The sequence below is a fragment of the Nelumbo lutea genome, chromosome 7 (assembly GCF_056320005.1).
Source record: "Nelumbo lutea isolate HS-2025 chromosome 7, American lotus-T2T, whole genome shotgun sequence".
NCBI classification, from domain to species: Eukaryota; Viridiplantae; Streptophyta; class Magnoliopsida; order Proteales; family Nelumbonaceae; genus Nelumbo; species Nelumbo lutea.
The window spans coordinates 43,884,929-43,957,017 of NC_142690.1; the positions used below are offsets into that span (position 1 = coordinate 43,884,929).

At 40.5% G+C, this 72,089-nt stretch overlaps 1 protein-coding gene and 1 pseudogene across 1 annotated transcript; both read left to right on the plus strand.

Moving 5' to 3' along the window:
• Nucleotides 1–9,788: 9,788 nt before the first annotated feature.
• On the plus strand, nt 9,789–17,141 carry LOC148846213 (pectinesterase-like). The gene is made up of 3 exons (XM_088955197.1): nt 9,789–10,293; nt 15,211–15,543; nt 16,303–17,141. The coding sequence occupies exons 1-3, from the start codon at nt 9,822–9,824 to the stop codon at nt 16,992–16,994; spliced, it is 1,497 nt and encodes a 498-aa protein (XP_088811323.1). The 5' UTR covers nt 9,789–9,821; the 3' UTR covers nt 16,995–17,141.
• A 4,464-nt stretch (nt 17,142–21,605) lies between these two features.
• On the plus strand, nt 21,606–32,290 carry LOC148846214 (putative pectinesterase/pectinesterase inhibitor 36 pseudogene; annotated as a pseudogene).
• Nucleotides 32,291–72,089: the final 39,799 nt, after the last annotated feature.

A 72,089-nucleotide genomic window follows, 5' to 3' on the forward strand; every position in this document is an offset into this window, starting at 1 on the left:
TGCCTTCATATGCTACTCCAAGAACTAGGTATCTCCCTCTATGCAACTCCATTGATTTGGTGCAACAACATGGGGACTAAGTTTCTTTCTAATAATCCTACCCTTCATTCTCGCTCTAAACACATTGAGTTGGATATTCACTTCATCCGAGAAAAAGTTACAGCTAAGCTTCTTGATGTACGGTACATACCCTTGGCTAATCAAATAACAGATGTTCTCACCAAGCCCCTCGGTCTTCCCCAATTCAAGGTTCTTCATCACAAGCTCACCGTGTCTTCCATTTCTGTGCTTGAGGGGGGGGTGTAAGCGATAACATTCATGGCACATGCATGTATACCGGTGCATGCAGCCAAGACTCCTACTTCATCTTGTACTGTACATATTTCTCCTACTGTACCTCTCCTACTTGTAAATAACCCTTATCCTTGTAGATTATCTTTATAAAGTATAAATTTATCCTAATAAGATAAGTTTTATCCTAATTAGGATTATATCTAATCTATCCTAAATCAGATAGAACTCACTATTCTTGTACTCTGTATAAATCAGCAAGGAGAGTTGAATAGAATTCATTCGACCATTATTCATATCTCTCTCTTATTATTCTCATACCTTCAATAGATAAAAAAAGAGATACAACAAAATTTCTATAAACAAAATATTGAAATTCAACACCTCATGAAGCCAAAAACAATTCCCAGCATGCAGCGCGTACGTTGTAATTAGAAAGGAGAAAAAGAGAAAAGAAGAACATGTCATACTAAAGGAGTTGAGAACAAATAGCAATAAGTCATTCATTTCAGCTGTAAAGACATTTTGATATGGTCCCTTCAAATAGATAGCATTCCAACAGATTTCAAACCATAATAGAACCATTCATTTCTTCGAAAGGAATTTGTAATGGTAAGACTCTGAGTCTATCATGGAAAAAAAAAATAGAAACTACCTAACATTTTGTATAACTTCATGGTATAGAAGTTGCCATGATCTTTTCTATTTTTTGTTAGTTTTTTGATTCGTATTTGTTTGTATTCTTCTCTGGTTGTGTTTATTGAAATCCTTTTGTTAAGAAACAAAAAGTGCAACTGAGAAATAGACTCGAACAATCGAAGTAGTTAAATCCTTCAATGTCAAAACTGGAGTTTTACTCCATTAAATACCAATGCCTGGCTAGCGGCCTAGTGGAATTCCGAGGGCAGCCAAGTAGCCAATAAAAGGAGCCAAGCATTCAGCTAATCAGAATTCCAAAAGAGGTTGTGATTCCAAAAAAAAATTAAAAGAAATTCTGAGCTATTATTCAAATAATGTGGCAACTACCGGGGGGGGGGCTGCTTGATAGGTCCCAGTCAGAAGCGCAAGAAGTTAGGGTGAGAACAGACCTCAAGGTTTTGGGATAAATTTTCTCTGCCTTCATTCATCAAAGGGAAATATATACAAGGAATAACTGACAACTTCTTCCTAAAAATCAGACCACTACTATGAGTATTTACCTCCTAGAATACCACTAAGTACATAACCAAAATAACTTGCTAGAAAATAGGAATCCATAAATCTAGTGGAAGCAGAGATAACTGACAACTAAGGATTGGTTGTTGCTGAAAGAATGGTAGGATCCATCTAATGGACGCCAAGAAGGGTGCAGAATGGGGGGCGAATTTCAAAAAAAAATTTCCTACCTTCTTCCAACTGGGAATCATATTCCCTAAATTTAGAATACATTATTCAAGGACCCTACTTGAACCATAAACAAATCAAATCTGAACCAAAAATAAACAGGAAGGATTATACCTGATCCGGAGAAATAATATTTCCCAAAGTTGGTGTTCATGCCCAAAGATAACCAAGATCCGCTCGTACTGAAGATGACACAGCTGTAGATGGAACGAAACCAGTAGGGTGCGTCCTACACACTGGATTCTTCACAAGAACCCTCTGGAAACCTTGAACACCGAATCCTTTTGTCTTTCTTGCAAAACTATTGTCAAGAACTGCTTTCTTGATTTCCTGTTGCTGCAAAAATCCAATCTTCCAACAGGTAGTGGCGGCGGCTGAAGGAGGAGAAGTCCAGGGATGAAGAGGGCAGAACTGTCTCTTCTCTCTAGAGTCTGTGAGAGATCAAATCTCAGATTGCAGGATGTGTTTCTTGCTTGCTCAAACCCCCTAGTTCGAAATCTGATATTTCTGCTAGGGTTTTCTCTTCTTTCTTCTTGATTAAAAAACCTCCCAATATTTTGGGAGTTATCCCAATCCAAATCAGTATTTGGATAGAGGTTAATCTTAATCCTATCTGTAGATTAAGTTAGTTAACTCCTGATCTTATCAGGAGGTTACCAGATTCAAATCTAATTTGAATTTGGTCTCTTAGAGTGGATAAGGTCAAAGACCCAATCCTTTTGCTAACACTAATCTCAGATTCGCCCCATGAACTAGTGATCATATCAGCCCAGTTCGAAATGGGCTTTTGGCCCATTAAGTGTTCAGTGTTTAACTAGTTTCCAACCTGCTGCCCAATTGGGCTTCTTTGTATGGCATGGGACCCAAGCATTGATCTACACACCAGCCACATGTGTTCGGCCTAGCCTTTATTACAAGGCCTAGCCGAATTCACTAAAAGACTCAGTGACCCCCTTGAGCCCATCACATGGACCCTATGGGCCCAACACTTACATTAAGTGGTCCCTGGGCCAAGCCATCTTATAAAAAGCTAGGAACTATGGGCAGGTGCAAGATTAGCCCATCAGGTATTATCTTAAATGGTCTTACACATAACCTCTCAGCCCTTAATGATCAAGCACTGTCCGACAAGAGAAGACCTCTCCCTCGGCTGCAAGGAACAGTGCCGCACTCTCTACTCACATGGATCCCGGGAATTAAAACCTTTTGAAAAATCTTTTGAAACTGTACATTTACATATACATATTAATTTTGAAAAACAAAATTCCAACGATTGAAATCAACTACCGGTAGTTTGGTTTCCATCAGAGAGAGTGCATTCCCGATCATTACCATTGTCTGACAAAGGGGCTGATCCTGTCACTATCACCATTCACTCAGATGAATTCTCAGACTGCCCCAACATTTCTAGGCTTTGACTAAAAGAATGGTAGGATCCATCTAATGGACGCCAAGAAAGGTGCGGAATGGGGCGAATTTCAAAAAAATTTTCTACTTTCTTCCAACTGGGAATCATATTCCCTAAATTTAGAATACATTATTCAAGGATCCTACTTGAACCATAAACAAACCAGATCTGAACCAGAAGGAAACAGAAAGGATTATACCTGATCCGGAGGAATAATATCTCCCAAAGTTGGTGTTCACACCCAAAGAAGTGACCAAGATCCGCTCCTGCTGAAGATGACACGGCTGTGGATGGAACGGAACCAACAGGGTGCGTCCTACACACTGGATTCTTCACAAGAACCCTCTGGAAACCTTGAACACCGAATCCTAGTGTCTTTCTTGCAAGACTATTGTCAAGAACTGCTTTCTTGACTTCCTGTTGCTGCAAAGATCCAATCTTCCAACAGGTAGTGGCGGCGGCTGAAGGAGGAGAAGTCCAGGGACAAAGAGGGCAGAATTGTCTCTTCTCTTTGGAGTCTGTGAGAGATCAAATCTCAGATTGCAGGATGTGTTTCTTGCTTACTCAAAACCCCTAGTTCGAAATCTGATATTTCTGCTAGGGTTTTCTCCTCTTTCTTCTTGATTAAGAAACCTCCTAATATTTTGGGAGTTATCCCAATCCAAATCAGTATTTGGATAGAGGTTAATCTTAATCCTATCTACAGATTAAGTTAGTTAACTCCAGATCTTATCAGGAGGTTACCATATTCAAATCTAATTTGAATTTGGTCTCTTAGAGTGGATAAGGTCAAAGACCCAATCCTTTTGCTAACACTAATCTCAGATTCGCCCTATGAACTGGTGATCATATCAACCTAGTTCGAAATGGGCTTTTGGCCCATTAAGTGTTCAATGTTTAACTAGTTTCCAACCTGCTGCCTAGTTGGGCTTCTTTGTATGGCGTGGGACCCAAGCATTGATCTACACACCAGCCACATGGGTTCGGCCTAGCCTATATTACAAGGCCCAGCCGAATTCACTGAAAGACTCAGTGACCCCCTTGAGCCCATCACATGGACCCTATGGGCCCCAACACTTACATTAAGTGGTCCCTGGGCCAAGCCATCTTATAAAAAGCCAGGGACTGTGGGCAGGTGCAAGATTAGCCCATCAGGTATTATCCTAAATGGTCTTACACTTTACCTCTCAGCCCTTAATGATCAAGCACTGCCCGACAAGAGAAGACCTCTCCCTCGGCTGCAAGGAATAGTGCCGCACTCTCTACTCACATGGATCCCGGGAATTAAAACCTTTTGCAAATCTTTTGAAACCGTACATATACATATATGTATATCTTATTTTGCAAAACAAAATTCCAACGATTGAAATCAATTGCCGGTAGTTTGGTTTCCATCAGAGAGAGTGCATTCCCGATCATTACCATTGTCTGACAAAGGGGCTGATCCTGTCACTATGACCACTCATTCAGATGAATTCTCAGAATGCCCCAACATGTCCAGGTTTTGATCCCCACTAAGGATCTCACTGATTGACACATCAAAGACAGCCCGATCCGACACCTAGTGATGTGTTATAATCGAGTATAGGGGTCAGGTGTAACTTTCCAGTTTTGCCCATCTGTCTCCAAGGTCTACGGCAACACTGGAAATCTGGTCCGGTTCAAGGGTTCAAGCAATCCCATACTGCATGTGCCTTGGGTCTTACCCTGATGGCCGAAACAAGCCATCCCAACACTTGGTGGCACATCAGTATCAGCCTTGGCAGGATAAATCTCCCCAGACCTATCCAATGGCTGTGAACATTTATAACTAACACAAGTTTCTATAAGTGTCTAGTTTTAGGGTCTTACACAGAATTATACCAAACAACATGAATCAAACATGCACTTTAATTTATTTCCACTAAATAACAAAAGTACATCAAATCCGATTGAAGCTAAGGGCATACAAGACTGTCTAACATTGACCCCCACTAATGATCTCACTGATTGACACATCAAAAACAGCCCGATCTGACACCGAGTGATGTGTCACAATCGAGTCTAGGGGTCAGGTGTAACTTTCCAGTTTTTCCCATCTATCTCCAAGGTCTAGGGCAATACTAGAAATCTGGTCCAGTTCAAGGGTTCAAACAATCCCATACTGCATGTGCCTTGGGTCTTACCCTGATGGCCGAAACAAGCCATCCCAACACTTGGTGGCACATCAGTATCAGCCTTGGTAGGATAAATCTCCCCAGACTTATCCAATGGCTGTGAACATTTAAAACTAACACAAGTTTCTATAAGTGTCCAGTTTTAGGGTCTTACACAGAATTATACCAAACAATATGAATCAAACATGCACTTTAATTTATTTCCACTAAATAACAAAAGTACATCAAATCCGATTGAAGCTAAGGGCATACAAGACTGTCTAACAGTTGCTGCTATGACATAGTCCATGAACCTTGGATTTGGCCGAGGAATACGCTGGCTTCTTCGTGGCTTATCACTACTTCGTAGGGGCTGGAATGGAACCGTCGACTTGTCGATTCGTTGACTTGGTCTTTGGTAAAAAATTGTTGAATTGGTCAATGACCCTTTGATCTAAGCAGTCAAATTATTGACCCGTTGACCTGTTCAATGGTTTTTGGCTATTTTTTTATTTTTTTAATCGGCCATCTAGGCAACCAGTTCTGTTTTATCCTAATCTTGGTCCGTAGCCAAAAATTGCTGAATTGGTCAATGATCCATTGACCCAGGTGGTTGAACAGTTGACCCGTTCAATGGTTTTTGGCCATTTTTTTATTTTTTAATTTTTATTATCAGAACGGGCCATCCGTTCGAACTGAATAATCAAACTGTTGACCCAAAAGCCGGTGGCTAGAACAATTCCATTTGCAGGTTGTATAAGTTACATGTTCGAATGACATAACAAGTATGGCAATGCTTAATGGACCTCACACACTCAATTTTTTACATGTAATTTTTGTTGTCAAAATGGGTCGTCCGTTTTTTTTTTTTAATTGGAAACTGTCTAGGCAACCAATTCCATTTTACCCCAATCTTGGTTCCTAGCCAAAAACAATTGAATCACCCAACGACCCATTGACCTGAGTGGTCGAATCATCAACCCATTGACCGGTTCAATGGTTTTTGACTATTTTTTAATTTTTGTTGTCAGAACAGGTCACCTGTTCGAACCAAACGGTCGAAACGTCGACTCGAAAACCGATGGTTAGAACGGTTCCATTTTTGGGTTGTATGAGTCACATGCTCGAATGACATAACATGTATGGTACCGCTCAATGGACCTCATACACTCAAATTTTTGCCTATAATTTTTGTTGTCAGAACAGACTGTCCGTTCGAACCAGACAATCGAACCGCTGACCTAGAATCGGTGGCCAAAACGGTTCTGTAAATTTTTGCTTATAATTTTTTGTTGTCAGAACAAGCCGTCTGTTGGAACTGAACGGTTGAACTACCAATCCAAAAATCGGTGGCCATAACGGTTCTGTTTTCGGGTTGTATGAGTCACACATTCAAATGACATAACACATATGATACCACTTAATGAACCTCACAAACTCAATTTTTTGCCCATAATTTTTTTTTTGTTAGAACGGACTGTCTGTTCGAATCGGATGATTGAATCGTCAACTCAAAAACCGGTGGCCAGAATGGTTCCATAATTATTTGCTTGCAATTTTTGTTGTCAGAACGGGCCATTCGTTCGAACTAAATGGTCGAAGAGTCAGTTGTCAAAACGTTATTAACAACATTTATCAATAATAGTAAGTAGTTATACTATTTAATTAAATAATCACTATGGATAGTTTTAATAATAGTATTTAGTTATTTTTAATATAATAGTAATTATTAAATTTATGAATAGGATTTATTAATAATATTTATTAAATTAATAATTACCAAAATTAAATTAAATTAATAGTATTTATTCATAATAGTCAGTAATTATAATATTTTATTAAATAATCAATAACAATACTTTTAATAAAATTTTTAATCATTTAGAATATAACAATAATTACTATATTTGTTAACAATATTTATAATAATAATAATTATTAATTATAATCACTGATTATATATTTATTAAATTACTGTAATAATCAGTAATTATTAAAATTGGGTTACTAAATTTATTAACAGTATTTTTTAATAACAATATTTATAATTTTAATTTAAAGTAAAATTAAAGTAAATATCTAGTTATTAACAATATTTATAATAACAATAATTATTAATTATAATCACTAATTATATATTTATTAAATTGCTACGGTAATCAATAATTATTATTATAGTAATCTTATAATTACACTATTAATTACTGTAATTAATTAGTAATTATTGTTATTAATTAATAATTAATTAATAACTAATTGCTAGAAATGGGTGCATGTTATTACACTATTAATTACTGTAATTAATTAATAATTATTGTTTTTAGTTAGTAATTATTTATTAATTATTGTTATTAATTAATAATTAATTACTGTAATTAATTATTAGAAATGGGTGCTCACACGTGGGATCTACTCATGAAGATTACATTTCTTGAGTGTAGAAGGCACCCATAGCGTTGCAAGGGCTTGTGAAAGATAAAATATTTTCTTGCTAAGTTTTCAGGTAATTTGACATACAACTTAGGTGTAGTTTTCCTTTTTTTTTTATATTTTCTTTGATTTTTGTAAAACGGAAAATTTGGTTTTCACTTATCAATAAATTGAAGTTACTGGGCGCTAACTCTTCTATAATCGTAGACTCTAATTTTCAAGTTATTTTGTCAAATTTTGTGAAATAAAATAACACAAAATCTCATTATTATTTGATATAAGATAAAATTCTTGATATTAAACCTTTGAATTGAACCCATAATCCCATAAATACACAAGGAATTTTGTGGTTTCTTTCTTCATTAATATCCTAAATTTGTTCATCGATGTGAAAATCTTGGATTTTTCTTTTTCTCTTGTGAAAATTAGTGAGGTAACTTAAGGGCTTTTATAGCTTGATTTCTCAAATGTCTATGTGAGATTTTAGTGGCGAAGTCCAGTGTTTCAAGGAAGTAGTTGTGTGGAGAACAACCCTCTGTTTTGCTTTTCTTCACTTATCGAACAAGTTATAAAAGAAATAGGGTTATGTGCTATTAGATTTCTTTCTCGTGCTTCCCCAATCTATAGAAAAAAGGTTTTTCTAGGTTTTCTTATATAAATGGCTTCGGATGGATCTTCGTAGTGGTGCCACAAATGCAATCAATTTGTTAGGGTTTCAACTCGAGAAACTTTTGTTTGCCATGATTGCGATGAGGGATTTATTGGGGAAATTGTTGAGCCCCCTTGATCTACGCATGCAACCGGTAGATGCTGGCATTCAGAGTACGAATCTAGGGTTCCACCGCAACTAAAGGAACACTGGTGGATTGTTTACCTTTTAACCCCTTTATTGTCCACCGAGGCCTGCATGGCGGCACTGAAGGCGGTGGTGGAAAGAGGAGAAACTTTGAGCTTTACTACGATGACGACCCTAGTTCAGGACTCCATCTATTGACCATAAGCATGTCGGATTTCTTGATGGGTTCAGGCTTTGACCGTTTTCTCGAATAGCTGGTTCAGATTGAGATCAACAGGGTGGGGCACTGTGAACATCCCTTGCCATCAAAGGCTATCGTCGAGTCCATGCCGACCATTGAGATTGTCAACAACCATGCTGTCATTGAGTTTCACTGTGTTGTCTGCAAGTAGCCCTTTGAACTTGCACAAATGATGGCAAGAACCACCCGCCATTAGTGCAAGTGAACAAAACTGAAGAGAAACCCATGGCAAGAGGACCGAATACCGAAGAATAAGCCCCTAAAGCTCTACTAAACCGAACACAAACTACAAATAGAATAGAACAAATAGAAACCCTAACCCTCTACAAGACCAAGAAACAAAGAGAATGAAAGGGGGAGGAGAGAGAGGGAGAGCGGGGGAGACAGAGAATAGATAGAGAGAGAGGGTGCAAAAAAATTTTCTGCATCCTAAATTCCTAATGTGAAAGATACGAAAGAAACTGAATCTCCTCACACGTTGAAAAGGGAGTCATGCACAAAATAACAGATTATCCTCACACGCTCACTTTATAATCTTCACGTGAAGATACCATCCTCTCATCGTTGAATGCATCCACGTATCCCTATAAGATAAGATATATAAGATATATAAGATGTGTTGAACTATTACTAAAAACACAAATAGAGAGCATTAGCATGCAAAAGGACAGAACACACACAGGACATTCATTACGACACATCATCCCTCTGAATTTGAGCAATTTTCGTTGGAATGATATAAACTAGACACGATGGGCCTGAGTTGTGCAACATTGGCTACTGCGTCACCACACCTGTTTGCTTCACAGAAGCAACATTTGTTCATTTATTTATTATTCCTTGGACTCTTGTTCGGGTCCGTTACGAAGAAAGCTAACACGCACTAAAGATTAAAGACACATGAAGTACGTCTGCAGTTCTTCTTCGTGTCTCTTCTTCTTCTTCTTCTTCGTCTACTTCGTGTCTCTTCTTTTCCTTGTAACGTCTAACGTCACCGAGTCGAACTCGGCTACACTTGGCTGCAGCCATCGCCCAAGTGGCTTGCCATTCCCACTTCCTCTTACTTGCTTTTAAAGGACGAACTCGATGCAGCTAGCTGCTGAGCACTTCTGTGTTCACAACAGAAATAGAGAGAAAATGCTTACTTGGATCATTACCTTGTTTCTCTTAATAGCAACTGTTTCATGCAGTCAAGAAGAAGATGGTATGGCTATATGGGCTCGAGCAGGCATCCTTGGCAACAGCACCAGTCATGTCATGGTACGACAACGGGCAGTTCGCATGGCTAGCAGTAAGCTCATGCAAGCTAGAGACTGGGCTTTGGGATCATCAAGATTACAGAGTCTTGACCATCAAATGGCTTGCAGTGAAATTGCTTTGAGTGACTGTGTTAATCTTTACGAAGATACTAATTACAGGCTTCAGCGCTTATTTTTACGCCATAGACATGATGATGCACGTACGTGGCTCAGCGGGGCTCTCACCAGCCACAGGACTTGCTTGGAGGGGCTTCGTGAGAAGAGTTGTTCTGTTCCTCAAGCTTTGCAAAATCTTACTACCATACTCAGTAAAACTTTGGCTCTTTATGCACAGCCGTCCAGTGAGAACGGTAAGCTTCTTTCATGAATTTGGGTTTATTAAACTATTAATTTGTCAAAAAATAAAGTTATGTGACTTTTGCACGTTTCTTCCATTTTAGATAAGAAATTCGGTCTTACCACCTTGGGTCTAGTTAATTAGTTGGATTCATGCTTAGCGATTAGCGGATATGTCAAGTTGTCAACAAAACAAATACAGTACGAGAAAAGATCACATATGAATACCAAGGAAACTTCTGGGGTTGCCTAATCAGGGCTATTTCGTCAGTACATGTGGCAAAGAAAAGTAGAACAGGGGTAAGTTGATTAGTTTTTTTTTGGTAGTAGGGTAATTTGATTAGTTTGAGTTCTTAACAAGTTCACTTAATTGATATGTAGATCATGAATTGCAAACCGGGTCAAAGAGGTAAAAAAGTCCAGGTTCCAACCCGTAAATTAACTCGAAAATGTAAATGATCCGGATATGGATACACATCCATGAGATCAAACTATGAAAAAAAAAATGGGTTTAATTGAGTTAGATTAAAGGTCGGATTAAGGCATGTTTGGTTTTTTCTTTTTTTGTTTTTTCGTTTGATATTTTAACAAAATTTTTCTCAACTGCTTGTCATACCAAACACAAACACAAGCACAGCCTCAAGGTCAGGTTCGGCTAATCCAACCCGCTGGATTCAAGTTGGGTTCGAATTGATTATTTTATTTTGTTTCACTAAAATATTTTTTTTTTTGTACTTGATCGATGTATAATTGCATGCATATATATAATGCTTTTTTTTTCATTTATAGATCATAAATGATATTCTTGAAAACAAAAATATTCTATGTTAATTTATATCCTGTGTTTCTGTAACTATATACCCCGTGGAGCTGAATGAACTTTTGCATATAGTAGGAACACTGGTGGTCAAACTGACATGTAAACTCTTAAAATGTTGCCTTTTTGAAGGTCAGTGGTTGTTTGGCATTATTGTATTAACATTTTAAAAGATTTCCATAAAGTGAAAAAGCATTTGAAAACGCTTTTGAATTTAAAAAATTCTGCTTAAATTTTCAGAGGTGGTCTCTACTTTAATAGCATTCAATACTAAATTAGGAAACACCATATGTTAGATTAGACATACCAGATTAAAAGGTTATGTAATATGGCTTTGCAAAAATTTTGATTATAGAAGCTTTTATGTTAGACAAATACTTTCCATATATACTATATAGTATAATATAAATGTATGGTAAAATATGTTTATAATTTTATAAAAAATATAATTATAATATATTCTATTTTATATATTTAATGAAAAAATATAAAGTAGACACTTTCTAGAGGTTCCATTATTTAAAGCTATAAATTAGTTCACTACATCTAGAACTCAAAAAGGAAATAACAAATTGTTAGTTCTTACCTTTTTTAATTTAGTTTTACCAAATACTTAATAGTGGAGCTTAACTCTAAGCTCAGCTCTAATTAAACATCTAAAAACACATCTCATGAATTTTAAAAGTGTTTCCTTAAACAATTTTATCATTGATCATATAAGTCTCAAATAATCTTTTCATTTTAACATAATATGCTATAGTCTCAAATAATCTTTTCATATTAACATAATATGCTATAGTGTATTATATTACGGATATATATTTATAATTTTATGAAAGTACATTTAATATTGTGAAATATAATATGTTTTTCTTGGATAATATGCTATAGTGTATTATATTACGGATATATATTTATAATTTTATGAAAGTACATTTAATATTGTGAAATATAATATATTTTTCTTGGAAGGATTAGAATTTATCATATAAAAACCATATTATATGGATAGGCGAAATTTCAAAATTTTTTTAATCCTTGTAGGAATTTAATTCTTTATTTATTTTTTGAAAAACTGCATTTTTCAGGATTGGACTTGCATTAATTAGATCAAATTTGAAATCAATAAAAGAGAGTCATTTATATCTAATATGGATATCACAAGCGCAGATCCTAAGGTGAAAATACATACCCAAACCAGTCTCAAAATCAGTCTCCACTAAAAATGGCGTAGTGTATAGTGAAACTGATTCAGCAATATAGTTTTCAATAAAACTGTAACCCAATTGCTTGGATCAAACCAGAGGAGTTGTTTTTTATATCCCCTGAATTTTTCTTGAAAAAACCCGAGGAAAAACTAATCTATATCAGTCCCAAATAGCTGAGGTCAAATTCAAAAAAACTGAGAGACAAAAGGGTGTAGAGAGAATCGAAAATTGCAAAAATATGAAGTTGTCTTGGATTGGTCCACCCCCTTCTCTTTTATAATCTCTTACGGAGCTATCTCTTAATTTAATTAGGAGATAATCCTTATCTAAATCAGATTTGGATTCTAATTAAAGATATACCTTATTTTTTTATAAGATTAGGTCCTCCATACCTAGATTCAAACCTAGATTTGCCCTATGTTAAGCTGTTATGTGACAACTAAATTAATCATATTAATTATGGGCTTTAGGCCCATCAACTATAAGACTCACGAACCAAGGGTGTTGTATGGCCAACTTAGGCCTGATTTGTATGGCATGGGGCTTTACAATGACCTCACATAAGTCTACATGGGTTTGACCCAGCTTTTATGAAAAGGCTTAACTGAATTCACTACTAAATGCTCTTAGTAAATCACTGTGGGCTCAATATGGGCCCAACATTTATACTTAAATGATTTTTGAATTCAACCATCCTATGAAAATCTAAGAATAATGGACTTAAGTAAGATAAATTCAATCAGGTAATCAACTCTTAATGGTCTTTTACACTTAACCTCTCGACCCATAATGATCAAACACTATCCGATAGGGAAGGATTTTTCCCATGGTTGCAAGGTGTAGTGATGGGAATTAAAATATTTTGCAAACATTTTTTTTATAAAATATTAATATATATATCATATAAATATATTTTGCAAAATCAAATCTCAAACATAGTTGAAATCCATTGCCAGCAGTTTAGGTTTTTATTAAAGAGAGTGTAAACCCTATCATTCACTTTGTTTAACAAAAGTGTCGATCCTATCACTATGATCACCAACTCAGATGAATTCTTAGACTATCCCAACATACCTAAATTTTGACCCTCAATGGATTTCATTGATTGGCATATGAAAGACAACCCAATCCAACACTTAGTGTAGTACCATAATCAAGTTTAGGGGTTATGTGTAACTTTTTAGTTTTGCCCATCAATCTCTAAAGTCTAGGACATAATTGAAAAATAATCCGAATTCAGTGTTTTAATCAAACACACAATACATGTACTTTGGGTCTGACCCTAGTAGTTAAGATAAACTGTCCCAACTTCTTTGGCAATACATCAGTATCAGCCTTGGTAGGATAAACTCCTTATATCTATTCAATAGCTAAGAACATTCTAAACTAACACATCTCATAAGTGTCTAGTTTAAGGGGTAATTTCACAGAAACATACCAATATTAACATGAAACAATAATGTATTTTTATTCGTTTATATCTATATATCAATCTAATTGGAGCTAAAGGCATACACTGTCTAACAATTATATCAAAGTAAACTTTTTAAATATACATTTTAAGAGTTTTAAGAGGTTTTATCATGGAAAATTCAAAGCGGCTTCACTATATCCATAACTCCAAAAGAATTCAAAAAAGTAGAAAATGTTTATAGAGAATTGTTTCTAACAATTCAAAATTTTGGAACTACTTTTAGATTTAATTTTAGATTTACTCAACAACTCAGACTTACCAATACCTAGATTTGCTTTTTCTTTCTTTGATTTTTTGGAAATCATATAGTAGCTAGAGTAATACCATTTAAGTGTTTATTCCAGGTGGAGGGGCGGTGCCCAAACCTAAGAATTTCTTCCTGAAACACTACCCAATTCAAACAAAAAAAAAAAAAAAAATTAGAACATACAATACCAAATTCTTAAAAAACCAATTAGAACATATAGTACTAGATTCTTAAAAAACCACCAATAACATCTTCAAAAACTAGATTTTTGAGTTGATGAGGAAGGTGAAAGTACCCAATTCACTTTCAATTAGAACATATAGTACTAGATTCTTAAAAAACCACCAATAACATCTTCAAAAACTAGATTTTTGAGTTGATGAGGAAGGTGAAAGTACCCAATTCACTTTCCTTTGGCAAGAAATTCTTTTAAAAATATTGTATTTTGTATTATTTTTTATGTATTTGCACTGGACATATTTTGCATTTCTAAAGCTTCAATTATATCTTAGAATAAGGTGGTATTCAATAGTTTTAACAGAATTTATTCTATAACACCAAGTTTTTTTCCTCATTTTCAGATGTTTGCGATAATTTGATTTGGATATCAGAACCTGAAAATACCTTAATTGGACAATATTATCATTTGTGTAGTTTTGTTACTGACCAATTAACCCACTCCTACATTATCTCTTTAAAATAATATAATCTTTACCGAAAAATATTAAATCATAAAATACAATATTCTTATTTTGTGTGTATATATATTATAATCTAATAATAGTTAATATTTGTTGAAAATACTATATTTAATAATCCATATCATTATAACTAGCGAAACCCCTGCATCTTTGTTAAGTAAAAGTTACAAACATGGGTAGATATTTTTTTATACTTTATTTTTTTTTTAAATAATTAATAATTATTTATATTTTATATAATAATTTTAATAACTTATTTGTAATATAAGTATGCTGATGTTGTTTTGTTATGCCACGTTAACTTTTGATTATGATGGCTGTATTTACTATTTAGTTGGGCCAAGTAGAACTATTTAGGCTGATATAAATATGTCCAATTTTGGTCGGCTTATTTTATCCAGCCCAACCCAACTAAAACAAGTTTATTTTCATGTGATTTATTTCTTTTTTTGTTGTAATATAATAATCCTTATGGTTGGCTTAGATCGAGAACCATCAAGTTTGCAATTAGAAGTAAATCAGCCACTTCTAGTGTCATGGGATGCATCTATTTCAAGGGCTGATTTCGTAGTGTCAAAGGATGGATCCAGCAGTTATAGAACCATCAATTCAGTAGTTGCTGTACTTGAGAAAAGAGGTGGTAATCGAGGAAAGAGAGTGGTGATCTATGTCAAAGCAGGAGTTTACAATGAGAACGTGGAAATCAAAAGGAATATGGAGAATGTGATGTTCATTGGTGATGGAATTGACAAAACAATCATCACTGGTAATCGGAATGTGCATGATGGTTCCTCAACAATTAGTTCTGCCACCTTCGGTAAGTACATAGTTGGATTGAAACATCAATATTGGTACAAACATTAAGACCCTGTTTGATTGAGCTTTTGCTTTAGATGTTAAAAACAAAATTGAGTCATGTTTGGTAAGAGTTGCTTTATAATCTATAAAGCTAACTGCTTGTTTGGAAGGGCTTTTTTAGTAGTGGTTTTAGCATTTTGAGCTGGGTCTCTCCTGGATTGGATATAACTATAATGCTTTGCTTGGGAGCGGTGCAAATAAAGTTTGAATGCAAAATTGCAGAGTGTAAAATGGTTCATATAAATGCAAAGTTGGGTTGGTTTTGTATTAATAAATTTACTTTCTTACCACAAAGACTTTTAGCTGTAATGGATGTAAACATGAATGCGAATAAAATGTCTTTTTTAACAAAAGCCCACATGGAATGCAAATTTACTTCCTTTTTATCGATGTACATTTATATCTCATTTTGGATGTAAACTTGCATTGGAAAATGTATTTTCTCTCATTTGTGAATGCATAATTGCATTCTTGCCAAACACGGGCAAAACTGAACCAGAGTACACATTTACCCTGAACCCGGGATTTACAATCCATTTGCATCTTTCCTAAACGGAGCCTAAAGTAATGTTTGGTGAAAATTCGAGGAAGTTCAATTTGTTGTCCTTTTGTCCAAAAACAGGACTTTCCCTTGAAGCTTCTAAATTGGCACATTGGGGCCTGAATCACTAAGTTGATTCATTTGAGTTAAACAACACCAAATGTTTGCATTGTACAGGTGTGTCCGGGGACGGTTTCTGGGCAAGGGACATGACATTTGAGAACATAGCTGGGCCTGAAAAGCATCAAGCAGTTGCCGCAAGGGTTGGCTCGGATCATGCTATCTTCTATAGATGTAGTTTCAGAGGTTATCAGGACACCCTCTTCGTTCACTCTCAGAGACAGTTTTACCGTGAATGCCATATTTATGGAACACAAGACTTCATTTTTGGCAATGCTGCTGTAGTGTTGCAGAATTGTGACATATTTGTCAGGAGGCCCATGGCACACCAATCCAATGTCATTACTGCCCAAGGAAGGGAAGACCCAAATGAAAACACTGGAATCTCAATTCATAGTTCGCGTGTGGTACCTGCCACAGATTTAATTGCAGTGAAGGGATCATTCAGGAGCTACTTAGGGAGACCATGGAAGAAATACTCCAGGACTGTGTTTTTGAAAACGGACCTTGATGGACTCATTAATCCAAAGGGTTGGACTGAGTGGAGTGGAAATTTCGCTTTATCCACTCTTTATTATGGAGAATACATGAACTATGGAAGTGGAGCTTCAATTGGTGGTAGGGTGAAGTGGCCTGGGTTTCATGTGCTGAATAATCCTCGTGATGCAAGTCCTTTCACAGTTGGGAGTTTCATACAGGGAAACTCATGGATACCAATGGCCGGCGTGCCGTTCTCTGCTGGGCTTTAAGATAACTTTAGTGTTAGAAGAGCTACTATTAAGTATATGTATGAATGTGTACTGTAGTTGAACATATTAGCTATCAGTAGGCAGACAATCCAAGTACCTTTCTTAATTTTGAGTTAAATCTTGAAATGATCTACTTCTTTTGAAGCCCTATATTTAATTAATTTTTCTAGAATAGATCAACTCGTGATAAAGACGGATATAGGCTTTAGCTCTAAGCATGTATATCCAAACTATCAACTTTTTATTTCTCCATGGAGGTGTTCACGCCCAAGGTAGGATCTAAAATCTGCTCCCACTGAAAATGGCGCAGTGCAGGGTAGAGCAGAATCAGCAGTGTTCTTCCTAAGAACATGATTCTTCCCAAGAATCACCTGGGCAGCTAGTGAATACAACCCCTACCAATCTTTTCTCCAAAAGATTGGAATCAAGATCTGATCTTGATTTCTCTCAAGCAATGGAGATCGAACTGCTATAGGTGGGTGGCGGCTGCAGGAAGGAGGCGGTTAGAGAGTATTTGTAGGGTGCAGAATTCTCTCTTCTGTGATCTCAGCTTTGAAGACAAGATTGTTGCCAGTGATTGTTGGATGTCTAAAGGCTGCCGCCCCCTCTTCCTTTTATAGACTTAAAGAGATCAACTTCTAACCCCATTAGGAGTTGCTAACCCAAATCGTATCTGGATTAGAAGTCCCTTTAAGATAAGGGCTAATCCTTATCTTATCTGCAGATTAGATCAGCCAGCTCCTAATCTAATTAGAAAGTTTCCAAATCTAAATCTCATTTAGATCTTGGACTCTCTGATTGGATAGGTGTGGGCCCAATCCTATCAGCTAATCTTATCTCATAATTCGCCCCTTAAAGACTAATCAAATTAGCCCAGTTCGAAATGGGCTTAAGGCCCATTTAGGGTTATGTATTCATTAAGCCTTCCGAACTGCTGCCCAATTGGGCTTCCTTGTATGGCATGGGACCCAAACATTGATCTACACATCAGCCACATGGGTTCAGCCCAGCTTTTGTTACAAGGCCTGGCCGAATACACTATTATGGACAGTGCACCCCCTAAAACCCATCAGATGGGATCTATGGGCCCAACATTTACTCTAAGTGGTCCCTGGGCCAAGCCACCTTGTAACACCCAGGGACTGTGGGCAGATGCAAAATTAGCCCATCAGGTATTATCCTCAATGGCATTACACTTAACCTCTCAGCCCATAATGATCATACACTGCCCGACAAGAGAGGACCTCTCCCTCGGCTGCAAGGAACAGTGTTGCACTCTCTCATATATGGATCCCGGGAATTAAAACCTTTTGCAAATCATTTTGAAACCATAATGTATATACTTTTTTATCTCATATAAAATATATTTTGCAAAACAAATCTCAATGATTGAAATCGGCTACCGGCAGTCTTGGTTTCCATTAGTGAGAGTGCATCCCCGATCATTACCTTTGTTCGACAAAGGGGTTGATTCTGTCACTATGATCACCCACTTAGATGAATTCTCAGACTGTCCCAACATACCCAGGTTTTGACCCCCGCTAAGGATCTCACTGATTGGTACATCAAAGACAGTCCAATCCGACACTTAGTGCAGTATCATAATCGAGTCTAGGGGTGGGGTGTAACTTTCCTGTTTTGCCCATCAATCTCTATGGTCTAGGGCAATACTGAAAATCTAGTCCAGTGCAAAGATTCAATGAATCCCACACTGTGTGTGCCTAGGGTCTCACCCGGGTAGCTTAGACAAGCCACCCCAACTGACTTGGTGGCACCACAGTGTCAGGCTTGTCAGGATAGGTCTCCCCAGACCGACCCACTGGCTGTGAACATTCTAAACTAACACGAGTCTCATTAAGTGTTCAATTTAAGGGTATTACACAGAAACATAACAAGGGAACATGAATCAAATATGAACTTTTATTCATTTACAATAAACTCATAAAGTACATCATTTTGATTAAAGCTAAGGGCATACAAAAAACTGTCTAACAAGGAGCACTAGACTGCTGTGAAAAACATACTTAAGTACCTTCGAAGGACAAAAGTGTTGCCTAGTATTCGATGGTAGCTCACTACAGATCCAAGGGTATACAGATGCCGATTTCCAGTCGGATCCAGATGATAGAAAGACTACATCTAGATATGTTTTCACGATAGGATCGTGTGTTGTTTCCTGAATGTCAGGAAACAGGGGTCCTATGTAGCAAATTAATAGTCCACAACCCAAGCTGAACGCATTGCCGTAAGTGAGGCTGTCTTATGAGTGAAGGTGTTCATTCCTGAATTTGGAATTCAGCACGTCACCCATTCCACTGTTGTATGACAACACTAGACCTACGGGACGATGATATTAAGAGGTAGCATCAGCGGACAATGTGGTAGACCCATTGACTAAGCCACATTCACAGAAAGTGTTTGAGAAACACGTGGAAAGCATGGGACTCCGGCTAGTACCTGATTGGACCTAAGTGCAAGTGGGAGCTGTTAGACAGTTTTGTATGCCCTTAGCTTCAATCAAGATGATGTACTTTATGAGTTTATTGTAAATGAATAAAAGTGCAAGTTTTATTCATGTTCCCTTGGTATGTTTCTATGTAATACCCTTAAACTGGACACTTAATGTGACTCATGTTAGTTTAGAATGTTCACAGCCAGTGAGTCGGTCTGGGGAGACCTATCCAAACAAGTCTGACACTGTGGTGCCACCAAGTCGATTGGGGTGGCTTGTCTTAGCTAATAGGGTGAGACCTTAGGCACATACAGTGTAGGATTATTTGAATCTTTGAACTGGACCAGATTCCCAATATTGCCCTGCACCTTGGAGATTGATGGGCAAAACTGGAAAGTTACACCCAACCCCTAGACTCAATTATGATACTGCACTAGGTGTCGGATTGGGCTGTCTTTGATGTACCAATCAGTGAGATCCTTAGCGGGGGTCAAAACCTGGGTATGTTGGGATAGTCTGAGAATTCATCTGAGTGGGTGATCATAGTGACAGGATCAGCCCCTTTGTCGGACAAAGGTAATGATCGGGGATGCACTCTCATTGATGGAAACCAAGACTGCCGGCAGCCGATTTCAATCGTTGAGATTTGTTTTGCAAAATAAATTTTATATGAGATATAAAAGTATAAATATTATGGTTTCGAAATGTTTGCAAATAGGTTTTAATTCCCGGGATCCATACTTGAGAGAGCGCAACACTGTTCCTTGCAGCCGAGGGAGAGGTCCTCTCTTGTCGGGCAGTGTATGATCATTATGGGCTGAGAGGTTAAGTGTAAGACCATTCAGGATAATACCTGATGGGCTAATCTTGCATTTGCCCACAGTCCCTGTGTGTCACAAGGTGGCTTGGCCCAGTGACCACTTAGGGTAAGTGTTGGGCCCATAGAGACCATGAGATGGTTTTCAGGGGGTGCACTATCCATAACAGTGTATTCATTCAGGCCATGTAACAAAGGCTGGTCTGAACCCATGTGGCTGATGTGTAGATCAATGTTTGGGTCACACTCCATACAAAGAAGCCCAACTGGGTAGCAGTTTGGAAGGCTAAATGAATACATAACCTTAAATGGGCCTTAATCCCATTTCGAACTGGGCTAATTTGATTAGTCACTTAAGGGGCGAATTCTGAGATAGATCAGCTAATTGGATTGGGCCCACACCCTATCCACTTAGAGAGTCCAAGATCTAAATAAGATTTAGATCTGGAAACTTTCTAACTAGATTAGGAGATGGCTGATCTAATCTGCAGATAAGATAAGGGTTATCCCTTATTTTAATGGGACTTCTAATCCAGATATGATTTGGGTTAGCAACTCCTAATGGGATTAGGAGCTAATCCCTTTAAGTCTATAAAAGGAAGAGGGGGCGGCAGCCTTTAGACACATCAACACAAGCAAGCAACATATAGTCTTGTCTTCAGAGCTAAAAGATAGAATTTGCATTCTGCAAATATTCTCTTGTCGCCTCCTTCCTGCATTCGCCGCCTATAGCAGTTCGATCTCCAGTTCTTGGGAGAAATCAAGATTGGATATTGATTCCATTCTTTTGGAGAAAAGATTGGTGGGAGTTATATTCACCAGCCATTCAGGTGATTCTTGAGAAGGATCAAGTTCTTTTTGAAGAACACTGCGGATTCTGCTCCACCCTGCACTACGCCATCTTCAGTGGGAGTAGATTTTGGATCCTACCTTGGGCGTGAACACCTCCATTGAGAGATATTATTTCTTTGTATCAGGTATTATCTCTCCCTACTCCTTTTGGTTTAGATCTGGTTCTGTTTATGGTTCAAGAATGATCCTTGAAAATATGATTTTCTAAATAGGGAATTCGATTCCCAGTTGACGGGAGAGAAAAATTTTTGAAATTCGCCCCTCTTATTCCGCAATCTTTGGGCGTCCATATGATGGATTTCCTATCCCTTTAATGGGAGCATTACAAGGAATTACTGAGGAATGTCACTCATCATGGACTTTCCGTTTGGCTCCAAGTTCAGACATTTTACAATGGTTTGACTGAAGAAAACAAGACTATTATGGCGCTGCAACTAGAGGATCCATTAACAACAAGACCCCTGAAGTTACCCATGCACTCATTGAGGAAATGGCTGCAAATAATTACCAGTGGCATTCCGAGAGAGCCCAAGTTAGGAGACAACCTGACCTTCTCAATGTAGACACCTATACAACACTATCTGCACAAATCGACACCCTCAGCAAGAAGATAGATGAAATGCAATTGGCTACCATGCATGTTCAAACTGTAGCCTGTGAATGGTGTGGGGGAGTCATATCAGCACCGAATGTCAAGTTGGAAATCAGTTCATGCAGTCCCCCGAGCAAGTAGATTTTGTAGGGAGTCTTCAAAGGCAGCAAGGTAATCATTATCCTCGTGCATTTACCCTCGGATGGAGGAACCACCCCAATTTGTCATGGTCAAATCAAAATGCGGTGAAGCCCCTCCCTCAAAATTTCACTCAGCTAGAAAAGAAATTTAATCTAGAGACCAAGTTCAAATCAAGTGTGAAAACAAGATTTCAGAACCAATAGGCATCGATCATGAACTTGGAGACTCAAGTGGGGAAAATTTGATTAGTCACTTAAAGGGGCAAATTCTAAGATGGATCAGTTGATAGGATTGGGCCTGACCCTATCCACTTAGAGAGTCCAAGATCTAAATGAGATTTAGATCTAGAAACCTCCTAATTAGATTAGGAGATGACTGATTTAATCTGCAGATAAGATAGGGGTCATCCCTTATCACTTTAAAGGGACTTCTAATCCAAATTTGTTTTGGATCAGCAATTCCTAATGGGATTAGGAGCTGATCCCTTTAAGTCTATAAAAGGAGGAAAGGGTGGCAACCTTTAGACATGCAAGCAATACACATTCTTGTCTTTAGAGTTGAAATCACAAGAAGAGAGAATCTACACCCTACAAATACTCTCTTGCCGCCTCCTTCCTGCAACCGCCACCTCCAGCAGTTCGATCTCTAGTTCTTGGTTGGAGTTGCATTCACAAGCAATCCAGTTGATTCTTGCGAAGGGTCAAGTTCTTTTGGAAGAACACTGCTGATTCTGCTCCACCCTACACTACGCCATCTTCAGTGGGAGTAGATTTTGGATCCTTCCTTGGGTGTGAACACCTCCATTGGGAGATACTACTTCTCCGTATCAGGTATAATCCCTCCCTAGTCCTTTTGGTTCAGATCTAGTTCAGTTTAGGGTTCAAGAATGATCCTTATAAATATGATTTTCTAAATAGGGAATTTGATTCCTAGTTGAAGGGAGAGAAAAATTTTTGAAATTCGCCCCCTTATTCCGTAATCTTTGGGCCTCCATGTGATGGATACCCTATCCCTTCAATGACTTTGGTACCCAATGCGAAGAATGAACTCATACCAACTAGGACGGTTACCAGGTGGCGAGTGTGCATTGATTACAGAAGATTAAACGAAGTCACGCACAAAGATCACTTCCCTCTACCCTTCATCGATCAAAGGCTAGAGAGGCTAGCTGGACATGAGTGACAGGATAGGATATCCATCACATGGACGCCCAAAGATTGCGGAGTAAAGGAGCGAATTTCAAAAAATTTTTTCTCCCTTCAACTTGGAATCACATTCCCTATTTAGAAAATCATATTTTCAAAGATCATTCTTGAACCATGAATTGAACCAGATCTGAACAAAAAGGAGTAGGAAGGGATTATACCTAATACAGAGAAACAGTATCTCCCAATGAAGGTGTTCACGCAAAAGGAAGGATCCAAAATCTGCTCCCACTGAAAATGGCACAGTGCAGGATGGAGCAGAATCAGTAGTGTTCTTCCAAAAGTGCTTGACCATTCGCAAGAATCAACAGGATGGCTTGTGAATACAGCTCCTATCAATCTTTCCTCCAAAAGATTGATATCAAGATCAAGTCTTGATTACTCCTGTAAAGAGTAGGAGGTTGAACTGCTTGAAGCGGCGGCTGGAGGAAGGAGGCGGCAAGAGAGTATTCGCAGGGTGCAGAATTCTCTCTTCTTGTGATTTCATCTCTAAAGACAGAAAGTGTGTTGCCTGTCTAAAGGCTGCCGCCCCCTCCTCCTTTTATAATCTTAAAGGAATCAACTCCTAATCTAATTAGGAGTTGCTAATCCAAATCATATCTAGATTAGAAGTCCCTTTAAGTGATAAGGGATAACCCTTATCTTATCTGCAGATCAGATCAGCCATCTCCTAATCTAATTAGGAGTCTTCCAGATCAAAATCTCATTTAGATCTTGGACTCTCTAAGTGGATAGGGTCTGGGCCCAATCCTATCAGCTGATCCAACTCAGAATTCGCCCCTTTAAGTGACTAATCAAATTAGCCCAGTTCGAAATGGGCTTAAGGCCCATTTAAGGTTATGTATTCACCTAGCCTTCCAAACTACTGCCCAATTGGACTTTCTTGTATGGCGTGGGACCAAAACATTGATCTACACATCAGCCACATGGGTTTGGCCTAACCTTTGTTACAAGGCCTGGCCGAATACACTGTTATGGACAGTACACCCCCTGAAAACCATCTCATGGTCTCTATGGGCCCAACATTTACCCTAAGTGGTCCTTGGGCCAAGCCACCTTGTAACACCCAGGGAGTGTGGGCAGATGCAAGATTAGCCCATCAGGTATAATCCTCAATGGTCTTACACTTAACCTCTCGGCCAATAATGATCATACACTACCAGATAAAAGAGGACCTTTCCATCGGCTGCAAGGAACAGTGTTGCACTCTCTGCTTATATGGATCCCGGGAATTAAAACCTTTTGCAAATCATTTCGAAACTATAATGTATATACTTTTGTATCTCATATAAAATATATTTTGCAAAATAAATCTCAACGATTGAAATCGGCTACCGACAGTCCAGGTTTCCATCAGTGAGAGTTCATCCGCGATCATTACCTTTGTCCGACAAAGGGGCTGATCCTGTCACTGTGATGTACTTTATGAGTTTATTGTAAATGATGTTACACTCTCTATTAGACAGTTTTGTATGCCCTTAGCTTCAATCAAATTGATGTACTTTATGAGTTTATTGTAAATGAATAAAAGTGCATATTTGATTCATGTTCCCTTGGTATTTTAAGTGTAATACCCTTAAACTGGACACTTAATGAGACTCGTGTTAGTTTAGAATGTTCACAGCCAGTGGGTCAATCTGGGGAGACCTATCCTGACAAGGCTAACACTGTGGTGCCACCAAATCGGTTGGGGTGGCTTGTCTCAGCTATCGGGGTGAGACCCTAGGCACATACAGTGTGGGATTAATTGAATACTTGAACTGGACCAGATTTCCAGTATTGCCCTGGACCTTGGAGATTGATGGGCAAAACTGGAAAGTTACACCCGACCCCTAGACTCGATTATGATACTGCACTAGGTGTCGGATTGGGCTGTCTTTGATATACCAATTAGTGAGATCCTTAGCGGGGGTCAAAACATGGGTATGTTGGGACAGTCTGAGAATTCATCTGAGTGGGTGATCATAGTGACAGGTTCAGCCCCTTTGTCGGACAAAGGTAATGATTGGGGATGCACTCTCACTGATGGAAACCAAGACTACCGGTAGCCGATTTCAATCATTGAGATTTATTTTGCAAAATATATTTTATATGAGATATAAAAGTATATATATTATGGTTTCTAAAATGTTTGCAAAAGGTTTTAATTCTCATGATCCATATAAGCAGAGAGTGCAACACTGTTCCTTGCAATCGAGGGAGAGGTCCTCTCTTGTCGGGCAGTGTATGATCATTATGGGCTGAGAGGTTAAGTGTAAGGCCATTGAGGATAATACCTGATGGGCTAATCTTGCATCTGCCCACAGTCCCTGGGTGTTACAAGGTGGCTTGGCCCAGGGACCACTTAGGGTAAGTGTTGGGCCCATAGAGCCCATTTGATGGGTTTCATGGGGTGCACTATCCATAACAGTGTATTCGGCCAGGCCTTGTAACAAAAGCTGGGCTGAACCCATGTGGCTGATGTGTAGATCAATGTTTGGGTCCCACGCCATACAAGGAAGCCCAACTGGGCAGTAGTTTGGAAGGCTTAATGAATACATAACCCTAAATGGGCCTTAAGCCCATTTCCAACTTGGCTAATTTGATTAGTCTTTAAGGGGAAAATTCTGAGATAAGATCAGCTGATTGGATTGGGCCCACACCTATCCACTCAGAGAGTCCAAGATCTAAATGAGATTTAGATTTGGAAACTTCCTAATTAGATTAGGAACTGGCTGATCTAATCTGCAGATAAGATAAGGATTATCCCTTATTTTAAAGGGACTTCTAATCCAGATATGATTTCGGTTAGCAACTCCTAATGGGATTAGGAGCTGATCCCTTTAAGTCTATAAACGGAAGAGGGGGCGGCAGCCTTTAGATCCAAGAGACTCACCAGCAACAGTCTTGTCTTTAGAGCTGAGATCACAGAAGAGAGAATTCTGCACCCTGCAAATACACTCTAGCCGCTTCCTTCCTGCAGCCACCACCTATAGCAGTTCGATCTCCATTGCTTGGGAGAAATCAAGATCAGATCTTGATTCCAATCTTTTGGAGAAAAGATTGGTAGGAGTTGTATTCACTAGCTGCCCAGGTGATTCTTGGGAAGAATCATGTTCTTAGGAAGGACACTGCTGATTCTGCTCCACCCTGCACTGCGCCATCTTTAGTGGGAGCAGATTTTGGTTTCTACCTTGGGCGTGAACACCTCCATTGGGAGACATTATTTCTCTGTATCAGGTATTATCTCTCTCCCCTCTATCTGTATCCGGGGTAAAAGCAATTGGTTGCAAATGGATTTACAAGAGGAAGAAGGGCCCCGATGGTAGGGTTGAGACCTTCAAAGATTGTCTGGTGGCGAAGGGGTACACTCAGAAAGAGGGCATCGATTATGAGGAAACCTTTTCGCCGGTGGCCATGCTTAAATCCATTAGGATCCTGTTAGCTGTAGCAGCATACCATGATTATGAGATTTGGCAAATGGATGTCAAAACTGCATTCCTTAATGGAGATCTTACTGAAGATATCTATATGCAGCAGCCGCAAGGCTTCATAGCTGCGGGTCAGGAAAACATGGTATGTAAACTTAATAGATCCATTTATGGACTTAAGCAAGCTTCTAGAAGTTGGAACATCCATTTTGACTCAGCCATCAAATCGTTTGACTTCGAGCAGAATCCGGATGAACCCTGTGTCTACAGGAAGTACAGTGGAGATAAGGTTACCTTCTTGGTTCTGTATGTAGATGACATTCTACTCATTGGGAATGATGTAGGTATGTTAACTACGGCGAAAGTATGGTTATCACAGCAATTCTCCATGAAAGATCTTGGAGAAGCCTCCTATATACTTGGTCTTCGACTCAATAGAGATAGATCGAAATGGATAATAGGATTATCCCAATCTGCCTACATTGACAAAATAGTCAAAAGATGCAGCATGGAAAACTCCAAGAAAGGAAATGTTCCTTTCAGGCACGGAGTCACTATCTCCAAGAAGATATCTCCCAAGATTCTGAGGAGATTGATGGCATGAAAGACGTTCCCTATGCCTCTGCCATAGGGAGCATCATGTATGCCATGTTGTGCACTCGCCCTGACATTGCTCAGGTAGTGAGTGTACTAAGCAGATTTCAAGCCAACCCAGGGCAGGAGCATTGGACTGCTGTGAAAAACATACTTAAGTACCTTCGAAGGACAAAAGAGTTTTGTCTAGTATTCGATGGTAGCTCACTACAGATCCAAGGGTATACAGATGCCAATTTCCAGTCGGATCCAAATGATAGAAAGTCTATATCTGGGTATGTTTTCACGATAGGATCGTGTGCTGTTTGCTGGAAAAGCAGCAAACAGGGGTCCACTGCAGACTCCACGACCGAGACTGAGTACATTGCCGCAAGTGAGGCTGCCAAGGAAGCCGTGTGGATGAAGAAGTTCATTCACGAGTTGGGAGTAGTTCCATCTAGCACATCACCCATCCCATTATAGTGTGACAACAATGGAGCTTGTGCCCAGGCTAAGGAGCCAAGAGCCCACTCGAAGTCGAAGCACATCGAGAGGAAGTACCATGTACTGAGGGAGATTGTTGGTAGAGGGGACATCCTGATTCAGAAGGTAGCGTCAGCGGAAAATGTAGCAGACTCATTGACAAAACCACTATCACAAAAAGTGTTTGAGAAACACGTGGAAAGCATGGGACTCCGGCTAGTACCTGATTGGACCTAAGTGCAAGTGGGAGCTGTTAGATATGTTTGTATGCCCTTAGCATCAATCAAATTGATGTACTTTATGAGTTTAATGTATATGAATAAAAGTGCATATTTGATTCATGTTCCCTTGGTATGTTTCTGTGTAATACCCTTAAACTCGACACTTAATGAGACTCGTGTTAGTTTAGAATGTTCACAGCCAGTGGGTCGGTCTGGGGAGACCTATCCTGACAAGCCTGACACTGTGGTGCCACCAAGTCGGTTGGGGTGGCTTGTCTCAGCTACCTGGGTGAGACCCTAGGCACATATAGTGTGAGATTAATTGAATCTTTGAACTGGACCAGATTTCCAGTATTGCCCTAGACCTTGGAGATTAAGGGGCAAAACTAGAAAGTTACACCCGACCCCTAGACTCAATTATAATATTGCACTAGGTGTCAGATTGGGTAGTTTTTGATGTACCAATCAGTGAGATCCTTAGCGGGGGTCAAAACCTGGGTATGTTGGGACAGTCTGAGAATTCATTTGAGTGGGTGATCATAGTGACAGGTTCAGCCCCTTTGTCGGACAAAGGTAATGATCGGGGATGCACTCTCTCTGATGGAAACCAAGACTGCCGACAACCGATTTCAATCGTTGAGATTTGTTTTGCAAAATATATTTTATAAGAGATATAAGAGTATATATATTATGCTTTTGAAATGTTTGCAAAAGGTTTTAATTCCCAGGATCCATACTTGAGAGAGTGCAACACTGTTCCTTGCAGTCGAGGGAGAGGTCCTCTCTTGTCAGGTAGTGTATGATCATTATGGGCTGAGAGGTTAAGTGTATGGCCATTGAGGAAAATAACTGATGGGCTAATCTTGCATCTGCCCGCAGTCCCTGGGTGTTACAAGGTGGCTTGGCCCAGGGACCACTTAGGGTAAGTGTTGGGCCCATAGAGCCCATCTGATGGGTTTCAGGGGGTGCACTGTCCATAACAGTGTATTCGGCCAGGCCTTGTAACAAAGGCTGGGCTGAACCCATGTGGCTTATGTGTAGATCAATGTTTGGGTCCCACATCACACAAGGAAGCCCAACTGGGCAACAATTTGGAAGGCTTAATGAATACATAACCCTAAATGGGCCTTAAGCCCATTTTGAACTGGGCTAATTTTATTAGTCTTTAAGGGGCAAATTCTGAGATAAGATCAGCTGATAGGATTGGGCCCACACCCTATCCACTCAGAGAGTCCAAGATCTAAATGAGATTTAGATTTGGAAACTTGCTAATTAGATTAGGAACTGGCTGATCTAATCTGCAGATAAGATAAGGATTATCCCTTATCTTAAAGGGACTTCTAATCCATATATGATTTGGTTTAGCAACTCTTAGTGGGATTAGAAACTAATCCCTTTAAGTCTATAAACGGAAGAGGGGGCGGCAGCCTTTAGATATCCAAGAGACTCACCAGCAACAGTCTTGTCTTTAGAGCTGAGATCACATAAGAGAGAATTCTGCACCCTACAAATACTCTCTACCCGCCTCCTTCCTGCATCCGCCGCTATAGCAGTTCAATCTCCATTGCTTGGGAGAAATCAAGATCAGATCTTGATTCCAATCTTTTGGAGAAAAGATTGGTAGGAGTTTGATTCACTAGCCGCCCAGGTGATTCTTGCGAAGAATCAAGTTCTTAGGAAGGACACTACTGATTCTGCTCCACCCTGCACTGCGCCATCTTTAGTGGGAGCAAATTTTGGTTTCTACCTTGGGCGTGAACCCCTCCGTTGAGAGACATTTTGTCTCTGTATCAGGTATTATCTCTCTCCCCTCCTTTTGGTTCAGATCTGGTTCAGTTTATGGTTTAAGAATGATCTTTGAAAATATGATTTTCTAAATAGGGAATTCGATTCCCAGTTGAAGGGAAAGAAAAATTTTTGAAATTTGCCCCCCCTTTATTCCGCAATCTTGGGCGTCCATATGATGGATTTCCTATCCCTTCAAGAGGACCTCTCCCTCGGCTACAAGGAACAGTGTTGCACTCTTTGCTTATATGGATCCCGGGAATTAAAACCTTTTGCAAATCATTTCGAAACTATAATGTATATACTTTTATATCTCATATAAAATATATTTTGCATAATAAATCTCAACGATTAAAATCGGCTACCGGCAGTCTAGGTTTCCATCAGTGAGAGTTCATCCGCGATCATTAACTTTGTCCGACAAAGGGGCTGATCCTGTCACTGTGATCACCCACTCAGATGAATTCTCAGACTGTCCCAACAGACCCAGGTTTTGACCCCCGCTAAGGATCTCACTGAATGGTATATCAAAGATAGCCCAATTTGGCACCTAGTGCAGTATCATAATCGAGTATAGGGGTCAGGTGTAACTTTCCAGTTTTGCCCATCAATCTCTAAGGTCCAGGGCAATACTAAAAATCTGGTCCAGTTCATAGATTCAATTAATCCTACACTGTATGTGCCTAGGGTCTCACCCTAGTAGTTGGGGCAGGCCACCCCAACCGACTTGGTGGCACCACAGTGTCTGCCTTGTCAGGATAGGTCTCCCTAGACCGACCCACTGGCTGTGAACATTCTAAACTAACACGAGTCTCATTAAGTGTCCAGTTCAAGGGTATTACATAGAAACATACCAAGGGAACATGAATCAAATATGCACTTTTATTCATTTACAATAAACTCATAAAGTACATCATTCTGATTGAAGCTAAGGGCATACAAAACTATCTAACATTCAGGGGGTGCACTATCCATAACAGTGTATTTGGCCAGGCCTTGTAACAAAGGCTGGGCCGAACCCATGTGGCTGACGTGTAGATCAATGCTTGGGTCCCATGCCATACATGGAAGCCCAACTGGGCAGCAGTTAGGAATGTTAAGTGAGCACATAAGCTTAATAGGCCTAAAGCCCATTTCGAACTGGGCTATTTAATTAGTTAATTATGGGGCAAATTCTAAGATGGATTAGCAGATAGGATAGGGTCTTGACCCTATCCACTCAGAGAGTCCAGATCTGAATGTCATTCAGATCTAGAAACCTTCTAATGAGATTAGGAGAAAGCTAATCTAATCTGTAGATAAGATAATGGTTTATCCTTATCTCCTAAAGAGAGGGCTGATCCAAATATGATTTGGATAAGCAGCTCCTAATTGGATTAGGAGCTGATCTTTAAGGTTAACAAAAGAAGGAGGGGGCGGCAGCCTTTATAGACAGAGATATTGAGATCCTCTTTAGTGCTGAAATCACAAAAGGAAGAATTAAGCATCCTTGCAGAATTCTTTCTTTCCGCTTCCCTATTCTTGCCGCCCCTGTTTACCAGTTCGATCTCCAGCTGTGGGAGAAGTCAAGATTCGATCTTGAAATCAGTTCTTTCAGAAAGAATTGATAGGAAACTGTGCTCACGTGCTATTCTACTGATTCTTGCGAAGGACAGAGTTCTTGGAGAAGAACACTACTGATTCTGCTCCATCGTACACTGCACCATCTTCAGTGGGAGCAGTCCTTGGATCCTTCCTTGGGCGTGAACACCTTCATTGGGGGATATTATTTCTCCGTATCAGGTATAATCCTCTCCTACTCCTTTTGGTTCAGATTTGGTTCAGTTTATGGTTCAAGAATGACCATTGAAAATATGGTTTTCTAAATAGGGAATGCGATTCCCAGTTGAAGGGAGAGAATTTTTTTTTGAAATTCGCCCCCTTATTCCGCAATTTTTGGGTGTCCATACGATGGATATCTCATCCCTTCAATTGATTCATTTGAGTTAAACAAAACCAAATGTTTGCATTGTACAGGTGTGTCTGGGGACAGCTTCTGGGCAAGGGACATGACATTTGAGAACACAGCCGGGCCTGAAAAGCATCAAGCAGTTGCCGCAAGGGTTGGCTCAGATCATGCTATCTTCTATAGATGTAGTTTCAGAGGTTATCAGGATACCCTCTTGGTTCACTCTCAGAGACAGTTTTACCGTGAATGCCATATTTATGGAACACAAGACTTCATTTTTGGCAATGCTGTTGTAGTGTTACAAAATTGTGACATATTTGTTAGGAGGCCCATGGCACACCAATCCAATGTCATTACGGCCCAAGGAAGGGAAAACCCGAATGAAAACACTGGAATCTCAATTCATAGTTCGCGTGTGGTACCTGCCACAGATTTAATTGCAGTGAAGGGATCATTCAGGAGCTACTTAGGGAGACCATGGAAGAAATACTCCAGGACTGTGTTTTTGAAAACGGACCTTGATGGACTCATTGATCCCTTGGGTTGGACTGAGTGGAGTGGAAATTTTGCTTTATCCACTCTTTATTATGGAGAATACATGAACTATGGAAGTGGAGCTTCAATTGGTGGTAGGGTGAAGTGGCCTGAGTTTCATGTGCTGAATAATCCTCGTGATGCAAGTCCTTTCACAGTTGGGAGTTTCAAACGGGGAAACTCATGGATACCAATGGCCGGCTTGCCGTTCTCAGCTGGGCTTGAAGATAACTTTAGTGTTAGAAGAGCTACTATTAAGTATATGTATGAATGTGTACTGTAGTTGAACATATTAGCTATCAGTAGGCAGACAATCCAAGTACCTTTCTTACTTTTTTCTTCTAGCTTAATTTTGAGTTAAACCTTGAAATGATCTACTTCTTTTGAAGCCCTATATTTAATTAATTTTTCTAGAATAGATTAACTCGTGGTAAAGACAGATATAGGTTTTAGCTCTAAGCATGTAAATCCAAACCATCAACTTTTTATTTCTCTTTGAAGCTCTGATTGCTTCATAAATAGAATTCATGCATGATATGGTTATTGTGTTAGGACAATAGTGGTTTATTTTTAATTTCGTTAATTCATTAGGCCTAGTTTGGAAGGAGTACAAATACAAATATGGAGAGCACAAACAAATATAAAATAATACAAAATACAGGGTTTTATATTGTACATATTTTTGTACTCTTTCCAAATTGAGCCTTAGTAAATAATGTGCTAAGCGATTTAATTTTGTGTATTAGGTAGTGTCAAACAAGATCTCCTTCGGTTGCATTTGTTTGGGGTAAAAAATCAAACCGGGGTAAATTTTACACCCTAGTTCGATTTTACACACATTTGGTAAGCACATAATTTTACACCAAAAATCAGTGTAAAATTCCACTTCTATTTCTCTTTACACAGATAACCGATGTAAATTATGCATCGGAATTATCAATGTAAAACCCATCGGTTCTATAATCGAGGTAAACTCTTCTCACTCTACCCTGACTATCTTGCATGTCTCACCCCTCCGTTAATTCTTCATCTACTCCATTAGCTCTCTCGCCGGTACTGTTGCTTCTCTTCCGAACATCCGGTAATCTCACTCTCTCTCTTTCTCTCTCACTTTTACCTCCTCTCAGTTCTCCCTCTCACTCACACTCTCTCGCTCTCTCACCCCCTCTCGGATCTCCCTCATTGATATGCTCTCTTTATTGCAAATCCCAGCCTATATTCAAGGGAAATTGTTGCATGCGCATGTTACACATTATTTCTATTGCTCTCTACATGGTTTTGATGGTTATTCTTAATGGTTTTTACCCTAATTCAGCATGATTTCAGGAAACTAAGAGTTTGGGACAGTCTAGGGTGAAGAGAACGTGAAGACATGTTGATATGGAGAAAAGGGAAGCACTTGGGCCCGTCAAGAAGAAAGGCCCAGCCGAAACCCTATGGGAGAACACTTCAACCCACAAAGAAAGGAAATTAGGGTTCGACCCTTTGAGACAAAATCAAAGAGGAGAAGTGCTAGGAGAAAAATGACAAGGCTATTGAATGCGAATTAAAGAGGAGATAGAAAATTGATGCAGAAATCCTAAGTTGTCTTCTTCTTTGATTTTGCGAATTCGGTAACCTAGATTCAATTAGGGTTTAATGGTTTTTCTTTGTTGAATCTTTCTTTCTTTCTATTATGCAAACCATGATGGATGTTAATTCAGATATGTAACTAATCTTTTAAGCTGTTCGATCGATTGTGATTTATTCTTGGGATTTCTTAATTAGGATTTTCGATTATAAGAGTAATCTTGGCCGAATTATTCCTGATTCTTGGATTACTTGAATTGCTTGAGAAAAGGGTTTAGGTAATCAGATCAATTGATCAAGAAAACAAATTGAATGCATCTTAGAGATAATATGCATGATTCGTTTGGCATTCATTCAACAAAAATTGATTTCTATTGAATTCTTTGTTCTTAATGCACCTATGGCGATTAAATTCTTGATAGAAATATAGGAGTTGTTGCTCATAGGTAGAGTAGGCTGTGCTCGAAAGAGGCTACTCATACTAGTAGGAATTCACCAACCCATGACAATTCAACTTTGGTTGGATAGCTTAATGGTTTAATTGCTAAACTGGTTCTGCTAGTGTTTGCATGCAGTATTTCTTCTCATTGCTTTAGGCGGTTTGATCCGAGAATACTTAGGATACTTTGCTAATTAGGAGTTAAGTTTGTTTCTGTTTAACCTTTCAAATTGTCAGAAAATAAAAGACTGATTCAGTACAAGTAGTTGTTGGATTAATCCCTGTGGGAACGATACTCTACTCATCATTATATTATTTGATCGGCTAGTGCATTTGCTAGTGTTTTCTAAATGCATCAAGTTTTTGGTGCCGTTGCCATGGATTATTGATGAGACTGAAAATTGTCCTATTTTTATCCCCTAATTTTCATCTTTTTACATTAATTTAACACTTAAATGAACTCATTACTCTTGTATTTCGATTCAGAGCAATAAAAAAGGCAATTGGAAGAAAACAAGACAAATCGGGTGATTTTGCACAGTTTCGGCGATAGTCAGTAATCTGGGCCTAACTCTCAATTCAGGACTCCGATTTGGACAATTTAAGAAGAATTAGAAAGATAAAAGGAAGGCCCACAACTTTTATATTTTGGATTTTGACAGATTCGGTCCGAATCGAGTACGAAAATGAGCCCGAATTTGGAGCAAGTTCGCAGTTAGGCCCATTTCACAACTTAAGCCCAACTCGCAGAAGTACCTTGAAGCAGCCCAAGTTTTAAAGCAGCCCAACTGGAATTCAAGAGTCAAGAGTCCAAATTTCGAATGTAATCTCCAAGGAGAGAGTCTTATCAGATCTAAATTCTTGAATGTAATCCTAGAGAGATAAGAAGATTGAGATTAGATCATTAGATAAGAGATATGATAGGATTAGTTCAAAGAAGATCAAGACTCCCTAAAGATAAGATGATCTCCTAGAAGGAGTTGGAAAACAGCCATCTCCTTTGGCTATATAAAGAGGGGACAAACCAACTCTAGCATCACTCACTCCCAGATCCAAGAGATTGTCAAGAAGACCAAGAAGCTCAAGAAAGCAATTCGGCTATGGAGAAGCAAAGCATGGATATTGCACAGATCATGAGCAGCTAAGTTTTCTTTTTTCTGGTTCAAAGGGGGGAGGTTCGATTGTGTCATTGTGAGGTTCTGTAGTTAATTTATTTTCTTACTTTTTAATTCAAGTATTCATTGATTCTTGTGCATATTTTTATTGGATATTGATGTTAATTAGTTTGACAAACTGAATTAGTATTGATTTTTCTATTGTATCCATGATTTCGGTGATCCGTAATTGTCACAATAATGATACAAGTAGCAATTAGGTTGATATATTTTTGGGTCAATTGTTCCTGATAGCCTTTGATCATTGTTTTAACATGGTTCAACCTAAGGAATCGATGGAACATGATTTAGTAATTGCAGCTATCTCAATTATTGACATTTTGGTTTAACTATTTTCACAAATCTTAATGCTATCACTGTTTAACATGGAACGCTATCGTACCCAGTTGAGTGGTGATAAGTGTTGATCGAATGCTGGGTTTGGTCAACCGAATTAGGAAAACACAAGGTTTATTATGGCTATCCTAATAAATCTAAGGTTAAATGCTTGAATGGCAAAAATACTGAAATTTACCTAGGATCGATGGCCAATCGATTAAACCCGAACCCTTGAACCAGAAATCGGTAAGACTGATTTCCTCATGTTCATTTAGTTTGTTATTGCTTTCTTATTCTTTTAATTTTAATTATTAAATTTTCCCACTTAATTACTTTATCCATTCGGCTAAGAGATTACTGATTTGCTCCCTGTGGGATTCGACCTAGTACCACTTTTTAATGCAATTATTTGATTGTGAGGATAGTACTAATTTTGAGGGCTTCGATAACCCATCAAAATTTTGGCATCATTGCCGGGGAGAAACTTTAATTTCTTAGCTATTACCTTCTTTTTGTTAATCTTCTTGTTTTATGACTCGTGCTTCTCAACGAGGTGAACTCGAGTACAACCCCGAAATTGAGAGGACCACCCGTTGTTTAAAGAATGAGGCAAAACAAAGCAAGGATCATTCACCTAAAAGGGTGAACTCAGATTGCAATTTATCTGCTTGTGATCTACCCATCTTCGAAAAAGAAGAAAGAATGGCTGACAGAGAGAGGACATTAAGGGAGTTGGCTGCACCGATTATGAGCCAACAAATCTTATGCATAACGTATCCCACTCTTGAGGTAACCTTTGAACTAAAATCTGGTTTGATTCAACTATTGCATATATTTGATGGTTTTCCAGGTGAGGACCCTCCTAAGCATCTAAAGGAATTCCATGTCCTCTGTTCAAGCATGAAGCCCCAAGGTATGACTGAGAACCAAGTAAAACTCATAGCCTTTCCATTTACTTTAAGAGATAAAGCAAAGGATTGGTTGTATATTCTTCCTCCCGGTTCAATACGCACATGGGATGAGATGAATAGGATACTTTTAGATAAATATTTTCCTACATCTTGGGCTGCAAATATAAGAAAAGAAATATATGGAGTTCGGCAGTTTGGTGGTGAGACACTATATGAATATTGGGAAAGGTTTAAACAACTTGTTGCTAGCTATCCACACCACCAAATACCCGAACAATTGTTAATCCAGTACTTCTATGAAGGGCTACAGCCCACGGATAGAAGTATGGTCGATGCAGCCAGTGGAGGAGCCTTGGTGAGCAAGACACCCAAAGCGGCCAGGGAATTAATTTCCAACATGGCTGAAAATTCACAGCAGTTCGGTGCAAGGATAGACGGTACCATAAGACGGGTTAATGAGGTAAGCCATGTAAATTTAGAAAATCAGATTTCTGACTTAACTTCCTTGGTTAGGCAACTCGCTGCAGGACAATTACTAACTGCCAAGGTGTGTGGTATCTGTTCGATCCCTGGTCATCCTACGGACATTTGTCCATCATTACAGGATGGATCGATATAGCAAGTAAGTGTCATAGGAGGATTCCCGTGGCAACCCCAACAAAATTATGACCCCTACTCCAATTACTACAATCCAGGGTGGAGGGATCATCCAAATCTAAGCTACGGGAACCAAGGAGGACAACAGAGATATCAGCCCCAATATTTCAATCGACAGTTCCAATATTCAGCACCTATCACAGCGCAAAGTCAACCCTCAAGTTTAGGTATGTCATTAGAGGAAATCGTTAAGGCTTATGCTACTAACATTCAACAATTTTAGTAGGAAACAAGAGCCAGCATTCAGAATTTGGGGAACCAAATCAGCCAACTTGCCACTTCCATTAGCAAGTTGGAAGCGCAGAACTCCGGGAAACTACCATCCCAAATGGTAGTCAACCCAAAAGAGAATGCAAGTGTGGTGGTGTTGAGAAGTGGAAGAGAGTTTCAGCCCCAACCAAGTTCACCATCGAAGGCAGCCAAGGAAGAAGAAGGACAAGGATCAAACGACAATCCCATTGAGGTAAAATCCGACCCCCCACTTCCTAAAGTTACTAATGTTGTACCACCTTTTTTCTAGCAGGTTGGCCAAGTCAAAGAAGGAGGAATATGAGCAATAAGTGTTGGAAACCTTCAGGAAGGTGGAGATCAACATCCCCTTGTTAGATGCAATAAAACAAATCCCAAAATATTCCAAATTTTTAAAAGAATTATGCACTAACAAGAGGAGGCTGCAAATTGATGAAAATGTAAGAGTTGAGGAGAACATTTCAGCCATGATAAAGAGGACCCTACCAGAAAAACGGGCAGATCCAGGTTTGTTTACCCTACCTTGTGTGATTGGCAACAAACGAATCGAGCGTGCCATTCTGGACTTAGGTGCATCTATCAATGTCATGCCAAACTCGATTTACGGTGCATTAGGACTGGGTTCATTTTAAGAGGCTAGAGTTGTTATCCAATTAGTTGATCGTTCTAATGCCTACCCTGAGGGGATTGTTGAGGATGTATTGGTGCAGGTTAACGATTTGATCTTTCTAGCTGATTTTTACATCATAAAGATGGAAGAGAACACAACCACGAGTTCAGCCCCACTTCTATTAGGCCGGCCATACATGACAATGGCCAAAACCAAAATAGATGTGGACGAGGGTACCCTCTCCGTCGAGTTTGACGGAGAGATTGTAAAATTTAATATTTTTGAAACAATGAAATATCCTAGTGAATGTCATTCGATCTGCTCTATTGACACCATTGATTCGATTGTGTAGAAGTCTTTGGTGAAGGGTTGAGAGATCCATCAGATGGACGCCCAAAGATTGCGGAATAAGGGGCGAATTTCAAAAATTTTTCTCTCCCTTCAACTGGGAGTCACATTCCCTATTTAGAAAATCATATTTTCAAGGATAAATCTTGAACCTTAAACTGAACTAGATCTGAACCAAAAGAAATGGGAGAGAATGATACCTGATATGGAGAAGCAATATCTCCCAACGAAGGTGTTCACGCCCAAGGAAGGATCCAAAGACTGCTCCCACTGAAGATGGCGCAGTGTATGATGGAGCAGAATCAGTAGTGTTCTTCCCCAAGAACTCTGTCCTTTGCAAGAAACAGTAGGATGGAACGTGAGCATAGCTCCCTTTTCAATCATTTCTCAATGAATTGATGTCAAGATCCAATCTTGACTTCTCCCATAGCTGGAGATCGAACAGGCAAACAGGGCGGCAAGTGCAGAGAGGCGGCAAAAGAGTATTCGCAGGGTGCAGAATTCTCTCTTCTTGATTTCAGCACTAAAGAGGATCTGATGTGTTTCTTCGTCTCTCTCAAGGCTGCCGCCCCCTTCCTTCTTTTGTTAACTTGAAAAGATCAGCTCCTAATCCCATTAGGAAGAGCTTATCCAAATCATATTTGGATCAGCCTTCTCTTCTAATGATAAGGATAAACCCTTATCTTATCTGCAGATTAGATTAGCTTTATCCTAATCTTATTAGGAGGTTTCTAGATCAGAATCACATTCAGATCTGGACCCTCTGAGTGGATAGGATTGAGACCCTATCCTAACTACTAATCCATCTCAGAATTCGCCCCTTTAATTAACTAAATTAATAGCCTAGTTCGAAATGGGCTTTAGGCCCATTAAGCTTATGTGCTCACTTAACCTTCCTAACTGCTGCCCAGTTGGGCTTCCTTGTATGGCGTGGGACCCAAGCATTGATCAACACATCAGCCACTTGGGTTCGGCCCAGTCATTGTTACAAGGCCTGGTCAAATACACTGTTAAAGACAGTGCACCCCCTGAAACCCATCAAATGGGCTCTATGGGCCCAACACTTACCCTAAGTGGTCCCTGGGCCAAGCCACCTTGTAACACCCAAGGACTGTGGGCAGATGCAAGATTAGCCCATCAGGTATTATCCTCAATGGTCTTACACTTAACCTCTCAGCCCATAATGATCATACACTGCCCGACAAGAGAGGACCTCTCCCTCGGCTACAAGGAACAGTGCTGCACTCTCCACTTATATGGATCCTGGGAATTAAAACCCTTTTGCAAACATTTTAGAAACCATAATATATATACTTTTATATCTCATATAAAATATATTTTGCAAAACAAATTTCAACGGTTGAAATCGGCTGCCGGCAGTCTTGGTTTCCAACAGCGAGAGTGCATCCCCGATCATTACCTTTGTCCAACAAAGGTGCTGATCCTATCACTATGATCACCCACTCAGATGAATTCTCGGATTGTCCCAACATACCTAGGTTTTGACCCCCGCAAAGGATCTCAATGAATGGTACATCAAAGACAGCCTGATCCGACACCTAGTGCAGTATCATAATCGAGTCTAGGGGTCGGGTGTAACTTTCCAGTTTTGCCCATCAATCTCCAAGGTCCAGGGCAATACTGAAATCTGGTCCAATTCAAAGATTCAATTAATTCCACACTGTATGTGCCTAGGGTCTCACCCCGGTAGCTGAGACAAGCCACCCCAGCCGACTTGGTGGCACCACAGTGTCAGCCTTGTCAGGATAGGTCTCCCTAGACCGACCCACTGGCTGTGAACATTCAAAACTAACACGAGTCTCAATAAGTGTCCAGTTTAAGGGTAATACACTGAAACATACCAGGGGAACATGAATCAAATATGTACTTTTATTCATTTACAATAAACTCATAAAGTACATCAATTTTGATTGAAGCTAAGGGCATACAAAACTGTCTAACATTTGGAGAGGAAGACTGTTCATTTCTTGTCGGGCAGTGTATGATCATTATGGGCTGAGAGGTTAAGTGTAAGACCATTGAGGATAATACTAGATGGGCTAATCTTGCATCTGCCCATAGTCCCTGGGTGTCACAAGATGGCTTGGCCCAGGGACCACTTAGGGTAAGTGCTGGGCCCATAGAGACCATGAGATGGTTTTCACGGGGTGCATTGTCCATAACAGTGTATTCAGCCAGGCCTTGTAACAAAGGCTGGGCTGAACCCATGTGGCTGATGTGTAGATCAATGTTTGGGTCCCACGCCATACAAGGAAGCCCAACTAGGTAGCAGTTTGGAAGGCTAAGTGAATACATGACCTTATATGGGCCTTAAGCCTATTTCGAACTGGGCTAATTTGATTAGTCACTTAAAGGGGCAAATTTTGAGATGCATCAGCTGATAGAATTGGGCCTGACCCTATCCACTTAGAGAGTCCAAGATCTAAATGAGATTTAGATATGGAAACCTCCTAATTAGATTAGAAGATGGCTGATTTAATCTGCAGATAAGATAGGGGTCATCCCTTATCACTTTAAAGGGACTTCTAATCCAAATTTGATTTGGATCAGCAACTCCTAATGGGATTAGGAGCTGATCCCTTTAAGTCTATAAAAGGAGGAAGGGGCGGAAACCTTTAGACATGCAAGCAATATTCATTCTTGTCTTCAAAGCTGAAATCACAAGAAGAGGGAATCTACACCCTACAAATACTCTCTTGCCGCCTCCAGCAGTTTGATCTCTAGTTCTTGGGAGAAATCAAGATTTGATCTTGATACCAATCTTTTGGAGAAAAGATTGGTTGGAGTTGTATTCACAAGCCATCTAGTTGATTCTTGCGAAGGGTCAAGTTCTTTTGGAAGAAAACTACTAATTCTACTCCACCCTGCACTACGCCATCTTTAGTGGGAGCAGATTTTGGATCCTTCTATTAGACAGTTTTTGTATGCCCTTAGCTTCAATCAAAATGATATACTTTATGAGTTTATTGTAAATGAATAAAAGTGCATATTTGATTCATGTTCCCATGGTATGTTTCTATGTAATACCCTTAAACTCGACACTTAATGAGACTCGTGTTAGTTTAGAATGTTCACAGCCAGTGGGTCGGTCTTGGGAGACCTATCTTGACAAGGCTGACACTGTGGTACCACCAAGTCGGTTGGGGTGGCTTGTCTTAGCTACCAGGGTGAGACCCTAGGCACATACAGTGTGGGATTAATTGAATCTTTGAACTAGACCAGATTTTTAGTATTGCCCTGGACCTTGGAGATTGATGGGCAAAATTGGAAAGTTACACCCGACCCCTAGACTCAATTATGATACTACACTAGGTGTCGGATTGGGCTGTCTTTGATCTATCAATCAGTGAGATCCTTGGCGGGGGTCAAAACCTGGGTATGTTGGGACAGTCTGAGAATTCATCTGAGTGGGTGATCATAGTGACAGGATCAGCCCCTTAGTCGGACAAAGGTAATGATCGGGGATGCACTCTTACTAATGGAAACCAAGACTGCCGGTAGCCGATTTCAATCGTTGAAATTTGTTTTGCAAAATATATTTTATATGAAATACAAATGTATATATATATATTATGGTTTCTAAAATGTTTGCAAAAGGTTTTAATTCCTAGGATCCATATAAGTGGAGAGTGCAACACTGTTCCTTGCAGCCGAGGGAGAGGTCCTCTCTTGTCGGGCAGTGTATGATCATTATGGGCTGAGAGGTTAAGTGTAAGACCATTGAGGATAATATCTGATGGGCTAATCTTGCATCTGCCCACAGTCCTTGGGTGTTATAAGGTGGCTTGGCCCAGGGACCACTTAGGGTAAGTGTTGGGCCCATAGAGACCATGAGATGGTTTTCAGGGGGTGCACTGTCCATAACAGTGTATTCGGCTAGACCTTGTAACAAAGGCTGGGCTGAACCCATGTGGCTGATGTGTAGATTAATGTTTGGGTTCCACACCATACAAGGAAGTCCAACTGGGCAGCAGTTTGGAAGGCTAAGTGAATACAAGACTTAAATGAGCCTTAAGCCTATTTCGAACTGGGCTAATTTGATTAGTCACTTAAATGGGTGAATTCTGAGATGGATCAGCTAATAGAATTGGGCCCACACCCTATCCACTCAGAGAGTCCAAGATCTAAATGAGATTTAGATTTGGCAACTTCCTAATTAGATTAGGAGCTGGCTGATCTAATCCACAGATAAGATAAGGATTATCCCTTATCTTAAAGGGACTTCTAATCCATATATGATTTGGGTTAGCAACTCTTAATGGGATTAGGAGATGATCCCTTTAAGTCTATAAAAGGAAGAGGGGGCGACAACCTTTAGACATCCAACACTACAGACAACCAGCAGTCTTGCCTTCAGAGCTGAGATCACAGAAGAGAGAATTCTGCACCCTGCAAATTCTCTTTAGCCACCTCCTTCCTATAGCCGCCGCCTATAGCAGTTTGATCTCCATTCCTTGGGAGAAATCAAGATTGGATCTTGATTCTAATCTTTTGGAGAAAAGATTGGTAGGAGTTGTATTTACAAGCTGTCCAGGTGATTCTTGGGAAGAATCAGTTTCTTAGGAAGAGCACTGTTGATTCTGCTCCACCTTGCACTGCAGCATTTTCAGTGGGAGCAGATTTTGGTTTCTACCTTGGGCGTGAACTCCTTCATTGAGAGATATTGTTTCTCTGTATCAGGTATTATCTCTCTCCTCCTTTTGCTTCAGATCTGGTTCAGTTTATGGTTCAAAAATGATCCTTGAAAATATGATTTTCTAAACAGGGAATTTGATTCCCAGTTGAAGGGAAAGAAAAAATTTTTGAAATTCGCCCCCTTTTTTTTCCGCAATCTTGGGCGACCATGTGATGGATTTCCTATCCCTTCAGTGGTATCAGAGCCATGGTTCAAATCTTGAACCATTCTGTTTCAAATCTGGACCTGCGCAAATAGGGAGAAGGCATTCTACCCAATTTGCATAGATATGGGTTTTGGGAAATTTGTTCCTAAAACAAATGGGCAAATAATCTGAAATTAATTTTAAATAAATCTGATTATTATTTAGAATAGTTCTTTATAATTTTCTTGATTTATGGGTTGTTCGTACAAGAGGAGATCGAAATCTTGGTTTGCACAAGGAGAACTGCAAGATTTGCAGTTTATTGAATTTATTTATTACATTTGGTCTGTAAATAATTTTTTTTTTAATTTTTAGACTCAATGTATAGGCATTCGATCTGTTGTAATAATTAATAGAAATAGGATTTCTATTTATTTTTAATTTTGAATTGAAGATGGTGGCGCAGAGAAGGAGATTTCGCAGATGAGAGATTTCTATTTTTCTTTTATCAGTTATTTAATTTCAGATTATTTTCTTGAATTAAAGATTTAATTAAAAATCAAACCCTAGACCCATTCAAACCAAGATTCGTTCAAACTGTTTGGACCAATTCGAGGGTTTAATCAAGGCTGAAAGTCAGCCCTAATTTTTCCCACAAATGGACCTGAGGATAGATATTTAATTAAATGGTTAATTCGGCCCAACCTGTAAAGGCCCAATTTTAAATAGTTAAAATTGCAAAAGCCCACTTCAAAGGATAAAGCTATATGGGCCGAACTGGGTAACCCTAATTCAGCCCATATACCTAGATAATATTAATGGTTAATATTATAGAATTTTAACGGGCTTCCAACAGGCCTTACAGATAATTAATTGGTTGGATCAATTTATCCCTGCATGAGATGTATGGATGTGTGGTGTGCTGCATACATGAGCCATAAGTGCTTGGCCCATGCTCATTCGACAGTGGCTCTTGCGCACACCATGGATGAATGCACATCATTGCCGTTGTGTCCCTTTTGGTCATTGGATGACCTCCCTCAGTGGTGGGCCCCACACCTCATCGAGAGGTTACGCGCAGAACCCTAGCCAATTTAAGGCCCACCGGAATCTGGCTTTACGAAAGTTAGTGGGTGCCACTTTGGTTTGACTTAAATCAAATAGGGCATAATTATTTGTTCCCTCCAACTAATATGAGTGCAAGTGATAGGGAGATTCATATGATGAACTCTCTAAAGGCCTTCCATCATTAGCATGAGGATGGGTCCTTCAGTAATGAGGAGACGCACTAAAAAATGGGCTATCCATTTGCTGTTGGGCTCGTCTGAGTATTTCATAAGATGATAGGGGCATCATAGACCGATGTGGGAGGGGCTTCACCAGAAAATGGAAACTCTCTCACGGTACCTTGGCATTCACGAATATGATGGGTAAGCACTCACTGGACAGAAAGGTTTACTTGAAAATGGCTCTGAACCTTGTTTGACAGAGGCCAAAGGGAAAACTCATATGATGAGTGGATATGATCCTTCACAGAAAGGTGGTGGGGTTATGCAGCTGAAATAGTTGGCTCCATGCACCCTATGTGATTTCCCACATTTCCAGAGACAACCCGTAGTCTCTGTCACTGAGAAAGGAGGGAAATCTCAGAGATGAATAAATGGAAATGGATCGTAGATTAAAATCCATATCTATGAAATGAACATGAATCAAATTAGGTTGTGGACTAATGTTTGCTCTTTTATCAGAAAATGACAAATGGATCTTTTGCAAAGCTTCTTTATGACAACAAGCTTAAGGGCCCAAACTACGCCGACTGGTACAGGAACCTTATGCTGGTCCTAGCTTTAGAAAAGCTGGACAAAGTGGCAAAGAATCCTGCCCCGGAGCGTCCAAGTGACAGGGCTTCTGAGGTCTGAAGGAGAGACTATCAGGAATGGGAGGAGAAAAACTCCCTAGCCCGGTGTTACATCATCGCCTCTTTGGACAACCCAATACAGAGGCAGTTCGATCAGATTGAACTTTCCAAGGACATATTGGACAGCCTGAGGACGATGTATGAAGAGCAGAATCGTTCTACTCGGCAAAAGATCTTGAAGTAGTTCATGACCACTCAAATGTCCAAGGGCCAACAAGTTCACGACCATTGTCTTCAGATGACGGGTTTCACCAATGAACTGGAGGCTCTTGGATGCGGACTGGACCTCGCAACCCAGATAGATGCTATCCTTAATTCTTTGCCTCCTTCCTTTAATCCGTTCATCGTGAACTATAACATGAACAAGCTGAATGTCAACTTGCAAGAGCTCATCAATATGTTGCAAAGAGCTGAAGAACTGATTAAAAAGGATGAGCCTGTAGCTATTCTTGTTGAAGCTAGCAAAACGGGCAAGAGAAAGAGGAAGGAAAAGAAGCCTCAGAAGAAAGCCACTAAGAGTCAAAGGCAGAAGAAAGACAAAGCATCGGATGCCAGTCACTTCTGCAAAAAGACCAGCCACTGGAAGAGGAATTGTCCTGCCTACCTGGAATCCAAGAAAGGTAATTTCGAAACTTGTGTTATAGAAACCAATTTATTGGTAGCTTCTGCGTCCTGGTGTATTGACTCCGGGGCTTCAACTCATGCGTGTAACTCATTGCAGGGGTTCAAGGTAAGCAGAAGGCTGAGTGAAGGAGAAGTCACTCTCTACTTGGGGACTACTGGAACTGTTGCAGCCGAGGCAATAGGAACCATGGAGTTAATTTTTAGAGAAGGAAAAATTGTACTCAAAGAGTGTCTTTATATACAAAATTTAAGAAGAAATTTGATTTCTGTTTCAAAACTATTTGCAGTTGGTTATTCTGTATTTTTTAGTAATACGATTACTATTAAAAGAAATAATAGATTCATCGCATATGGGGAACTGGAGAATGGTCTCTATGTTCTACATCCTTCTCTGGAAACTAACATAACCGAAACTACGTCAGTTGAAAACCCCAAGAAGAGAGCCCGTGATACAGTTAATCCCACGTGTCTGTGGCACTACCGAATTGGCCACATCGGTGTTGACCGAATCACAAGGTTGGTAAAGGATGGTCCTTTGGATTTTCCAACTATAGAAGATCTTCCCACCTGTGAGCCTTGCCTATAAGGCAAGATGACGAAACAACCATTTGATGGTAAGCCTGGAAGATGTACAGACACACTTGACCTAATACATACTAATGTATGTGGTCCCCTGAGTGTTAGGACACGGAATCAACATGTGTATTTCATCACCTTCACAGATGATTTCTCACGATATGGTAACGTGTACCTAATGAGACACAGGTATGAATCCTTTGAAAAGTTCAAAGAGTTTAGACAAGAGGTCAAGAAATAGTTGGGGAGAGAAATTAAAGCCCTTCGATCTGATCAAGGTGGCAAGTATCTCTCTGACGAGTCCAGGGACTACTTAAAGGACAATGGGATAGTATCACAATTAGCTCCTCCTGCTACACCACAACTTAACGGTGTTTCAGAGAGGAGGAATAGGACCTTATTGGATATGGTCCAGTCACTTCTCATACATCAGAATTACCCATATCCTTTTGGGGATATGCATTAGAGACTGTGATTTACGTGCTGAATTGGGTTCCAACCAAATTTTTTCCGAACACTCCATATGAACTTTGGACCGAAAAGAAACCAAGTGTCAGACACTTGAAGATTTGGGGTTGTCCGATACACGTTAAAAGAATGAATGCAGACAAGTTGGAATCCAAGACCAGCCGTTGCCTATTTGTAGGCTACCCAAAAGGCTCTGTAGGTTGCCTTTTCTATGACCCAAGTGAGCAGAAAGTGTTTTGCAGTCGAAATGCCTAGTTCTTGGAGACTGATTTTATCTTGGACGCCCATCATCAGGAAATTGTTCTTGATGAGGAGAGCTCAGGAGCAGTGGGAGATGTCCCACAAGTTCCAGGTAGTGACCAACCTAAAAGATCCACTTGGGTATCCAGGCCACCAGTCCGTTATGGTTATGACCAGGATAGTTACCTGGTGGAAACCTTGACTAATGTGGAGGATCCCGTGACTTACGCGGAAGCTATGTTGGACATAGATTCCTAGAAGTGGGTGGAGGCCATGAGAGCAGAGATGGACTCAATGGAGACCAATGGAGTCTGGACTCTAGTAGATCCACCCTCCGGGGTAAAAACAATCGGTTGCAAATGGATTTACAATCGGAAGAAGGGCCCCGATGGTTGAGTTGAAACCTTCAGAGCTCATCTGGTGGCGAAAGGGTACACTCAGAAAGAGGTCATCGATTATGAGGAAACCTTTTCGCCTGTAGCCATGCTTAAATCCATTAGGATCCTGCTAGCTATAGCAGCATACCATGATTATGAGATTTGGCAAATGGATGTCAGAACTGCATTCCTGAATGGAGATCTTACTGAAGATATTTATATGTAGCAGCCGCAAGGCTTCATAGCTGGGGGTCAGGAAAACATGGTATGTAAACTTAATAGATCCATTTATGGACTTAAGCAAGCTTCTAGAAGTTGGAACATCCATTTTGACTCTGCCATCAAATCATTTGACTTCGAGCAGAATTCGGATGAACCCTGTGTTTACAGGAAGTACAGTGTAATGTTGACTACGGTGAAATTATGGTTTTCACAGCAATTCTTCATGAAAGATCTTGGAGAAGCCTCCTATATACTGGGTCTTCGACTCTAAAGAGATAGATCGAAGCGGATAATAGGATTATCTCAATCTGCCTACATTGACAAAATAGTCAAAAGATACAGCATGGAAAACTCCAAGAAAGGAAGTGTTCCTTTCAGGTACGGAGTCACTCTCTCTAAGAAGATGTCTGCCAAGACTTTTGAGGAGATTGATGGCATGAAAGACGTTCCCTATGCCTCTACCGTAGGGAGCATCATGTATGCCATGCTGTGCACTCGTCCTGACATTGCTCAGGCAATGAGTGTAGCAAGCAGATTTCAAGCCAACCAAGGGCAGGAGCACTTGTCTAGTATTCGATGGTAATTCACTACAGATCCAAGGGTATACAGATGCCGATTTCCAATCGGATCCAGATGATAGAAAGTCTACATCTGGATATATTTTCACGATAGGATCATGTGTTGTTTCCTGAGTGTCAGCAAATAGGGGTCCTAAGTTACAAATTAGTAGTCCACAACCCAAGCCGAGCGCATTGTCGTAAGTAAGGCTGCCTTATGAATGAAGGTGTTCATTCCTGAATTTGGAATTCAACACATCACCCATTCCATTGTTGTATGACAACACTAGACCTACGGGAGGATGATAGTAAGAGGTGGCATTAGTGGAGAATGTGGTAGAGCCATTGACAAAGCCACTATCACAGAAAGTGTTTGAGAAACACGTGGAAACCATGAGACTCTGGCTAGCACCTGATTGGACCTAAGTGCAAATGGGAGCTGTTAGACAGTTTTTGTATGCCCTTAGCTTCAATCAAAATGATGTACTTTATGAGTTTATTGTAAATGAATAAAAGTGCATATTTGATTCAAGTTCCCTTGGTATGTTTCTGTGTAATACCTTTAAACTGGACACTTAATGAGACTCGTGTTAGTTTAGAATGTTCACAGCCAGTGGGTTGGTCTGGGGAGACCTATCTTGACAAGGCTGACACTATGGTGCCACCAAGTCGGTTGGGGTGGCTTGTCTCAGCTACCTGGGTGAGACCCTAGGCACATACAGTGTGGGATTAATTGAATCTTTGAGCTGGACCAGATTTCCAGTATTGCCCTGGACCTTGGATATTGATGGGCAAAACTGGAAAGTTTCACCCGACCCCTAGACTCAATTATGATACTGCACTAGGTGTCAGATTGGGCTGTCTTTGATGTACCAATCAGTGATCCTTAGCGGGGGGTCAAAACCTGGGTATGTTGGGACAGTCTGAGAATTCATCTGAGTGGGTGATCATAGTGACAGGATCAGCCCCTTTGTCGGACAAAGGTAATGATCGGGGATGCACTCTCACTGATGGAAACCAAGACTGCCGGCAGCCGATTTCAATCGTTGAGATCTGTTTTGCAAAATATATTTTATATGAGATATAAAAGTATATTTATTATGGTTTCAAAATGATTTGCAAAAGGTTTTAATTCCCAGGATCCATATAAGAGAGAGTGCAACACTGTTCCTTGCAGCCGAGGGAGAGGTCCTCTCTTGTCAGGCAGTGTATGATCATTATGGACTGAGAGGTTAAGTGTAAGGCCATTGAGGATAATACCTGATGGGCTAATCTTGCATCTGCCCACAGTCCTTGGGTGTTACAAGGTGGCTTGGCCCAGGGACCATTTAGAGTAAGTGTTGGGCCCATAGAGCCCATCTGATGGGTTTCAGGGGGTGCACTGTCCATAACAGTGTATTCGGCCAGGCCTTGTAACAAAGGCTGGGCTAAACGCATGTGGCTGATGTGTAGATCAATGTTTGGGTCCCACACCATACAAGGAAGCCCAACTAGGCAGCAGTTTGGAAGGCTTAATAAATACATAACCCTAAATGGGCCTTAAGCCCATTTCGAATTGGGCTAATTTGATTAGTCTTTAAGGGGCGAATTCTGAGATAAGATCAGCTAATAGGATTGGGCTCACACCCTATCCACTCAGAGAGTCCAAGATCTAATTGAGATTTAGATTTGGAAATTTCTTAATTAGATTAGGAGCTGGCTGAGCTAATCCACAGATAAGATAAGGATTATCCCTTATCTTAAAGGGACTTTTAACCCAGATATGATTTGGGTTAGCAACTCTTAATGGGATTAGGAGCTGATCCCTTTATGTCTATAAAAGGAAGAGGGGGTGGCAGCCTTTAGACATCCAGCACAACAGACAACCAGCAGTCTTGTCTTTAGAGCTGAGATCACAGAAGAGAGAATTTTGCACCCTGCAAATTCTCTTTAGCCGCCTCCTTCGTGCAGCCGCCGCCTATAGTAGTTCGATCTCAATTCCTTGGGAGAAATCAAGATTGGATCTTGATTCCAATCTTTTGGAGAAAAGATTGGTAGGAGTTGTATTCACAAGCCATCCAGGTTATTTTTGGCAAGAATCAGGTTCTTAGGAAGAACATTGCTGATTCTACTCCACCTTGCACTGCGCCATCTTCAGTGGGATCAGATTTTGGTTTCTACCTTGGGCATGAACACCTCCATTGAGAGATATTGTTTCTCTGTATCAGGTATTATCTCTCTCCTCCTTTTGGTTCAGATCCGGTTCTGTTTACGGTTCAAGAATGATCCTTGAAAATATGATTTTCTAAACAGGGAATTCGATTCCCAGTTGATGGAAAAGAAAAAATTTTTGAAATTCGCCCCCTTTTTTTTCCGCAATCTTGGGCGACCATGTGATGGATTTCCTATCCCTTCACCTTCCTTGGGCGTGAACACCTCCAATGGGAGATACTACATCTCCGTATTAGGTATAATCCCTCCCTACTCCTTTTGGTTCAGATCTGGTCAGTTTATGGTTCAAGAATGATAATTGAAAATATGATTTTCTAAATAGGGAATTTGATTGCCAGTTGAAGGGAGAGAAAAATTGTTGAAATTTGCCCCCTTATTCCACAATCTTTGAGCGTCCATGTGATGGATATCCTATCCCTTCATGTAGTTCTGATATTCAATTGAAGATTTCTCACACAAAATTGTTGCCTTCTGTTTCGTAGGCTCTGGAGCTGGAACTAAAGACCCTGCCTGATCATTTGAAATATGCATACTTGGGCGAAAAGGAGGCACTGCCCGTAATCATTGCAAAAGGGTTGACTGAGGAGCAAGAGGAGAGGCTCATCAGAGTCCTAAAGGACCATAAGGCTGCAATCGGCTGGACCCTAGCTGACATAAAGGGGGTCAGCCCCTTGATTTGCATGCATAGGCATCTTTTGGAAGATGGTGCCAAAATGGTTAGGGAACCACAAAGAAAACTCAACCCGGTAATGAAAGAGGTAGCACTGAAAGAAGTGCTTAAACTATTAGATGAAGGGATAATTTATCCAATATTAGGCAGTAAATGGGTAAGTCCTATTCATGTTGTACCTAAGAAAACTGAGATTACTGTAGTAAAAAATCAAAATAATGAACTAATTCCCATGAGGGTACAAAGTGGCTGGCGAATGGTAATAGATTTTCAAAAACTTAACTTGGGCACTCGGAAGGACCATTACCCCTTACCCTTCATCGATCAGATGCTAGAGCGATTAGCAGGTAAGTCTTTCTTTTGTTTTCTTGACGGTTTCTCAGGTTATTACCAGATTGTTACGACATAAGAGGACCAAGAGAAAACAACATTTACTTGCCCATTCGGCACCTTTGCCTGCAGACAAATGCCTTTCGGTTTGTGTAACACTCCAGGCACTTTTCAAAGATGCATGATGAGTATATTTTTTGGATTTTATTGAAAAATGCATTGAAGTGTTTATGGATGATTTTACTATTTATGGTAATTCATTTGATGACTGCCTAAACAGTTTAAGCAAAATTCTGAATCGATGTGTTGAAACAAATCTTGTCTTAAACTATGAAAAATGCCACTTCATGGTGAAGGAAGGCTTTGTGTTGGGATAGGTAATTTCAGCAAGAGGAATAGAGGTCGATAAGGCTAAAATAGATTTAACTATGAGCTTACCCTACCCTACAAATGTTAGGGAGGTTCGTTCATTCCTTGGACATGTAGGTTTTTATAACAGGTTCATCAAAGATTTTTCAAGGATTGCCCTGCCATTGTCCAAGTTGCTGCAAAAAGATATGCCTTTCGATTTTGCTGATGAGTGCAAGGAAGCATTTGATAAGCTAAAAAATTTATTAACAATTTCACCCATCATTCAACCACCCGATTGGAACTTGCCCTTTGAGATCATGACAGATGCGAGCAACTATGCGGTAGGGGTGGTTCTAGGTCAACGAATTGATGGGAAAAGCCATGTCATCTACTATGCTTCCAAAACACTGAATGCTGCACAGAGCAATTACACAACCACTAAAAAAGAGCTATTAGCTATTGTGTTTTCTTTAGACAAATTTAGATCATATTTGCTTGGCTCTAAAGTGATTGTATTTTCTGATCATGCAGCTTTGAAATACCTACTGGCGAAGAAGGAATTGAAACCGAGGCTGATAAGGTGAATACTTTTGCTCCAAGAGTTCAATTTAGAGATCAAGGATCGAAAGGGAGCTGAAAATTCAATGGCGGATCACCTAAGTAGGTTGGTGAAAGATGAGGACTCCTCACCCATCGATGAGATGCTTCCTGATGAGCAGTTGTTTCACATGAGAGGTATGGTTCCATGGTATGCTGACATTGTGAACTACTTGGTTACCGGATTTTTGCCTAATGACCTTAGCAAATTCATGAAGAACAAAATTAGGTATGAGGCAAAATATTATGTTTGGGATGAACCTTATCTATGTAAATTCTGTTTTGATCAAATGATTAGGAGATGTGTCCCTGAGGATGAGCAGATGTCGATTCTAATTTTTTGCCATAATTATGCTTGTGGTGGCCATTTTGGGCCAAAGAGGACTGCTCAAAAGGTTTTAGATAGTGGGTTGTATTGGGAAACCCTATTTAGAGATGCATACTTGTTTTGTAAAAATTGTGAAAGATGTCAGCAAACAGGTACACTGTTTTGCATGAATGAGATGCCCCAAACACCCATTCTTATATGTGAAATATTTGATGTTTGGGGCATCGATTTCATGGGGCCCTTTCCTCCCTCTTGTGGTTTTTCATATATACTTTTGACAATCGATTATGTCTCAAAATGGGTGGAAGCCAAGGCCACCAAGACTGATGATTCTAAATGTGTTAGACAGTTTTGTATGCCCTTAGCTTCAATCAAAATTGATGTACTTTATGAGTTTATTGTAAATGAATAAAAGTACATATTTGATTCATGTTCCCTTGGTATGTTTCTATGTATTACCCTTAAACTGGACACTTATTGAGACTCGTGTTAGTTTTGAATGTTCACAGCCAATGGGTCGGTCTTGGGAGACCTATCCTGACAAGGCTGACACTGTGGTGCCACCAAGTCGGTTGGAGTGGCTTGTCTCAGCTACCGGGGTGAGACCCTAGGCACATATAGTGTGGGATTAATTGAATCTTTGAACTGGACCAGATTTCTAGTGTTGCCCTGGACCTTGGAGATTGATGGGCAAAACTGGAAAGTTACACCCGACCCCTAGACTCGATTATGATACTACACTAGGTGTCGGATCGGGCTGTCTTTGATGTACCAATCAGTGAGATCCTTAGTGGGGGTCAAAACCTGGGTATGTTGGGACAATCCGAGAATTCATCTGAGTGGGTGATCATAGTGACAGGATCAGCCCCTTTGTCGGACAAAGGTAATGATCGGGGATGCACTCTCACTATTGGAAACCAAGACTGCCGGCAGCCGATTTCAACCGTTGAAATTTGTTTTGCGAAGTATATTTTATATGAGATATAAAAGTATATACATTATGGTTTCTAAAATGTTTGCAAAAGGTTTTAATTCCTAGGATCCATATAAGTGGAGAGTGCAACACTGTTCCTTGCAGCCGAGGGAGAGGTCCTCTCTTGTCGGGCAGTGTAGGATCATTATGGGTTGAGAGGTTAAGTGTAAGACCATTGAGGATAATACCTGATGGGCTAATCTTGCATCTGCCCACAGTCCTTGGGTGTTACAAGGTGGCTTGGCCCAGGGACCACTTAGGGTAAGTGTTGGGCCCATAGAGCCCATTTGATGGGTTTCAGGGCGTGCACTGTCTTTAACAGTGTATTCGACCAGGCCTTGTAACAAAGGCTGGGCTAAACCCATGTGGCTGATGTGTAGATCAATGCTTGGGTCCCACGCCATACAAGGAAGCCCAACTGAGCAGTAGTTAGGAAGGTTAAGTGAGCACATAAGCTTAATGGGCCTAAAGCCCATTTCGAACTGGGCTATTAACTTAGTTAATTAAAGGGGCAAATTCTGAGATGGATTAGCAGTTAGGATAGGGTCTTAATCCTATCCACTCAAAGAGTCTAGATTTGAATGTGATTCAGATCTAGAAACCTCCTAATAAGATTAGGATAAAGCTAATCTAATCTGCAGATAAGATAAGGGTTTATCCTTATCATTAGAAGAGAAAGCTGATCCAAATATGATTTGGATAAGCACCTCCTAATGGGATTAGGAGCTGATCTTTTCAATTTAACAAAAGGAAGGAGGGGGCGGCAGCCTTGAGAGAGACGAAGAAACACATCAGATCCTCTTTAGTGCTGAAATCAAGAAGAGAGAATTCTGCACCCTGCGAATACTCTCTTGCCGCCTCCCTGCTCTTGCTGCCCTATTTGCTAGTTCGATCTCCAGCTGTGGGAGAAGTCAAGATTGGATCTTGACATCAATTCTTTGAGAAAGGGTTGAAAAGGGAGCTGTGCTCACGTTCCATCCTGCTGTTTCTTGCGAAGGACAGAGTTCTTGGGGAAGAACACTACTGATTCTACTCCATCCTACACTGCGCCATCTTCAGAGGGAGCAGTCTTTGGATCCTTCCTTGGGTGTGAACACCTTCATTGGGAGATATTGCTTCTCTGTATCAGGTATCATTCTCTCCCATTCCTTTTGGTTCAGATCTGGTTCAGTTTAAGGTTCAAGATTTATCCTTGAAAATATGATTTTCTGAATAGGGAATGTGATTCCTAGTTGAAGGGAGAGAAAAATTTTTTAAATTCGCCCCTTATTCCGCAATCTTTGGGAGTCCATGTGATGGATCTCTCAACCCTTCAGTGGTATCAGAGCCACAGGTTCAAATCTTGAACCATTCGTTTTAGATCTAAACCTACACAATTAGGGAGAAGGCATTCTACCCAATTTGCATAGATTTGGTTTTGGGAAATTTGTTCCCAAAACAGTTGGGAAAATAATCTAAAATTAATTTTAAATAAATCTATTTATTATTTAGAATTACTCTTTATAATTTTCTTGATTTATGGGCTGTTCGTACAAGAGGAGATCGAATTCTTGGTTTGTGCAGGGAATCGGAGATTTTGTAGTTCTTGACTTATTTTGGGTCTGTAAATAATTTTTTTTTTTTTATTTTCTAGACTCAATGTATAGGTATTCGATCTGATGTAATTATTAATAGAAATAGTATTTCTATTTATTTTATTTTGGATCGAAGATGGCGGCGCAGAGAAGGAGATTTCGTAGATAAGAGAAATGCTATCTGCGATTTGCAGTTTGTGAAACTGCATTCTGTGATCTAACCTCTGTTTTGCAGGAAGGATTGTGCGAACAGCCCTGTTTGACTGATTCTTGTTTTTCCTTTTATCAGTATTTAATTTCAGATTATTTTCATGAATTAATGATTTAATTAAAAATCAAACACTAGACCCATTCGAACCAAGATTGGTTCAAAACTGTTTGGACCAATTCTAGGGTTTAATCAAGGCTGAATGTCTACCCTAATTTCCCACTAATGGGCCTAAGGATTGATATTTAATTAAATGGTTAATTCGGCCCAGCCTGTAAAGGCCCATTTTAAATAGTTAAAACTGCAAAAGCCCATTTCAAAGGATAAAGCTATATGGGCCGAACTGGGTAACCCTAATTCAGCCCAAATACCTAGATAATATTAATGGTTAATATTATGGAATTTTAACGGTTTTCCAACGGGCCTTACAGATAATTAATTGATTGGATCAATTTATCCCTGCATGTGATGTATGGATGTGTGATGTGCTACGTACATGGGCCATAAGTACTTGGCCCATGCTCATTCGACAGTGGCTCTTGCGCACACTATGGCTGAATGCACATCATTGCCATGGTGTCCCTTTTGGTCATTGGATGACTTCCCTCAGGGGTGGGCCCCACACCTCATCAAGAGGTTGCGTGCGGAACCCTAGCCAATTTAAGGCCCACCGAAATCTGGCTTTATAAAAGTTAGTGGGAGCCACTTTGGTTTGACCTAAATCAAACTAGGGCGTAATTTTGTTCCCTCCAGCTAATATGAGTGCGTGTGATAGGGAGATTCATATGATGAACTCTCTAAAGTCCTTCCATCATTAGCATGAGGATGGGTCCTTCAGTAATGAGGAAACGCACCAGAAAATGGGCTATCCATTTGCTATTGGGCTTGTCTGAGTGTTTCATAAGATGATAGGGGCGTCATAGACCGATGTGGGAGGGGCTTCACCAGAAAATGGGAACTCTCTCACGGTACCTTGGCGTTCACGAATATGATGGGTAAGCACTCATTGGACAGAAAGGTTTACCTGAAAACAGCTCTGAACCTTGTCTGACAGGGGCCAAAGGGAAAACTCATATGATGAGTGGATGTGATCCTTCACAAAAAGGTGGTGGGGTTATGCAGCTGAAACAGTTGGCTCCATGCACCCTATGTGATTTCCCACATTTCCAGAGATAACCCGTAGTCTCCGTCACTGAGAGAGGAGGGAAATCTCAGAGATAAATAAATGGAAATGGATCATAGATTAAAATCCATATCTATGAAATGAACATGAATCAAATTAGGTTGTGGACTGATGTTTGCTCTTTTATCAGAAAATGGCAAACGGATCTTTTGCAAAAATACTTGATGACAACAAGTTGAAGGGCCCAAACTATGCTGATTGGTACAGGAACCTTATGCTTGTCCTAGCTTCTGAAAAGCTAGACAAAGTGGCAAAGAATCCTGCCCTGGAGCGTCCGGGTGATAGAGCTTCTGAGGCCCAAAGGAGAGACTATCAGGAATGGGAGGAGAAAAGCTCCCTTGCCCAGTGTTACATCATTGCCTCCTTGGACAACCCAATACAGAGGCTGTTCGATCAGATCGAACTTGCTAAGAACATATTGGATAGTCTCAGGATGATGTATGAAGAGCAGAATTGTTCTACTCGACAAAAGGTCTTGAAACAGTTCATGACCGCACAAATGTCCAAGGGTCAACAAGTTCACGATCATTGTCTTTGGATGATGGGACTGGAGGCTCTTGGATCCGGGCTGGACCTTGCGACCCAGATAGATGCTATCCTTAATTTTTTGCCCCCTTCCTTTAATTCGTTCCTCATGAACTATAACATGAACAAGCTAAATGTCAGCTTGCAAGAGCTCAGCAATATGTTTCAAAGAGCCAAAGAATTGATCAGAAAGGATGAGCCTGTAGCTATGCTTGTTGAAGCTAGCAAGATAGGCAAGAGAAAGAGGAAGGCAAAGAAGCCTCAGAAGAAAGTCACTAAGGGTAAGAAGTAGAAGAAAGACAAAGCATCGGATGCCTGTCACTTCTGCGAAAAGACTGGCCACTGGAAAAGGAACTGTCCTGCCTACCTAGAATCCAACAAAGGTAATTTTGAATCTTGTGTTATAGAAACCAATTTATTGGTAGCTTCTACATCCTGGTGTATTGACTCTGGGGCTTCAACTCATGCGTGTAATTCACTGCATGGGTTCAAGGTAAGTAGAAGGCTGAGTCAAGGAGAAGTGAAACTCTACTTTGGGACTACTGCAACTGTTGCAGCCGCAGCCACAGGAACCGTGGAGTTAATTTTTAGAAAAGGAATAATTATACTCAAAGATTATCTTTATGTACAAAATTTAAGGAGAAATTTGATTTCTGTCTCAAAACTATGTGCAGATGGTTATTCTGTCTTCTTTAGTAATATGATTACTATTAAAATAAATAACAGATTCATTGCATACGGGGAACTTGAGAACAGTCTCTATGTTCTACATCCTTCCTTAGAAACTAACATAACCGAAACTACGTCGGCTGAAATCTCCAAGAAGAGAGCCTGTGATACAGTTAATCCCAAGTGTCTGTGGCATTACCGACTTGGCCACATCGGTGTTGACCAAATCACAAGGTTGGTAAAGGATGGTCCTTTGGATTTTCTAAAAGTAGAAGATCTTCCCACCTGTGAGCCTTGCCAACAAGGCAAGATGACAAAACGGCCATTTAACGGTAAGCCTGAAAGATGTACAGGCACACTTGACCTAATACATACTGATGTATGTGGTCCCCTGAGTGTTAGGACACGAAATCAACACGTGTATTTCATCACCTTCACAGATGATTTCTCACGATATGGTTACGTGTACCTAATGAGACACAAGTCTGAATCCTTTGAAAAGTTCAAAGAGTTTAGACAAGAGGTCGAGAAACAGTTGGGGAGAGAAATTAAAGCCCTTCGATCAAATCGAAAAATGATTGTTGTTTTACCAAAAATTGGCAAACGGACAATTTGCTAAGTTGCTTGACGACAACAAGCTTAAGGGACCCAATTACCGACTGGTACAGAAACCTTATGTTGTTCCTAGCTTCAGAAAAACTGGATAAGGTGGTTAAAAATCCTGCTCCGGATTGTCCAGGGGACAAGGCTTCTAAGGCCCGAAGGAGAGAATACCAAGAATGGGGAGACAAAAACTCCCTCGCCCACTGCTATATCATAGCCTCTTTGGACAATCCAATACAGAGGTAGTTCGATCGGATTGAACTCGCTAAAGACATATTGGATAGTCTGAATGTTAGACAGTTTTGTATGCCCTTAGCTTCAATCAAAATTGATGTACTTTATGAGTTTATTGTAAATGAATAAAAGTACATATTTGATTCATGTTCCCTTGGTATGTTTCTGTGTATTACCCTTAAACTGGACACTTATTGAGACTCGTGTTAGTTTTGAATGTTCACAGCCAGTGGGTCGGTCTGGGGAGACCTATCCTAACAAGGCTGACACTGTGGTACCATCAAGTCGGTTGGGGTGGCTTGTCTCAGCTACCGGGGTGAGACCCTAGGCACATACAGTGTGGGATTAATTGAATCTTTGAACTGGACCAGATTTTCAGTATTGCCCTGGACCTTGGAGATTGCTGGGCAAAACTAGAAAGTTACACCCGACCCCTAGACTCGATTATGATACTGCACTAGGTGTCGGATCGGGCTGTCTTTGATGTACCAATCAGTGAGATCCTTAGCGGGGGTCAAAACCTGGGTATGTTGAGACAATCTGAGAATTCATCTAAGTGGGTGATCATAGTGAAAGGATCAGCCCCTTTGTCGGACAAAGGTAATGATCGGGGATGCGCTCTCACTGTTGGAAACCAAGACTGCCGGCAGCCGATTTCAACCGTTGAAATTTGTTTTGCAAAATATATTTTATATGAGATATAAAAGTATATATATTATGGTTTCCAAAATGTTTGCAAAAGGGTTTTAATTCCCAGGATCCATATAAGTGGAGAGTGCAACACTGTTCCTTGTAGCCGAGGGAGAGGTCCTCTCTTGTCGGGTAGTGTATGATCATTATGGGCTGAGAGGTTAAGTGTAAGACCATTGAGGATAATACCTGATGGGCTAATCTTGCATCTGCCCACAGTCCCTAGGTGTTACAAGGTGGCTTGGCCCAGGGACCACTTAGGGTAAGTGTTGGGCCCATAGAGCCCATTTGATGGGTTTCAGGGGGTGCATTGTCTTTAACAGTGTATTCGACCAGGCCTTGTAACAAAGGCTGGGCCGAACCCATGTGGCTGATGTGTAGATCGATGCTTGGGTCCCACGCCATACAAGGAAGCCCAACTAGGCAGCAGTTAGGAAGGTTAAGTGAGCACATAAGCTTAATGGGCCTAAAGCCCATTTCGAACTGGGCTATTAATTTAGTTAATTAAAGAGGCGAATTCTGAGATGGATTAGCAGTTAGGATAGGGTCTTAATCCTATCCACTTAGAGAGTCCAGATCTGAATGTGATTCAGATCTAGAATCCTCCTAATAATATTAGGAAGCTAGTCTAATCTGCAGATAAGATAAGGGTTTATCCTTATCATTAGAAGAGAAAGCTGATCCAAATATGATTTGGATAACCACCTCCTAATGGGATTAGGAGCTGATCTTTTCAAGTTAACAAAAGGAAGGAGGGGGCGGCAGCCTTGAGAGAGATGAAGAAACACATCAGATCCTCTTTAGTGCTGAAATCAAGAAGAGAGAATTATGCACCCTGCGAATATTCTCTTGCCGCCTCCCTGCTCTTGCCGCCCTGTTTGCCAGTTCGATCTCCAGCTGTGGGAGAAGTCAAGATTGGATCTTGACATCAATTCTTTGAGAAAGGATTGAAAAGGGAGTTGTGCTCACGTTCCATCCTGCTGTTTCTTGTGAAGAACAGAGTTCTTGGGGAAGAACACTGCTGATTCTGCTCCATCCTGCACTGCGCCATCTTCAGTGGGAGCAGTCTTTGGATCCTTCCTTTTGGTTCAGATCTGGTTCAGTTTAAGGTTCAAGATTTATCCTTGAAAATATGATTTTCTAAATAGGGAATGTGATTCCCAGTTGAAGGGAGAGAAAAATTTTTGAAATTCGCCCCTTATTCCGCAATCTTTGGGCATCCATGTGATGGATCTCTCAACCCTTCACTGAAGACTATATACGAATAGTAGAATCATTCTACTCGATAGAAGGTCCTGAAAAGTTCATGACCGAGCAGATGACTAAAGGGCAGCAAGTGCATGACCATTGTCTTTGGATTATGGGCTACATAAACGAGCTGGAGGCCCTTGGTTCTGAGCTAGATCTGGTCACACAGATCGATGCTATTCTCAACTCTCTACCTCCATCCTTCAACCCATTCATTATGAATTATAATATGAACAAGCTGAATGTCAGCATCCAATAGCTCATCAATATGTTGCAAAGAGCTGAGGAATTAATAAGGAAGGATGAGTCGATAGCCATGCTTGTTGAATATGGCAAATCAGGCAAGAAGAGGAAGGAAAAGAGAAAGCCTTAGAAGAAGAGCACCAAATCTAAGAAACAAAACAAAGAAGAGGCATCTGATGCCTGTCACTTCTGTAAGCAGGCCGACCACTAGAAGAGGAATTGTCTTGCCTACCTAGAATATAAGAAAGGTACTTTCAAAAATTGTGTCATGAAAACTAATTTATTAGTAACTTCTGTATCCTGGTGTATTGACTCCGGGGCTTCAACTCATGCGTGTAATTCACTGCAGGGGTTCAAAGTAAGCAGAAGGCTAAGTGAAGGAGAGGTGACACTTAACTTGCGGACTTCTGCAAGTGTTGCAGCTACGGTGATAAGAACTGTAGAATTAAATTTTAGAGAAGGGATTCTTGTACTGAAAGGTTGTCTTTATGTACAAAATCTAAGAAGAAATATGATTTCTGTTTCTAAACTGTGTGTGGATGGATATACTGTCTCTTTTAGTAATATGATTACTATAAAGAGGAACAAAAAATTCATCGCATGCGGGGAACTGGAAAACTATCTCTATGTTCTACATCCTTCTCTAGAAACTAACCTAACCGAAACAGCATCAGTCAAAATCCCCAAGAAAATGACTCGTGACATCATTAGTCCCACGTGCTTGTGGCATTACTGACCTGGCCACATCGGTATTGACCGAATCACAATATTGGTACATGATGGTCCTTTGGGTTTCTAACCATAGAAAACCTTCCCACTTGTGAGCCTTGCCTTAGTAGCAAGATGAAAAAGTGACCATTTAATGGTAAGCTTGAAAGATGTACAGACATACATGACCTTATACATAGTGATGTATGTGGTCCCCTGAGTGTTAGGACCCGCAACCAATATGTGTATTTCATTACCTTTACCGATGATTTCTCACGATATGGTTACGTGTACCTAATGAGATATAAACCTGAATCCTTTGAAAAGTTCAAGGAGTTTAGATAAGAAGTCGAGAAGCAGTTAGGGAGAGAAAATAAGGCCCTTCGATCAGATCGAGGTGGCAAGTATCTCTCTAACGAATTCAGGGACTACTTGAAGGCCAATGGGATTATCTCACAGTTGACTCCTCCTACAACACCCCAGCTTAACAGTGTTTCAGAGAGGAGGAATAAGACATTGTTAGATATGGTCCGGTCACTTCTCACACGCTCAGAATTACCCACATCTTTTTGGGGATATGCGTTAGAGACCGCAATTTACGTGCTGAATCAGATTCCAACCAAATCGGTTCCAAAAACTCCATTCGAACTATGGACTGGAAAGAAACCAAGTGTCAGACACTTGAAGATTTAAGGCTGTCTTGCGCATGTTAAAAGAACGAGTGTGGACAAGTTGGAATCTAAGACCAGTCGTTGCCTATTTGTAGGCTACCCAAAGGATTCAGTGGGTGATATTTTCTATGACCCAAGTGAGTAGAAAGTGTTTTGCAGTTGAAATGCCTTGTTCTTAGAGATGGATTATATCTTGGACACTCATTGTCAGGAAATAGTTCTTGATGAGGAGAGCTCAGGATTAGTGGGAGATGTCCCATAGGTTCCAAGTAGTGACCAACCTAGAAGATCCACCCAGGTATCCAGGCCACTAGTCCGTTATGGTTATGACCAGGATAGTTACCTAGTGGATGCCTTGACTAGTGAGGAGGATCCCCTGACTTACGAGGAAGCTATGTTGGACATAGATTCCCAGAAGTGGGTGGAGGCCATGAGAGCTGAGATGGACTCGATGGAGGCCAATGAAGTCTGGACTCTAGTAGATCTGTCCTTTAGGGTAAAAGCAATTGGTTGCAAGCGGATCTATCAGAGGAAGAAGGGCCCCGATGGCAGGATTGAGACCCACAAAGCTTGTTTAGTGGCAAAAGGGTATACTCAGAAAGAAGGTATCAACTATGAGGAAACCTTTTCGCCCGTGGCCATGCTTAAATCCATTAGGATCCTACTAGCTATAGCAACATACCATGACCACGAGATTTGGCAAATGGATGTCAAAACCACGTTCCTGAATGTAAATCTTAGTGAAGATATCGACATGCAGCAGCCGTAAAGCTTCATTGCTACTAGTCAGGAACACATGGTATGTAAATTAATAGATCCATATATGAACTTAAGAAGGCTTCAAGGAGTTGGAACATCCATTTTTACTCTGCCGTCAAATCGTTTGATTTTGAACAGAATCCGGATGAGCCCTGTGTTTATAGGAAGTCCAGTGGAGATAAGATCACCTTTTTGGTGTTATATGTGAACGATATCCTACTCATTGGGAATGATGTAGGAATGTTGACTTCGATCAAGGTGTGGCTTTCATAGCAGTTCTCCATGAAAGATCTTGGAGATGCTTCCTACATACTGGGACTTTGACACTCTATAGAGATAGATCGAAGCGGATAATTGGATTGTCAAAAGGTACAACATGAAGAACTCCAAGAAAAGAAACGCTCCTTTCAGGCACGGAGTCACTCTCTCCAAGACTTCTGAGGAGATTGAGGGCATGAAAGACATTCCCTATGCCTTAGCAGTAGGGAGCATCATGTATGCCATGCTGTGCACTCGCCCTGACATTGCTCAGGCAGTGAGTGTCGTAAACAGGTTCCAGGCCAACCCAGGGCAGGAGCATTGGATAGCTGTGAAGAACATACTCAAATACCTTCGGTGGGCAAAAGAGTTTTGTCTAGTATTCGATGGTAGTTCACTGCAAATTCTAGGGTATACTTATAATGATTTTCAGTAGGATTCAGATGATAAGGGGATAACCCTTATCTTATCTACAGATTAGATCAGCCATCCCCAAATCTAATTAGGAGGTTTCCAGATCTAAATCTTTTTTAGATCTTGGATTCTCTAAGTGGATAGGGTCTACGCCCAATCCTATCAGCTGATCCATCTCAGAATTCACCCTTTAAGTGACTAATCAAATTAGCTCAGTTCGAAATGGGCTTAAGGCCCATTTAAGGTTATGTATTCATTTAGCCTTCCAATATGCTGCCCAGTTGGGCTTCCTTGTATGGCGTGGGACCCTAACATTGATCTACACATCAATCACATGGGTTCAGCCCAGCCTTTGTTACAAGGCCTGGTTGAATACACTGTTATGGATAGTGCACCCCTAAAACCCATCAGATGGGCTCTATGGGCCCAACACTTACCCTAAGTGGTCCTTGGGCCAAACCTCCTTGTAACACCCAGGGATTATGGGTAGATGTAAGATTAGCCCATCAGGTATTATCCTCAATGGTCTTACACTTAAACTCTCAGCCCAAAATGATAATACATTGCCCGACAAGAGAGGACCTCTCCCTCGACTGCAAGGAACAGTGTTGCACTCTCTCTTCTATGGATCTCGAGAATTAAAACCTTTTTCAAATCATTTAGAAACCATAATATATATACTTTCATATCTCATATAAAATATATTTTGCAAAACAAATCTCAACGATTGAAATCGATTGCCGGCAGTCTAGGTTTCCATCAGTGAGAGTGCATCCGCGATCATTACCTTTGTCTGACAAAGGGTGTCACTATGATCACCCACTCAGATGCATTCTCAGACTATCCCAACATACCCAGGTTTTGACTCCCGCTAAGGATCTCACTGAATGGTACATCAAAGATACCCCAATCCGACACCCAGTGCAGTATCATAATCGAGTTTAGGGGTCGGGTGTAACTTTCTAGTTTTGCCCATTAATCTCCAAGGTCTAGGGCAATACTGGAAATCTGGTCCAGTTCAAAGATTCAATTAATCCTACACTGTATGTGCCTAGGGTCTCACCCTAGCCGCTAAGACAGGCCACCCCAACCGACTTGGTGGCACCACAGTGTCAGCCTTGTTAGGATAGGTCTCCCTAGACCGACCCACTTGCTGTGAACATTCTAAACTAACACGAGTCTCATTAAGTGTCCAGTTTAAGGGTATTACACAGAAACATACCAAGGGAACATTAATCAAATATGTACTTTTATTCATTTACAATAAACTCGTAAAGTACATCATCTTGATTGAAGCAAAGGGCATACAAATCTGTCTAACAACACTCTCTACTTACATGGATCCTGGGAATTAAAACAATTTGCAAATATTTTGAAACCATACTTAGATATATATCATATTTATAGATTTTGCAAAACAAAATTCCCACGATTGAAATCAACTGCCGGCAGTTTGGTTTCCATTAAAGGGAGTGCATCCCCGAGCATTACCTTTGTCCAACAAAGGGGCTGATCCCGTCATTATGATCACCCACTCAGATGAATTCTCAGATTGTCCCAACATACCCAGGTTTTGACCCCCGCTAAGTATCTCACTGATTGGCATATCAAAGATAGCCCAATCTGACACCTAGTGCAATACGACAATCGGGTCTATGGGTCAAGTGTAACTTTCCAGTTTTTCCCATCAATCTCCAAGGTCCAAGGCAATACTGGAAATCTGGTCCGGTTCAAGTGTTCAATTAATCCTACACTACATGTGCCTTGGGTCTCACCTTGGCGGCTGAGACAAGCCACCCCAATATTTGGCAGCACACTAGTGTCTGCCTTGGTAGGATAAATCTCCCCAGACTTATCAAACGGTTGTGAACATTTAAAATCGACACAAGTCTCATTAAGTGTCCAGTTTTAGGGTTTTACACAGAAGTATACCACACAACATGAATCAAACATGTACTTCATTTATTTACATTAAATATCTAAAGTACATCAGAAATGATTGAAGCTAAGGGCATACAAAAATTGTCTAACAACTCCCACTTTCACTTGGGTCCAATCTGGTACAAGCCGCAGTCCCATACTTTTTACGTGTTTCTCAAACACCTTCTATGTGAATGGCTTAGTTAATGGGTCTGCCACATTATCCGCTGATGCTACCTTCTGAATCAGGGCATCCCCTCTACCAATGATCTCCTGCAGTACATGGTACTTACTCTCGATGTGCTTTGACTTTGAGTGGGCCCGAGGCTCCTTAATCTGGGCGATCGTGAAAGAATGGTAGGACCATCTAATGGATGCCAAGAAAGGTGCGGAATGGGGGGCGAATTTCAAAAAAATTTCCTACCTTCTTCCAACTGGGAATCATATTCCCTAAATTTAGAATACATTATTCAAGGATCCTACTTGAACCATAAACAAACCAAATCTGAACCAAAAGGAAACAGGAAGGATTATACCTGATCCGGAGAAATAATATCCCCCAAAGTTGGTGTTCCCACCCAAAGAAGTAACCAAGATCCGCTCCTGCTGAAGATGACACAGCTGTGGATGGAACGGAACCAGCAGGGTGCGTCCTACACACTGGATTCTTCACAAGAACCCTCTGGAAACCTTGAACACCGAATCCTAGTGTCTTTCTTGCAAGACTATTGTCAAGAACTGCTTTCTTGACTTCCTGTTGCTGCAAAGATCCAATCTTCCAACAGGTAGTGGCGGCGGCTGAAGGAGGAGAAGTCCAGGGACGAAGAGGGCAGAATTGTCTCGTCTCTCTGGAGTCTGTGAGAGATCAAATCTCATATTGCAGGATGTGTTTCTTGCTTACTCAAACCCCCTAGTTCGAAATCCGATATTTCTGCTAGGGTTTTCTCCTCTTTCATCTTAATTAAGAAACCTCCCAATATTTTGGGAGTTATCCCAATCCAAATCAGTATTTGGATAGAGGTTAATCTTAATCCTATCTGCAGATTAAGTTAGTTAACTCCTGATCTTATCAGGAGGTTACCAAATTCAAATCTAATTTGAATTTGGTCTCTTTGAGTGGATAAGGTCAAAGACCCAATCCTTTCACTAACACTAATCTCAGATTCGCCCTATGAACTGGTGATCATATAGCCCAGTTTGAAATGGACTTTTGGCCCATTAAGTGTTCAGTGTTTAACTAGTTTCCAACCTGCTGCCCAGTTGGGCTTCTTTGTATGGCATGGGACCCAAGCATTGATCTAGACACCAACCACATGGGTTCGGCCCAACCCTTATCACAAGGCCCAGCCGAATTCACTGAAAGACTCAGTGACCCCCTTGAGCCCATCACATGGACCCTATGGGCCCAACACTTACATTAAGTGGTCCCTGGGCCAAGCCATCTTATAAAAACCTAGGGGCGGTGGGCAGGTGCAAGATTAGCCCATCAGATATTATCCTAAATGGTCTTACACTTAACCTCTCAGCCCTTAATGATCAAGCACTGCCCAACAAGAGAAGACCTCTCTCTCGGCTGCAAGGAACAGTGCTGCACTCTCTACTCACATGGATCCCAGGAATTAAAACCTTTTGCAAATCTTTTGAAACCGTACATATACATATATATATATATCTTATTTTGCAAAACAAAATTCCAACGATTGAAATCAACTGCTGGCAGTTTGGTTTCCATCAGAGAGAGTGCATTACCGATCATTACCATTGTCCGGCAAAGGGGCTGATCCTGTCACTATGACCACTCACTCAGATGAATTCTCAGACTGCCCCACCATGTCCAGGTTTTGACCCCCACTAAGGATCTCACTGATTGACACATCAAAGATAGCCCGATCCGACACCTAGTGATGTGTCATAATCGAGTCTAGGGGTCAGGTGTAACTTTCCAATTTTGCCCATCTATCTCCAAGGTTTAGGGCAACACTGGAAATCTAGTCCGGTTCAAGGGTTCAAGCAATCCCATACTGCATGTGCCCTGGGTCTTACCCTGATGGCCCAAACAAGCCATCCCAACACTTGGTGGCACACCAGTATCAGCCTTGGCAGGATAAATCTCCCCAAACTTATCCAATGGCTGTGAACATTTAAAACTAACACAAGTTTCTATAAGTGTCCAGTTTTAGGGTCTTACACAGAATTATACCAAACAACATGAATCAAACATGCACTTTAATTTATTTCCACTAAATAACAAAAGTACATCAAATCCGATTGAAGCTAAGGGCATACAAGACTGTCTAACAGCTCCCACTTGCACTTAGGTCCAATCTGGTACAAGCTGAAGTCCCATACTTTCCACGTGTTTCTCAAACTCCTTCTATGTCAGTGGCTTAGTCAATGGGTCTGCCACATTATCCGCTGATGCTACCTTCTGAATTATGCTGTCCCCTCTACCAACGATCTCCCGTAGTACATGGTACTTCCTCTCGATGTGCTTTGACTTCGAGTGGGCCCGAGGCTCTTTAGCCTGGGCGATCGCTCCATTGTTGTCTCACAACAACGGGATGGGTGATGTACTGGATGGAATCACTCCCAATTCGTGTATGAATTTCTTCATCCACACGGCTTCCTTGGCAGCTTCACTTGCGGCAATGTACTCAGCCTCGGTTGTGGAGTCTACAGTGGATCCCTGTTTGCTGCTTTTCCAGCAAACAGCACACGATCCTATCATGAAAATATACCCAGATGTAGACTTTCTTTCATCTGGATCCGACTGGAAATCGGCATCGGTATACCCCAGAACTTGTAGTGAACTACCATCGAATACCAGAAAAAACTCTTTTGTCCTTCGAAGGTATTTAAGTATGTTCTTCACAGCAGTCCAATGCTCCTGCCCTAGGTTAGCCTGGAATCTGCTTACCACACTCACCGCCTGAGCTATGTCCAGGTGAGTGCACAGCATGGCATACATGATGCTCCCTATGGCCAAGGCATAGGGAACGTCTCTCATGCCCTCAATCTCCTCAGAAGTCTTGGGAGACATCTTCTTGGAGAGAATTACTCCATGTTTGAAAGGAACATTTCCTTTCTTGGAGTTTTCCATGCAGTACCTTTTGACAATTTTGTTAATGTAAGCAGCCTGGGATAATCCAATTATCCGCTTTGATCTATCTCTATAGAGTCGAAGACCCAATATGTATGAAGCTTCTCCAAGATCTTTCATGGAGAACTACTGTGACATCCATACCTTGACCAAAGTCAACATTCCTACATCATTCCCAATGAGTAGGATATCGTCCATGTACAATACTAAAAAAGTAATCTTATCCCCACTGGACTTCCTGTAAACACAGGGCTCATCCGAATTCTGCTTAAAGTCAAACGTTTTGACGGCATAATCAAAACGGATGTTCCAACTCCTAGAAGCCTACTTAAGTCCATATATGGACCTGTTGAGTTTACATACCATGTGTTCCTGACCAGTAGAAATAAAGCCTTGTGGCTGCTGCATGTAGATATCTTCACTAAGATCTCCATTCAGGAACGCAGTTTTGACATCCATTTGCCAAATCTCGTAGTTATGGTTTGCTGCTACAGCTAGCAGGATCCTAATGGATTTAAGCATGGCCACGGGCGAAAAGGTTTCCTCATAATCGATGCCTTCTTTCTGAGTATACCCTTTCGCCACCAAGCGATCTTTGTAGGTCTCAATCCTGCCATCAGGGCCCTTCTTCCTCTTGTAGATCCATTTGCAACCAATTGCTTTTACCCTAGAGGGCGGATCTACCAGAGTCCAGACTTCATTGGTCTCCATAGAGTCCATCTCAGCTCTCATGGCCTCCACCCACTTCTTGGAATCTATGTCTAACATAGTTTCCGCGTAAGTCACGGGATCCTCTTCACTAGTCAAGGCTTCCACCAGGTAGGTATCCTGGTCATAACCATATCGGACTGGTGGTCTGGATACCCGGGTGGACCTTCTAGGTTGGTCATTATCTCGAAATTGTGGGACATCTCCCACTACTCGTGAGCTCTCCTCATCAAGAAATATTTCCTGACGGTGAGTGTCCATGATGTATTCAGATTCTAATAATTAGACGTTTCGACTGTAGAACACTTTCTGCTCACTTGGGTCATAGTATAGATAACCTACTGAATCCTTTGAGTAGCCTATAAATAGGCAACGATTGGTTTTGGATTCCAACTTGTCCACACTTGTTCTTCTAACGTGTGCAGGATAACCCCAAATCTTCAAGTGTCTTACACTTGGCTTCCTTCCGGTCCATAGTTCATATGTAGTTTTCGGAACTGATTTTGTTGGAACCCGATTCAGTACGTAGATAGCAGTCTCTAATGCATATCCCCAAAAGGATGTGGGTAATTCTGAGTGTACGAGAAGTGACTGGACCATGTCCAACAAGGTCTTATTCCTCCTCTCTGAAACACCGTTGAGTTGTGGTGTAGCAGGAGGAGCTAGTTGTGACACTATCCCATTGTCCTTTAAGTAGTCCCTGAATTCGTTAGAGAGATACTCACCACCTCGATCCGATCGAAGGGCCTTAACTTCTCTCCCTAACTGTTTCTCGACTTCCTGTCTGAACTCTCTGAACTTTTCAAAGGATTCAAATTTGTGTCTCATTAGGTACATGTAACCATATCGTGAAAAATCATCTGTAAAGGTGATGAAGTACACGTGTTGATTCCGTGTCCTAACACTCAGGGGACCGCATACATCAGAATGTATTAGGTCAAGTGTGCCTCCAGATCTTTTAGGCTTACCGTCAAATGGCCGCTTAGTCATCTTACCTTGAAGGCGAGGCTCACACGTGGGATTAATTGTATCACGATTCCTTTTCTTGGGATTTTTGACCAGCGTAGTTTCGGTTAGGTTAGTTTCTAGAGAAGGATGTAGAACATAGAGACCATTCTCCAGTTCCCTGCATGTGATGAATTTGTTATTCCGTTTAATAGTAATCATATTACTAAAATAAACAGTATATCCATCAGCACACAGTTTAGAAATAGAAATTAAATTTCTTCTCAAGTTCTGTACATAACGACAATCTTTAAGTACAAGGACTCCTTCTCTAAAAACTAATTCTACGGTTCCTATCGCCGCTGCTACAACACTTGCAGTTGTTCCCAAGAATAGTGTCACCTCGCCATCACTCAATCTTTTGCTAACTTTGAACCCCTGCAGTGAGTTACACGCATGAGTTGAAGCCCCAGAGTCAACACACCAGGACACAGAAGTAACTAACATATTAGTTTCTATGACACAAGTTTCGATGTTACATTTCTTAGATTCCAGGTAGGCAGGGTAGTTCCTCTTCCAGTTGCCGGTCTATTTGCAAAAGTGATAGACATCCAATGCCTTGTTCTTCTTCTGCTTCTTAGGTTTGGCAGCTTTCTTCTGGGGCTTTTTTGCTTTTCTCTTTTTCTTGCCCGATCTGTTAGCTTCAGCAAGCATAACCATAGGCTCATCCTTCTTTAATAGATACTCAACCCTCTGCAACATATTGCTGAGTTCCTGGACGCTAACATTCAGCTTATTCATGTTGTAGTTCATAGTAAACGCATTGAAGGAAGAGGGCAAAGAATTCAGTATGGCATCCACTTGCGTGCCAAGATCTAGCCCGGATCCAAGGGCTTCAAGCCTGTGCACTAGCCCTAACATTGCTCAGGCAGTGAGTGTCATAAGCAGGTTCTAGGCCAACCCAAGGCAAGAGCATTGGATAGCTGTGAAGAACATACTCAAATACCTTCGGAGGGAAAAAGAGTTTTGTCTAGTATTCGATGGTAGTTCATTGCAAATTCTGGAAAAGTAGCAAGCAAGTGTCCACGGCAAACTCCACAACCAAAGCCGAATACATTGTCGCAAGTGAAGCTACCAAGGAAGCTGTGTGGATGAAGAAGTTCATTCACAAATTAGGAGTGGTTCCATCCAGCACAAACCCATACCATTGTTGTGAGACAACAATGGATTGATCGCTTAGGCTAAGGAGCCTCGGGCTCACTCAAAGTCAAAGCACATCGAGAGAAAGTACCTTGTACTGCAGGAGATCGTTGGTAGAGGGAATGCCCTAATTCAGAAGGTAGCATCAATGGATAATGTGGCAGACCCATTAAATAAGCCATTCACACAGAAGGTGTTTGAGAAACACGTAGAAAGTATGGGACTATGGCATGTACCAGATTGGACCCAAGTGCAAGTGGGAGTTGTTAGACAGTTATTGTATGCCCTTAGCTTCAATCATTTCTGATGTACTTTAGATATTTAATGTAAATAAATGAAGTACATGTTTGATTCATGTTTTGTGGTATACATCAGTGTAAAACCCTAAAACTGGACACTTAATGAGACTTGTGTCGATTTTAAATGTTCATTGTCGTTCAATAAGTCTGGGGAGATTTGTCTTGCCAAGGCTGACACTGGTGTGCTGCCAACTATTGGGGTGGCTTGTCTCATTCGCCAGGGTGAGACCCAAGGCACGTGTAGTGTAGGATTACTTGAACACTTGAATCGGACCAGATTTCCAGTATTGCCTTCGACCTTGGAGATTGATGGGCAAAACTAGAAAGTTACACTAGAAAGTATGGTTTCAAAATATTTGCAAAT

What these genes read in the sequence shown, in the direction of transcription:
- LOC148846213 (XM_088955197.1), top strand. Translation starts at nt 9,822, where the DNA reads ATGCTTACTTGGATCATTACCTTGTTTCTCTTAATAGCAACTGTTTCA. An exon ending in ACAGCCGTCCAGTGAGAACG is followed by an intron (nt 10,294 to 15,210) that starts GTAAGCTTCTTT and finishes TGGTTGGCTTAG; the next exon opens with ATCGAGAACCATCAAGTTTG. An exon ending in AATTAGTTCTGCCACCTTCG is followed by an intron (nt 15,544 to 16,302) that starts GTAAGTACATAG and finishes TGCATTGTACAG; the next exon opens with GTGTGTCCGGGGACGGTTTC.